Genomic DNA, 70,804 nt, shown 5'->3' with positions numbered 1-70,804 from the left:
AGTCCCCCTCTCTGAGTCTCTCTCTCTGTCTCTGTCTCCATCTCTCTGTCTCTCCCTCTCTCACTCTCTCTCTCTCTCTCCCTCTCTGAGTCCCCCTCTCTGAGTCTCTCTCTCTGTCCCTGTCTCCATCTCTCTGTCTCTCTCCCTCTCTGAGTCCCCCTCTCTGAGACTCTCTCTCTCTCTCTCTCTCTCTCTCCCTCTCTGAGTCTCTCTCTCTGTCTCTCCCTCACTGAGTCCCCCTCTCTGAGTCTCTCTCTCTGTCCCTGTCTCCATCTCTCTCTCTCTCTCTCTCTCTCTCTCTCCCTCTCTGAGTCTCTCTCTCTGTCTCTCCCTCTCTGAGTCCCCCTCTCTGAGTCTCTCTCTCTGTCCCTGTCTCTATCTCTCTGTCTCTCCCTCTCTGAGTCCCCCTCTCTGAGTCTCTCTCTCTCTCTCTCTCTGTGTCCCTCTCTGAGACTATCTCTCTGAGTCTCTCTCTCTGTCCCTGTCTCCATTTCTCTGTCTCTCCCTCTCTGAGTCTCTCTCTCTGTCCCTGTCTCCATCTCTCTGTCTCTCTGTCTCTCTCTCTCTCTCTCTCTCCCTCTCTGAGACTGTCTCTCCCTCTCTCCCTCTCTGAGTCCCCCTCTCTGAGACTCTCTCTCTGTCCCTGTCTCCATCTCTCTGTCTCTCTGTCTCTCTCTCTCTCTCTCTCTCTCCCTCTCTGAGACTGTCTCTCCCTCTCTCCCTCTCTGAGTCCCCCTCTCTGAGACTCTCTCTCTGTCCCTGTCTCCATCTCTCTGTCTCTCTCTCTCTCTCTCTCTCTCTCCCTCTCTGAGTCTCTCTCTCTGTCCCTGTCTCCATCTCTCTGTCTCTCTCTCTCCCTCTCTGAGACTGACTCTCCCTCTCTCCCTCTCTGAGTCCCCCTCTCTGAGACTCTCTCTCTGTCCCTGTCTCCATCTCTCTGTCTCTCTGTCTCTCTCTCTCTCCCTCTCTCACTCTCTCTCTCCCTCTCTGAGACTGTCTCTCTCTCTCTGTCTCTCCCTCTCTGAGTCCCCCTCTCTGAGTCTCTCTCTCTGTCCCTGTCTCCATCTCTCTGTCTCTCTGTCTCTGTCTCTCCCTCTCTCACTCTCTCTCTCCCTCTCTGAGTCTGTCTCTCTCTCTCTAACCCCCCCCTCTCTGGGTCAGGAAGGTTCAGTGTGTGTTTTGAGTCAGGCTCGCAGATTGTGGTAATTCACTCCTCCTGACGCACTCGTTGCTGCAACCGAAGTGTGTCTATTTGTCTAATCTTCCCCTCCCGACCTGAAAATACTTCCTCCTCCAGGACAGTGACCAAGGCAGCGGAAATCGTGCCAGATAGCTCACTCCGTCCCCTCTTACTCGCTGTCTCCCTCGCTCTCTCTCTCCCTCTTTAACCCTGTGCTGTACCTGTCCTGGGAGTGTTTGATGGGGACAGTGTGGAGGGAGCTTTACTCTGTATCTAACCCCGTGCTGTACCTGTCCTGGGAGTGTTCGATGGGGACAGTGTAGAGGGAGCTTTACTCTGTATCTAACCCCGTGCTGTACCTGTCCTGGGAGTGTTTGATGGGGACAGTGTGGAGGGAGCTTTACTCTGTATCTAACCCCGTGCTGTACCTGTCCTGGGAGTGTTTGGTGGGGACAGTGTAGAGGGAGCTTTACTCTGTATCTAACCCCGTGCTGTACCTGTCCTGGGAGTGTTTGATGGGGACAGTGTAGAGGGTGATTTACTCTGTATCTAACCCCGTGCTGTCCCTGTCCTGGGGGTGTTTGATGGGGACAGTGTAGAGGGAGCTTTACTCTGTATCTAACCCCGTGCTGTACCTGTCCTGGGAGTGTTTGATAGGGACAGTGTGGAGGGAGCTTTACTCTGTATCTAACCCCGTGCTGTACCTGTCCTGGGAGTGTTTGATGGGGACAGTGTGGAGGGAGCTTTACTCTGTATCTAACCCCGTGCTGTACCTGTCCTGGGAGTGATTGATGGGGACAGTGTAGAGGGAGCTTTACTCTGTATCTAACCCCGTGCTGTACCTGTCCTGGGAGTGTTTGATGGGGACAGTGTAGAGGGTGATTTACTCTGTATCTAACCCCGTGCTGTCCCTGTCCTGGGGGTGTTTGATGGGGACAGTGTAGAGTGTGCTTTACTCTGAATCTAACCCCGTGCTGTACCTGTACTGGGAGTGTTTGATGAGGACAGTGTGGAGGGAGCTTTACTCTGTATCTAACCCCGTGCTGTACCTGTCCTGGGAGTGATTGATGGGGACAGTGTAGAGGGAGCTTTACTCTGTATCTCACCCCGTGCTGTAGCTGTCCTGGGAATGTTTGATGGGGACAGTGTGGAGGGAGCTTTACTCTGTATCTAATCCCATGCTGTACCTGTCCTGGGAGTGTTTGATGGGGGCAGTGTAGAGGGAGCTTTACTCTGTATCTAACCCCGTGCTGTACTAGTCCTGGGAGTGTTTGATGGGGACAGTGTAGAGGGAGCTTTACTCTCTATCTAACCCCGTGCTGTACCTGTCCTGGGAGTGTTTGATGGGGACAGTGTAGAGGGAGCTTTACTCTCTATCTAACCCCGTGCTGTACCTGTCCTGGGGGTGTTTGATGGGGACAGTGTAGAGGGAGCTTTACTCTCTATCTAACCCCGTGCTGTACGTGTCCTGGGAGTGTTTGATGGGGACAGAGTAGAGGGAGCTTTACTCTCTATCTAACCCCGTGCTGTACCTGTCCTGGGATGTTTGATGGGGACAGTGTAGAGAGAGCTTTCCTCTGTATCTAACCCCGTGCTGTACCTGTCCTGGGGGTGTTTGATGGGAACAGTGTAGAGAGAGCTTTACTCTCTATCTAACCCCGTGCTGTACCTGTCCTGGGAGTGTTTGATGGGGACAGTGTAGAGGGAGGTATACTCTGTATCTAACCTCGTGCTGTACCTGTCCTGGGAGTGTTTGATGGGGACAGTGTAGAGGGAGCTTTACTCTGTATCGAACCACGTGCTGTACCTGTCCTGGGAGTGTTTGATGGGGACAGTGTAGAGGGAGCTTTACTCTGTATCGAACCACGTGCTGTACCTGTCCTGGGAGTGTTTGATGGGGACAGTGCAGAGGGAGCTTTACGCTGTATCTAACCCCGTGCTGTACCTGTCCTGGGAGTGTTTGATGGGGACAGTGTAGAGGGAGCTTTACTCTGTATCTAACCCCATGCTGAAGCTGTCCTGGGAGTGTTTGATGGGGACAGTGTAGAGGCAGCTTTGCTCTGTATCTAACCCCGTGCTGTACCTGTCCTGGGAGTGTTTGTTGGGGACAGTGTAGAGGGAGCTTTACTCTGTATCTAACCCCATGCTGAAGCTGTCCTGGGAGTGTTTGATGGGGACAGTGTAGAGGGAGCTTTGCTCTGTATCTAACCCCGTGCTGTACCTGTCCTGGGAGTGTTTGATGGGGACAGTGTAGAGGGAGCTTTACTCTGTACCTAACCCCATGCTGTACCTGTCCTGGGAGTGTTTGATCGGGACAGTGTAGAGGGAGCTTTTCTCTGTATCTAACCCCGTGCTGTACCTGTCCTGGGAGTGTTTAATGGGGACAGTGGAGAGGGAGCTTTACTCTGTATCTGACCCTGTGCTGTACCTGTCCTGGGAGTGTTTGATGGGGACAGTGTAGAGGGAGCTGTACTCTATATCTGATCCCGTGCTGTACCTGTCCTGGGAGTGTTTGATGGGGACAGTGTAGAGGGAGCTTTGCTCTGTATCTAACCCCATGCTGTACCTGTCCTGTGAGTGTTTAATGGGGACAGTGTAGACGGAGCTTTCCTCTGTATCTAACCCCGTGCTGTACCTGTTCTGGGAGTGTTTGATGGGGGCAGTGTAGAGGGAGCTTTGCTCTGTATCTAACCCCGTGCTGTACCTGTCCTGGGAGTGTTTGATGGGGACAGTGTAGAGGGAGCTTTGCTCTGTATCTAACCCCGTGCTGTACCTGTCCTGGGAGTGTTTGATGGGGACAGTGTAGAGGGAGCTTTGCTCTGTATCTAACCCCGTGCTGTACCTGTCCTGTGAGTGTTTAATGGGGACACTGTAGAGGGAGCTTTACTCTATATCTAACCCCGTGCTGTACCTGTCCTGGGAGTGTTTGATGGGGACACTGTAGAGGGAGCTTTACTCTGTATCTAACACCGTGCTATACCTGTCCTGGGAGTGTTTGATGGGGACAGTGTAGAGGGAGCTTTACTCTGTATCTAACCCTGTGCTGTACCTGTCCTGGGAGTGTTTGATGGGGACAGTGTAGAGGGAGCTTTACTCTGTATCTAACCCCGTGCTGTACCTGTCCTGGGAGTGTTTGATGGGGACAGTGTAGAGGGAGCTTTACTCTGTATCTAACCCCGTGCTGTACCTGTCCTGGGAGTGTTTGATGGGGACAGTGTAGAGGGAGCTTTACTCTGTATCTAACCCCGTGCTGTACCTGTCCTGGGAGTGTTTGATGGGGACAGTGTGGAGGGAGCTTTACTCTGTATCTAACCCCGTGCTGTACCTGTCCTGGGAGTGTTTGATGGGGCATGGTCGAGGGAGCTGTACTCTGTATCTAACCCCGTGCTGTACCTGTCCTGGGAGTGTTTGATGGGGACAGTCTAGAGGGAGGTTTACTCTGTATCTAACCCCGTGCTGTACCTGTCCTGGGAGTGTTTGATGGGGACAGTGTAGAGGGAGCTTTGCTCTGTATCTAACCCCGTGCTGTACCTGTCCTGTGAGTGTTTGATGGGGACACTGTAGAGGGAACTTTACTCTGTATCTAACACCTTGCTGTACCTGTCCTGGGTGTGTTTGATGGGGACAGTGTAGAGGGAGCTTGACTCTGTATCTAACCCTGTGCTGTACCTGTCCTGGGAGTGTTTGATGGGGACAGTGTAGAGGGAGCTTTACTCTGTATCTAACCCCATGCTGTACCTTTCCTGGGAGTGTTTGATGGGGACAGTGTAGAGGGAGCTTTACTCTGAATCTAACCCCGTGCTGTACCTGTCCTGGGAGTGTTTGATGGGTGACAGTGTAGAGGCAGCTTTACTCTGTATGTAACCCCGTGCTGTACCTGTCCTGGGAGTGTTTGATGGGGAGAGTGTAGAGGGAGCTTTAGTCTGTATCTAACCCCGTGCTGTACCTGTCCTGAGAGTGTTTGATGGGGACAGTGTAGAGGGAGCTTTACTCTGTATCTAACCCCGTGCTGTACCTGTCCTGAGAGTGTTTGATGGGGACAGTGTAGAGGGAGCTTTACTCTGTATCTAACCCCGTGCTGTACCTGTCCTGGGAGTGTTTGATGGGGACAGTGTAGAGGGAGCTTTACTCTGTATCTAACCCTGTGCTGTACCTTTCCTGGGAGTGTTTGATGGGGACAGTGTCGAGGGAGCTTTACTCTCTATCTAACCCCGTGCTGTACCTGTCCTGGGAGTGTTTGATGGGGACAGTGTCGAGGGAGCTTTACTCTGTATCTAACCCCGTGCTGTACCTGTCCTGAGAGTGTTTGATGGGGACAGTGTAGAGGGAGCTTTACTCTGTATCTAACCCCGTGCTGTACCTGTCCTGGGAGTGTTTAATGGGGACAGTGTAGAGGGAGCTGTACTCTATATCTAATCCCGTGCTGTACCTGTCCTGGGAGTGTTTGATGGGGACAGTGTAGAGAGAGCTTTGCTCTGTATCTAACCCCGTGCTGTACCTGTCCTGTGAGTGTTTAATGGGGACAGTGTAGACGGAGCTTTCCTCTGTATCTAACCCCGTGCTGTACCTGTTCTGGGAGTGTTTGATGGGGGCAGTGTACAAGGAACTTTGATCTGTATCTAACCCCGTGCTGTACCTGTCCTGGGAGTGTTTGATGGGGACAGTGTAGAGGGAGCTTTGCTCTGTATCTAACCCCGTGCTGTACCTGTCCTGTGAGTGATTAATGGGGACAGTGTAGAGGGAGCTTTCCTCTGTATCTAACCCCGTGCTGCACCTGTCCTGGGAGTGTTTGATGGGGACACTGTAGAGGGAGCTTTTCTCTGTATCTAACACCGTGCTATACCTGTCCTGGGAGTGTTTGACGGGGACAGTGGAGAGGGAGCTTTACTCTGTATCTAACCCCGTGCTGTACCTGTCCTGGGAGTGTTTGATGCGGACAGTGTAGAGGGAGCTTTACTCTGTATCTAACCCCGTGCTGTACCTGTCCTGGGAGTGTTTGATGGGGACAGTGTGGAGGGAGCTTTACTCTGTATCTAACCCCGTGCTGTACCTGTCCTGGGAGTGTTTGATGGGGCATGGTCGAGGGAGCTGTACTCTGTATCTAACCCCGTGCTGTACCTGTCCTGGGAGTGTTTGATGGGGACAGTGTAGAGGGAGGTTTAATCTGTATCTAACCCCGTGCTGTACCTGTCCTGGGAGTGTTTGATGGGGACAGTGTAGAGGGAGCTTTGCTCTGTATCTAACCCCGTGCTGTACCTGTCCTGTGAGTGTTTGATGGGGACACTGTAGAGGGAGCTTTACTCTGTATCTAACCCCATGCTGTACCTGTCCTGGGAGTGTTTGATGGGGACAGTGTAGAGGCAGCTTTACTCTGTATCTAACCCCATGCTGTACCTGTCCTGGGTGTGTTTGGTGGGGACAGTGTAGAGGGAGCTTTACTCTGTATCTAACCCCGTGCTGTACCTGTCCTGGGAGTGTTTGATGGGGACAGTGTAGAGGGAGCTTTATTCTGTATCTAACCCCGTGCTGCACCTGTCCTGGGAGTGTTTGATGGGGACAGTGTAGAGGGAGCTTTACTCTGTATCTAACCCCGTGCTGTACCTGTTCTGGGAGTGTTTGATGGGGACAGTGTAGAGGGAGCTTTACTCTGTATCTAACCCCGTGCTGTACCTGACCTGGGAGTGTTTCATGGGGACAGTGCAGAGGGAGCTGTACTCTGTATCTAACCCCGTGCTGTACCTGTCCTGGGAGTGTTTGATGGGGACAGTGTAGAGGGAGCTTTACTCTGAATCTAACCCCGTGCTGTACCTGTCCTGGGAGTGTTTGATGGGGACAGTGTAGAGGGAGCTTTACTCTGTATCTAACCCTGTGCTGTACCTTTCCTGGGAGTGTTTGATGGGGACAGTGTCGAGGGAGCTTTACTCTGTATCTAACCCCGTGCTGTACCTGTCCTGGGAGTGTTTGATGGGGACAGTGTCGAGGGAGCTTTACTCTGTATCTAACCCCATGCTGTACCTGTCCTGGGAGTGTTTGATGGGGACAGTGTAGAGGGAGCTTTACTCTGTATCTAACCCCGTGCTGTACCTGTCCTGGGAGTGTTTGATGGGGACAGTGTAGAGGGAGGTTTACACTGTATCCAACCCCGTGCTGTACCTGTCCTGGGAGTGTTTGATGGGGACAGTGTAGAGGGAGCTTTGCTCTGTACCTAACCCCGTGCTGTACCTGTCCTGTGAGTGTTTGATGGGGACACTGTAGAGGGAGCTTTACTCTGTATCTAACACTTTGCTGTACCTGTCCTGGGTGTGTTTGATGGGGACAGTGTAGAGGGAGCTTTACTCTGTATCTAACCCTGTGCTGTACCTGTCCTGGGAGTGTTTGATGGGGACAGTGTAGAGGGAGCTTTACTCTGTATCTAACCCCGTGCTGTACCTGTCCTGGGAGTGTTTGATGGGGACAGTGTAGAGGGAGCTTTGCTCTGTATCTAACCCCGTGCTGTACCTGTCCTGGGAGTGTTTGATGGGGACAGTGTAGAGGGAGCTTTGCTCTGTATCTAACCCCGTGCTGTACCTGTCCTGTGAGTGTTTAATGGGGACACTGTAGAGGGAGCTTTACTCTGTATCTAACCCCGTGCTGTACCTGTCCTGGGAGTGTTTGATGGGGACACTGTAGAGGGAGCTTTACTCTGTATCTAACACCGTGCTATACCTGTCCTGGGAGTGTTTGATGGGGACAGTGTAGAGGGAGCTTTACTCTGTATCTAACCCTGTGCTGTACCTCTCCTGGGAGTGTTTGATGGGGACAGTGTAGAGGGAGCTTTACTCTGTATCTAACCCCGTGCTGTACCTGTCCTGGGAGTGTTTGATGGGGACAGTGTAGAGGGAGCTTTACTCTGTATCTAACCCCGTCCTGTACCTGTCCTGGGAGTGTTTGATGGGGACAGTGTAGAGGGAGCTTTACTCTGTATCTAACCCCGTGCTGTACCTGTCCTGGGAGTGTTTGATGGGGACAGTGTGGAGGGAGCTTTACTCTGTATCTAACCCCGTGCTGTACCTGTCCTGGGAGTGTTTGATGGGGCATGGTCGAGGGAGCTGTACTCTGTATCTAACCCCGTGCTGTACCTGTCCTGGGAGTGTTTGATGGGGACAGTCTAGAGGGAGGTTTACTCTGTATCTAACCCCGTGCTGTACCTGTCCTGGGAGTGTTTGATGGGGACAGTGTAGAGGGAGCTTTGCTCTGTATCTAACCCCGTGCTGTACCTGTCCTGTGAGTGTTTGATGGGGACACTGTAGAGTGAGCTTTACTCTGTATCTAACACCTTGCTGTACCTGTCCTGGGTGTGTTTGATGGGGACAGTGTAGAGGGAGCTTGACTCTGTATCTAACCCTGTGCTGTACCTGTCCTGGGAGTGTTTGATGGGGACAGTGTAGAGGGAGCTTTACTCTGTATCTAACCCCATGCTGTACCTTTCCTGGGAGTGTTTGATGGGGACAGTGTAGAGGGAGCTTTACTCTGTATCTAACCCCGTGCTGTACCTGTCCTGGGAGTGTTTGATGGGTGACAGTGTAGAGGCAGCTTTACTCTGTATCTAACCACGTGCTGTACCTGTCCTGGGAGTGTTTGATGGGGAGAGTGTAGAGGGAGCTTTAGTCTGTGTCTAACCACGTGCTGTACCTGTCCTGAGAGTGTTTGATGGGGACAGTGTAGAGGGAGCTTTACTCTGTATCTAACCCCGTGCTGTACCTGTCCTGAGAGTGTTTGATGGGGACAGTGTAGAGGGAGCTTTACTCTGTATCTAACCCCGTGCTGTACCTGTCCTGGGAGTGTTTGATGGGGACAGTGTCGAGGGAGCTTTACTCTCTATCTAACCCCGTGCTGTACCTGTCCTGGGAGTGTTTGATGGGGACAGTGTCGAGGGAGCTTTACTCTGTATCTAACCCCGTGCTGTACCTGTCCTGAGAGTGTTTGATGGGGACAGTGTAGAGGGAGCTTTACTCTGTATCTAACCCCGTGCTGTACCTGTCCTGGGAGTGTTTAATGGGGACAGTGGAGAGGGAGCTTTACTCTGTATCTGACCCTGTGCTGTACCTGTCCTGGGAGTGTTTGATGGGGACAGTGTAGAGGGAGCTGTACTCTATATCTAATCCCGTGCTGTACCTGTCCTGGGAGTGTTTGATGGGGACAGTGTAGAGGGAGCTTTGCTCTGTATCTAACCCCGTGCTGTACCTGTCCTGTGAGTGTTTAATGGGGACAGTGTAGACGGAGCTTTCCTCTGTATCTAACCCCGTGCTGTACCTGTCCTGGGAGTGTTTGATGGGGGCAGTGTACAAGGAACTTTGATCTGTATCTAACCCCGTGCTGTACCTGTCCTGGGAGTGTTTGATGGGGACAGTGTAGAGGGAGCTTTGCTCTGTATCTAACCCCGTGCTGTACCTGTCCTGGGAGTGTTTGATGGGGACAGTGTAGAGGGAGCTTTGCTCTGTATCTAACCCCGTGCTGTACCTGTCCTGTGAGTGATTAATGGGGACAGTGTAGAGGGAGCTTTCCTCTGTATCTAACCCCGTGCTGCACCTGTCCTGGGAGTGTTTGATGGGGACACTGTAGAGGGAGCTTTACTCTGTATCTAACACCGTGCTATACCTGTCCTGGGAGTGTTTGATGGGGACACTGTAGAGGGAGCTTTACTCTGTATCTAACACCGTGCTATACCTGTCCTGGGAGTGTTTGACGGGGACAGTGGAGAGGGAGCTTTACTCTGTATCTAACCCCGTGCTGTACCTGTCCTGGGAGTGTTTGATGGGGCATGGTCGAGGGAGCTGTACTCTGTATCTAACCCCGTGCTGTACCTGTCCTGGGAGTGTTTGATGGGGACAGTGTAGAGGGAGGTTTAATCTGTATCTAACCCCGTGCTGCACCTGTCCTGGGAGTGTTTGATGGGGACAGTGTAGAGGGAGCTTTGCTCTGTATCTAACCCCGTGCTGTACCTGTCCTGTGAGTGTTTGATGGGTCACTGTAGAGGGAGCTTTACTCTGTATCTAACCCCATGCTGTACCTGTCCTGGGAGTGTTTGATGGGGACAGTGTAGAGGCAGCTTTACTCTGTATCTAACCCCATGCTGTACCTGTCCTGGGTGTGTTTGGTGGGGACAGTGTAGAGGGAGCTTTACTCTGAATCTAACCCCGTGCTGTACCTGTCCTGGGAGTGTTTGATGGGGACAGTGTAGAGGGAGCTTTATTCTGTATCTAACCCCGTGCTACACCTGTCCTGGGAGTGTTTGATGGGGACAGTGTAGAGGGAGCTTTACTCTGTATCTAACCCCGTGCTGTACCTGTTCTGGGAGTGTTTGATGGGGACAGTGTAGAGGGAGCTTTACTCTGTATCTAACCCCGTGCTGTACCTGACCTGGGAGTGTTTCATGGGGACAGTGCAGAGGGAGCTGTACTCTGTATCTAACCCCGTGCTGTACCTGTCCTGGGAGTGTTTGATGGGGACAGTGTAGAGGGAGCTTTACTCTGTATCTAACCCCGTGCTGTACCTGTCCTGGGAGTGTTTGATGGGGACAGTGTAGAGGGAGCTTTACTCTGTATCTAACCCTGTGCTGTACCTTTCCTGGGAGTGTTTGATGGGGACAGTGTCGAGGGAGCTTTACTCTGTATCTAACCCCGTGCTGTACCTGTCCTGGGAGTGTTTGATGGGGACAGTGTCGAGGGAGCTTTACTCTGTATCTAACCCCATGCTGTACCTGTCCTGGGAGTGTTTGATGGGGACAGTGTAGAGGGAGCTTTACTCTGTATCTAACCCCGTGCTGTACCTGTCCTGGGAGTGTTTGATGGGGACAGTGTAGAGGGAGGTTTACACTGTATCCAACCCCGTGCTATACCTGTCCTGGGAGTGTTTGATGGGGACAGTGTAGAGGGAGCTTTGCTCTGTATCTAACCCCGTGCTGTAACTGTCCTGTGAGTGTTTGATGGGGACACTGTAGAGGGAGCTTTACTCTGTATCTAACACTTTGCTGTACCTGTCCTGGGTGTGTTTGATGGGGACAGTGTAGAGGGAGCTTTACTCTGTATCTAACCCTGTGCTGTACCTGTCCTGGGAGTGTTTGATGGGGACAGTGTAGAGGGAGCTTTACTCTGTATCTAACCCCATGCTGTACCTGTCCTGGGAGTGTTTGATGGGGACAGTGTAGAGGGAGCTTTACTCTGTATCTAACCCCGTGATGTACCTATCCTGGGAGTGTTTGATGGGTGACAGTGCAGAGGGAGCTTTACTCTGTATCTAACGCCGTGCTGTACCTGTCCTGGGAGTGTTTGAGGGGACAGTGTAGAGGGAGCTTTACTCTGTATCTAACCCCGTGCTGTACCTGTTCTGGGAGTGTTTGATGGGGACAGTGTAGAGGGAGCTTTACTCTGTATCTAACCCCGTGATGTACCTGTCCTGGGAGTGTTTGATGGGGACAGTGTAGAGGGAGCTTTACTCTGTATCTAACCCCGTGCTGTACCTGTTCTGGGAGTGTTTGATGGGGACAATGTAGAGGGAGCTTTACTCTGTATCTAATCCCGTGCTGTACCTGTCCTGGGAGTGTTTGATGGGGACAGTGTAGAGGGAGCTTTACTCTGTATCTAATCCCGTGCTGTACCTGTCCTGGGAGTGTTTGATGGGGACAGTGGAGAGGGAGCTTTACTCTGTATCAAACCTTGTTCTGTACCTGTCCTGGGAGTGTTTGATGGGGACAGTGTAGAGGGAGCTTTACTCTGTATCTAACCCCGTGCTGTACCTGTCCTGGGAGTGTTTGATGGGGACAGTGTAGAGGGAGCTTTACTCTGTATCTAATCCCGTGCTGTACCTGTCCTGGGAGTGTTTGATGGGGACAGTGTAGAGGGAGCTTTACTCTGTATCTAATCCCGTGCTGTACCTGTCCTGGGAGTGTTTGATGTGGACAGTGTAGAGGGAGCTTTACTCTGTATCAAACCCCGTGCTGTACCTGTCCTGGGAGTGTTTGATGGGGACAGTGTAGAGGGAGCTTTACTCTGTATCAAACCGTGTTCTGTACCTGTCCTGGGAGTTTTTGATGGGGACAGTGTAGAGGGAGCTTTACTCTGTATCTAACCCCGTGCTGTACCTGTCCTGGGAGTGTTTGATGGGGACAGTTTAGAGGGAGCTTTACTCTGTATCTAATCCCGTGCTGTACCTGTCCAGGGAGTGTGATGGGGACAGTGTAGAGGGAGCTTTACTCTGTATCTAACCCCGTGCTGTACCTGTCCTGGGAGTGTTTGATGGGGACAGTGTATAGGGAGCTTTACTCTGTATCTAACCCCGTGGTGTAACTGTCCTGGGAGTGTTTGATGGGGACAGTGTAGAGGCAGCTTTACTCTGTATCTAACCCCGTGCTGTACCTGTCCTGGGAGTGTTTGATGTGGACAGTTAAGAGGGAGCTTTACTCTGTATCTAACACCGTGCTGTGCCTGTCCTGGGAGTGTTTGATGGGGACAGTGTAGAGGGAGCTTTACTCTGTATCTAACCCCGTGCTGTACCTGTCCTGGGAGTGTTTGATGGGGACAGTGTATAGGGAGCTTTACTCTGTATCTAACCCCGTGCTGTAACTGTCCTGGGAGTGTTTGATGGGGACAGTGTCGAGGGAGCTTTACTCTGTATCTAACACCGTGCTGTACCTGTCCTAAGAGTGTTTGATGGGTCAGTGTAGAGGGAGATTTACTCTGTATCTAACCCCGTGCTGCACCTGTCCTGGGAGTGTTTGATGGGGACAGTGTAGAGGGAGCTTTACACTGTATCTAACCCCGTGCTGCACTTGTCCTGTGAGTGTATTATGGGGACAGTGTAGAGGGAGCATTACTCTGTATCTAACCCCTTGCTGGACCTGTCCTGGGACTGTTGGATGGGGACAGTGTAGAGGGAGCTTTACTCTGTATCTAACCCCGTGCTGTCCCTGTCCTGGGACTGTTGGATGGGGACAGTGAAGAGGGAGCTTTACTCAGTATCTAACCCCGTGCTGTACCTGTCCTGGGAGTGTTTGATGCGGACAGTGTAGAGGGAGCTTTACTGTGTATCTAACCCCGTGCTGTACCTGTCCTGGGAGTGTTTGATGGGGACAGTGTATAGGGAGCTTTACTCTGTATCTAACCCCGTGCTGTAACTGTCCTGGGAGTGTTTGATGGGGACAGTGTCGAGGGAGCTTTACTCTGTATCTAACACCGTGCTGTACCTGTCCTGGGAGTGTTTGATGGGTCAGTGTAGAGGGAGCTTTACTCTGTATCTAACCCCGAGCTGTACCTGTCCTGGGAGTGTTTGATGGGGACAGTGTAGAGGGAGCTTTACTCTGTATCGAACCCCGTGCTGCACTTGTCCTGTGAGTGTATTATGGGGACAGTGTAGAGGGAGCATTACTCTGTATCTATCCCCTTGCTGGACCTGTCCTGGGACTGTTGGATGGGGACAGTGAAGAGGGCGCTTTACTCAGTATCTAACCCCGTGCTGTACCTGTCCTGGGAGTGTTTGATGGGGACAGTGTAGAGGGAGCATTACTCTGTATCTAACCCCGTGCTGTACCTGTCCTGTGAGTGTTTGATGGGCTCAGTGTAGATGGAGCTTTACCCTGTATCTAACCCCGTGATGTACCTGTCCTGGGAGTGTTTGATGGGGACAGTGTAGAGGGAGCTTTACTCTGTATCTAACCCCGTGCTGTACCTGTCCTGGGAGTGTTTGATGCGGACAGTGTAGAGGGAGCTTTACTCTGTATCTAACCCCGTGCTGTACCTGTCCTGGGAGTGTTTGATGGGGACAGTGTGGAGGGAGCTTTACTCTGTATCTAACCCCGTGCTGTACCTGTCCTGGGAGTGTTTGATGGGGCATGGTCGAGGGAGCTGTACTCTGTATCTAACCCCGTGCTGTACCTGTCCTGGGAGTGTTTGATGGGGACAGTGTAGAGGGAGGTTTAATCTGTATCTAACCCCGTGCTGTACCTGTCCTGGGAGTGTTTGATGGGGACAGTGTAGAGGGAGCTTTGCTCTGTATCTAACCCCGTGCTGTACCTGTCCTGTGAGTGTTTGATGGGGACACTGTAGAGGGAGCTTTACTCTGTATCTAACCCCATGCTGTACCTGTCCTGGGAGTGTTTGATGGGGACAGTGTAGAGGCAGCTTTACTCTGTATCTTACCCCATGCTGTACCTGTCCTGGGTGTGTTTGGTGGGGACAGTGTAGAGGGAGCTTTACTCTGTATCTAACCCCGTGCTGTACCTGTCCTGGGAGTGTTTGATGGGGACAGTATAGAGGGAGCTTTATTCTGTATCTAACCCCGTGCTGCACCTGTCCTGGGAGTGTTTGATGGGGACAGTGTAGAGGGAGCTTTACTCTGTATCTAACCCCGTGCTGTACCTGTTCTGGGAGTGTTTGATGGGGACAGTGTAGAGGGAGCTTTACTCTGTATCTAACCCCGTGCTGTACCTGACCTGGGAGTGTTTCATGTGGACAGTGCAGAGGGAGCTGTACTCTGTATCTAACCCCGTGCTGTACCTGTCCTGGGAGTGTTTGATGGGGACAGTGTAGAGGGAGCTTTACACTGTATCCAACCCCGTGCTGTACCTGTCCTGGGAGTGTTTGATGGGGACAGTGTAGAGGGAGCTTTACTCTGTATCTAACCCTGTGCTGTACCTTTCCTGGGAGTGTTTGATGGGGACAGTGTCGAGGGAGCTTTACTCTGTATCTAACACTTTGCTGTACCTGTCCTGGGTGTGTTTGATGGGGACAGTGTAGAGGGAGCTTTACTCTGTATCTAACCCTGTGCTGTACCTGTCCTGGGAGTGTTTGATGGGGACAGTGTAGAGGGAGCTTTACTCTGTATCTAACCCCATGCTGTACCTGTCCTGGGAGTGTTTGATGGGGACAGTGTAGAGGGAGCTTTACTCTGTATCTAACCCCGTGATGTACCTGTCCTGGGAGTGTTTGATGGGTGACAGTGCAGAGGGAGCTTTACTCTGTATCTAACGCCGTGCTGTACCTGTCCTGGGAGTGTTTGAGGGGACAGTGTAGAGGGAGCTTTACTCTGTATCTAACCCCGTGCTGTACCTGTTCTGGGAGTGTTTGATGGGGACAGTGTAGAGGGAGCTTTACTCTGTATCTAACCCCGTGATGTACCTGTCCTGGGAGTGTTTGATGGGGACAGTGTAGAGGGAGCTTTACTCTGTATCTAATCCCGTGCTGTACCTGTCCTGGGAGTGTTTGATGGGGACAGTGTAGAGGGAGCTTTGCTCTATATCTAATCCCGTGCTGTACCTGTCCTGGGAGTGTTTGATGGGGACAGTGTAGAGGGAGCTTTACTCTGTATCAAACCGTGTTCTGTACCTGTCCTGGGAGTGTTTGATGGGGACAGTGTAGAGGGAGCTTTACTCTGTATCTAACCCCGTGCTGTACCTGTCCTGGGAGTGTTTGATGGGGACAGTGTAGAGGGAGCTTTACTCTGTATCTAATCCCGTGCTGTACCTGTCCTGGGAGTGTTTGATGGGGACAGTGTAGAGGGAGCTTTACTCTGTGTCTAATCCCGTGCTGTACCTGTCCTGGGAGTGTTTGATGGGGACAGTGTAGAGGGAGCTTTACTCTGTATCTAACCCCGTGCTGTACCTGTCCTGGGAGTGTTTGATGGGGACAGTGTAGAGGGAGCTTTACTCTGTATCAAACCGTGTTCTGTACCTGTCCTGGGAGTTTTTGATGGGGACAGTGTAGAGGGAGCTTTACTCTGTATCTAACCCGTGCTGTACCTGTCCTGGGAGTGTTTGATGGGGACAGTGTAGAGGGAGCTTTACTCTGTATCTAACCCCGAGCTGTACCTGTCCAGGGAGTGTTTGATGGGTCAGTGTAGAGGGAGCTTTACTCTGTATCTAACCCCGAGCTGTACCTGTCCTGGGAGTGTTTGATGGGGACAGTGTAGAGGGAGCTTTACTCTGTATCGAACCCCGTGCTGCACTTGTCCTGTGAGTGTATTATGGGGACAGTGTAGAGGGAGCATTACTCTGTATCTATCCCCTTGCTGGACCTGTCCTGGGACTGTTGGATGGGGACAGTGAAGAGGGCGCTTTACTCAGTATCTAACCCCGTGCTGTACCTGTCCTGGGAGTGTTTGATGGGGACAGTGTAGAGGGAGCATTACTCTGTATCTAACCACGTGCTGTGCCTGTCCTGGGAGTGTTTGATTGGGACAGTGTAGAGGGAGCTTTACTCTCTATCTAACCCCATGCTGTACCTGTCCTGGGAGTGTTTGATGGGCACAGTGTAGATGGAGCTTTACTCTGTATCTAACCCCGTGATGTACCTGTCCTGGGAGTGTTTGATGGGGACAGTGTAGAGGGAGCTTTACTCTGTATCTAACCCCGTGCTGTACCTGTCCTGGGAGTGTTTGATGCGGACAGTGTAGAGGGAGCTTTACTCTGTATCTAACCCCGTGCTGTACCTGTCCTGGGAGTGTTTGATGGGGACAGTGTGGAGGGAGCTTTACTCTGTATCTAACCCCGTGCTGTACCTGTCCTGGGAGTGTTTGATGGGGCATGGTCGAGGGAGCTGTACTCTGTATCTAACCCCGTGCTGTACCTGTCCTGGGAGTGTTTGATGGGGACAGTGTAGAGGGAGGTTTAATCTGTATCTAACCCCGTGCTGTACCTGTCCTGGGAGTGTTTGATGGGGACAGTGTAGAGGGAGCTTTGCTCTGTATCTAACCCCGTGCTGTACCTGTCCTGTGAGTGTTTGATGGGGACACTGTAGAGGGAGCTTTACTCTGTATCTAACCCCATGCTGTACCTGTCCTGGGAGTGTTTGATGGGGACAGTGTAGAGGCAGCTTTACTCTGTATCTTACCCCATGCTGTACCTGTCCTGGGTGTGTTTGGTGGGGACAGTGTAGAGGGAGCTTTACTCTGTATCTAACCCCGTGCTGTACCTGTCCTGGGAGTGTTTGATGGGGACAGTGTAGAGGGAGCTTTATTCTGTATCTAACCCCGTGCTGCACCTGTCCTGGGAGTGTTTGATGGGGACAGTGTAGAGGGAGCTTTACTCTGTATCTAACCCCGTGCTGTACCTGTTCTGGGAGTGTTTGATGGGGACAGTGTAGAGGGAGCTTTACTCTGTATCTAACCCCGTGCTGTACCTGACCTGGGAGTGTTTCATGGGGACAGTGCAGAGGGAGCTGTACTCTGTATCTAACCCCGTGCTGTACCTGTCCTGGGAGTGTTTGATGGGGACAGTGTAGAGGGAGCTTTACTCTGTATCTAACCCCGTGCTGTACCTGTCCTGGGAGTGTTTGATGGGGACAGTGTAGAGGGAGCTTTACTCTGTATCTAACCCTGTGCTGCACCTTTCCTGGGAGTGTTTGATGGGGACAGTGTCGAGGGAGCTTTACTCTGTATCTAAACCCGTGCTGTACCTGTCCTGGGAGTGTTTGATGGGGACAGTGTCGAGGGAGCTTTACTCTGTATCTAACCCCATGCTGTACCTGTCCTGGGAGTGTTTGATGGGGACAGTGTAGAGGGAGCTTTACTCTGTATCTAACCCCGTGCTGTACCTGTCCTGGGAGTGTTTGATGGGGACAGTGTAGAGGGAGGTTTACACTGTATCCAACCCCGTGCTGTACCTGTCCTGGGAGTGTTTGATGGGGACAGTGTAGAGGGAGCTTTGCTCTGTATCTAACCCCGTGCTGTACCTGTCCTGTGAGTGTTTGATGGGGACACTGTAGAGGGAGCTTTACTCTGTATCTAACACTTTGCTGTACCTGTCCTGGGTGTGTTTGATGGGGACAGTGTAGAGGGAGCTTTACTCTGTATCTAACCCTGTGCTGTACCTGTCCTGGGAGTGTTTGATGGGGACAGTGTAGAGGGAGCTTTACTCTGTATCTAACCCCATGCTGTACCTGTCCTGGGAGTGTTTGATGGGGACAGTGTAGAGGGAGCTTTACTCTGTATCTAACCCCGTGATGTACCTGTCCTGGGAGTGTTTGATGGGTGACAGTGCAGAGGGAGCTTTACTCTGTATCTAACGCCGTGCTGTACCTGTCCTGGGAGTGTTTGAGGGGACAGTGTAGAGGGAGCTTTACTCTGTATCTAACCCCGTGCTGTACCTGTTCTGGGAGTGTTTGATGGGGACAGTGTAGAGGGAGCTTTACTCTGTATCTAACCCCGTGATGTACCTGTCCTGGGAGTGTTTGATGGGGACAGTGTAGAGGGAGCTTTACTCTGTATCTAACCCCGTGCTGTACCTGTTCTGGGAGTGTTTGATGGGGACAATGTAGAGGGAGCTTTACTCTGTATCTAATCCCGTGCTGTACCTGTCCTGGGAGTGTTTGATGGGGACAGTGTAGAGGGAGCTTTACTCTGTATCTAATCCCGTGCTGTACCTGTCCTGGGAGTGTTTGATGGGGACAGTGTAGAGGGAGCTTTACTCTGTATCAAACCGTGTTCTGTACCTGTCCTGGGAGTGTTTGATGGGGACAGTGTAGAGGGAGCTTTACTCTGTATCTAACCCCGTGCTGTACCTGTCCTGGGAGTGTTTGATGGGGACAGTGTAGAGGGAGCTTTACTCTGTATCTAATCCCGTGCTGTACCTGTCCTGGGAGTGTTTGATGGGGACAGTGTAGAGGGAGCTTTACTCTGTATCTAATCCCGTGCTGTACCTGTCCTGGGAGTGTTTGATGGGGACAGTGTAGAGGGAGCTTTACTCTGTATCTAACCCCGTGCTGTACCTGTCCTGGGAGTGTTTGATGGGGACAGTGTAGAGGGAGCTTTACTCTGTATCAAACCGTGTTCTGTACCTGTCCTGGGAGTTTTTGATGGGGACAGTGTAGAGGGAGCTTTACTCTGTATCTAACCCCGTGCTGTACCTGTCCTGGGAGTGTTTGATGGGGACAGTTTAGAGGGAGCTTTACTCTGTATCTAATCCCGTGCTGTACCTGTCCTGGGAGTGTGATGGGGACAGTGTAGAGGGAGCTTTACTCTGTATCTAACCCCGTGCTGTACCTGTCCTGGGAGTGTTTGATGGGGACAGTGTATAGGGAGCTTTACTCTGTATCTAACCCCGTGGTGTAACTGTCCTGGGAGTGTTTGATGGGGACAGTGTAGAGGGAGCTTTACTCTGTATCTAACCCCGTGCTGTACCTGTCCTGGGAGTGTTTGATGGGGACAGTGTAGAGGGAGGTTTACACTGTATCCAACCCCGTGCTGTACCTGTCCTGGGAGTGTTTGATGGGGACAGTGTAGAGGGAGCTTTGCTCTGTATCTAACCCCGTGCTGTACCTGTCCTGTGAGTGTTTGATGGGGACACTGTAGAGGGAGCTTTACTCTGTATCTAACACTTTGCTGTACCTGTCCTGGGTGTGTTTGATGGGGACAGTGTAGAGGGAGCTTTACTCTGTATCTAACCCTGTGCTGTACCTGTCCTGGGAGTGTTTGATGGGGACAGTGTAGAGGGAGCTTTACTCTGTATCTAACCCCATGCTGTACCTGTCCTGGGAGTGTTTGAGGGGACAGTGTAGAGGGAGCTTTACTCTGTATCTAACCCCGTGCTGTACCTGTTCTGGGAGTGTTTGATGGGGACAGTGTAGAGGGAGCTTTACTCTGTATCTAACCCCGTGATGTACCTGTCCTGGGAGTGTTTGATGGGGACAGTGTAGAGGGAGCTTTACTCTGTATCTAACCCCGTGCTGTACCTGTTCTGGGAGTGTTTGATGGGGACAATGTAGAGGGAGCTTTACTCTGTATCTAATCCCGTGCTGTACCTGTCCTGGGAGTGTTTGATGGGGACAGTGTAGAGGGAGCTTTACTCTGTATCTAATCCCGTGCTGTACCTGTCCTGGGAGTGTTTGATGGGGACAGTGTAGAGGGAGCTTTACTCTGTATCAAACCGTGTTCTGTACCTGTCCTGGGAGTGTTTGATGGGGACAGTGTAGAGGGAGCTTTACTCTGTATCTAACCCCGTGCTGTACATGTCCTGGGAGTGTTTGATGGGGACAGTGTAGAGGGAGCTTTACTCTGTATCTAATCCCGTGCTGTACCTGTCCTGGGAGTGTTTGATGGGGACAGTGTAGAGGGAGCTTTACTCTGTATCTAATCCCGTGCTGTACCTGTCCTGGGAGTGTTTGAGGGGACAGTGTAGAGGGAGCTTTACTCTGTATCTAACCCCGTGCTGTACCTGTTCTGGGAGTGTTTGATGGGGACAGTGTAGAGGGAGCTTTACTCTGTATCTAACCCCGTGATGTACCTGTCCTGGGAGTGTTTGATGGGGACAGTGTAGAGGGAGCTTTACTCTGTATCTAACCCCGTGCTGTACCTGTTCTGGGAGTGTTTGATGGGGACAATGTAGAGGGAGCTTTACTCTGTATCTAATCCCGTGCTGTACCTGTCCTGGGAGTGTTTGATGGGGACAGTGTAGAGGGAGCTTTACTCTGTATCTAATCCCGTGCTGTACCTGTCCTGGGAGTGTTTGATGGGGACAGTGTAGAGGGAGCTTTACTCTGTATCAAACCGTGTTCTGTACCTGTCCTGGGAGTGTTTGATGGGGACAGTGTAGAGGGAGCTTTACTCTGTATCTAACCCCGTGCTGTACCTGTCCTGGGAGTGTTTGATGGGGACAGTGTAGAGGGAGCTTTACTCTGTATCTAATCCCGTGCTGTACCTGTCCTGGGAGTGTTTGATGGGGACAGTGTAGAGGGAGCTTTACTCTGTATCTAATCCCGTGCTGTACCTGTCCTGGGAGTGTTTGATGGGGACAGTGTAGAGGGAGCTTTACTCTGTATCTAACCCCGTGCTGTACCTGTCCTGGGAGTGTTTGATGGGGACAGTGTAGAGGGAGCTTTACTCTGTATCAAACCGTGTTCTGTACCTGTCCTGGGAGTTTTTGATGGGGACAGTGTAGAGGGAGCTTTACTCTGTATCTAACCCCGTGCTGTACCTGTCCTGGGAGTGTTTGATGGGGACAGTTTAGAGGGAGCTTTACTCTGTATCTAATCCCGTGCTGTACCTGTCCTGGGAGTGTGATGGGGACAGTGTAGAGGGAGCTTTACTCTGTATCTAACCCCGTGCTGTACCTGTCCTGGGAGTGTTTGATGGGGACAGTGTATAGGGAGCTTTACTCTGTATCTAACCCCGTGGTGTAACTGTCCTGGGAGTGTTTGATGGGGACAGTGTAGAGGCAGCTTTACTCTGTATCTAACCCCGTGCTGTACCTGTCCTGGGAGTGTTTGATGTGGACAGTTAAGAGGGAGCTTTACTCTGTATCTAACACCGTGCTGTACCTGTCCTGGGAGTGTTTGATGGGGACAGTGTAGAGGGAGCTTTACTCTGTATCTAACCCCGTGCTGTACCTGTCCTGGGAGTGTTTGATGGGGACAGTGTATAGGGAGCTTTACTCTGTATCTAACCCCGTGCTGTAACTGTCCTGGGAGTGTTTGATGGGGACAGTGTCGAGGGAGTTTTACTCTGTATCTAACACCGTGCTGTACCTGTCCTAAGAGTGTTTGATGGGTCAGTGTAGAGGGAGCTTTACTCTGTATCTAACCCCGTGCTGCACCTGTCCTGGGAGTGTTTGATGGGGACAGTGTAGAGGGAGCTTTACTCTGTATCTAACCCCGTGCTGCACTTGTCCTGTGAGTGTATTATGGGGACAGTGTAGAGGGAGCATTACTCTGTATCTATCCCCTTGCTGGACCTGTCCTGGGACTGTTGGATGGGGACAGTGAAGAGGGAGCTTTACTCAGTATCTAACCCCGTGCTGTACCTGTCCTGGGAGTGTTTGATGCGGACAGTGTAGAGGGAGCTTTACTCTGTATCTAACCCCGTGCTGTACCTGTCCTGGGAGTGTTTGATGGGGACAGTGTATAGGGAGCTTTACTCTGTATCTAACCCCGTGCTGTAACTGTCCTGGGAGTGTTTGATGGGGACAGTGTCGAGGGAGCTTTACTCTGTATCTAACACCGTGCTGTACCTGTCCTGGGAGTGTTTGATGGGTCAGTGTAGAGGGAGCTTTACTCTGTATCTAACCCCGAGCTGTACCTGTCCTGGGAGTGTTTGATGGGGACAGTGTAGAGGGAGCTTTACTCTGTATCGAACCCCGTGCTGCACTTGTCCTGTGAGTGTATTATGGGGACAGTGTAGAGGGAGCATTACTCTGTATCTAACCACGTGCTGTACCTGTCCTGGGAGTGTTTGATTGGGACAGTGTAGAGGGAGCTTTACTCTCTATCTAACCCCATGCTGTACCTGTCCTGGGAGTGTTTGATGGGCACAGTGTAGATGGAGCTTTACTCTGTATCTAACCCCGTGATGTACCTGTCCTGGGAGTGTTTGATGGGGACAGTGTAGAGGGAGCTTTACTCTGTATCTAACCCCGTGCTGTACCTGTTCTGGGAGTGTTTGATGGGGACAGTGTAGAGGGAGCTTTACTCTGTATCTAACCCCGTGCTGTACCTGACCTGGGAGTGTTTGATGGGGACAGTGCAGAGGGAGCTGTACTCTGTATCTAACGCCGTGCTGTACCTGTCCTGGGAGTGTTTGATGGGGACAGTGTAGAGGGAGCTTTACTCTGTATCTAACCCCATGCTGTACCTGTCCTGGGAGTGTTTGATGGGGACAGTGTAGAGGGAGCTTTACTCTGTATCTAACCCCGTGCTGTACCTGTCCTGGGAGTGTTTGATGGGGACAGTGTAGAGGGAGCTTTACTCTGTATCAAACCGTGTTCTGTACCTGTCCTGGGAGTGTTTGATGGGGACAGTGTAGAGGGAGCTTTACTCTGTATTTAACCCCGTGCTGTACCTGTCCTGGGAGTGTTTGATGGGGACAGTGTAGAGGGAGCTTTACTCTGTATCTAATCCCGTGCTGTACCTGTCCTGGGAGTGTTTGATGGGGACAGTGTAGAGGGAGCTTTCCTCTGTATCTAACCCCGTGCTGTACCTGTCCTGGGAGTGTTTGATGGGGACAGTGTAGAGGGAGCTTTACTCTGTATCAAACCGTGTTCTGTACCTGTCCTGGGAGTTTTTGATGGGGACAGTGTAGAGGGAGCTTTACTCTGTATCTAACCCCGTGCTGTACCTGTCCTGGGAGTGTTTGATGGGGACAGTTTAGAGGGAGCTTTACTCTGTATCTAATCCCGTGCTGTACCTGTCCTGGGAGTGTTTGATGGGGACAGTGTAGAGGGAGCTTTACTCTGTATCTAACCCCGTGCTGTTCCTGTCCTGGGAGTGTTTGATGGGGACAGTGTATAGGGAGCTTTACTCTGTATCTAACCCCGTGCTGTAACTGTCCTGGGAGTGTTTGATGGGGACAGTGTAGAGGCAGCTTTACTCTGTATCTAACCCCGTGCTGTACCTGTCCTGGGAGTGTTTGATGTGGACAGTTAAGAGGGAGCTTTACTCTGTATCTAACACCGTGCTGTACCTGTCCTGGGAGTGTTTGATGGGGACAGTGTAGAGGGAGCTTTACTCTGTATCTAACCCCGTGCTGTACCTGTCCTGGGAGCGTTTGATGGGGACAGTGTCGAGGGAGCTTTACTCTGTATCTAACCCCGTGCTGTACCTGTCCTGGGAGTGTTTGATGGGGACAGTGTAGAGGGAGCTTTACTCTGTATCTAACCCCGTGCTGTAACTGTCCTGGGAGTGTTTGATGGGGACAGTGTCGAGGGAGCTTTACTCTGTATCTAACACCGTGCTGTACCTTTCCTGGGAGTGTTTGATGGGTCAGTGTAGAGGGAGCTTTACTCTGTATCTAACCCCGTGCTGTACCTGTCATGGGAGTGTTTGATGGGGACAGTGTAGAGGGAGCTTTACTCTGTATCTAACCCCGTGCTGCACTTGTCCTGTGAGTGTATTATGGGGACAGTGTAGAGGGAGCATTACTCTGTATCTATCCCCTTGCTGGACCTGTCCTGGGACTGTTGGATGGGGACAGTGAAGAGGGAGCTTTACTCAGTATCTAACCCCGTGCTGTACCTGTCCTGGGAGTGTTTGATGGGGACAGTGTAGAGGGAGCTTTACTCTGTATCTAACCACGTGCTGTACCTGTCCTGGGAGTGTTTGATTGGGACAGTGTAGAGGGAGCTTTACTCTCTATCTAACCCCATGCTGTACCTGTCCGGGGAGTGTTTGATGGGCACAGTGTAGATGGAGCTTTACTCTGTATCTAACCCTGTGCTGTACCTGTCCTGGGAGTGTTTGTTGGGGACAGTGTAGAGGGAGCTTTACTCTGTATCTAACCCCGTACTGCACCTGTCCTGGGAGTGTTTGATGGGGACAGTGCAGAGGGAGCTTTACTCTGTATCAAACCCCGTGCTGTACCTGTCCTGGGAGTGTTTGATGGGGACAGTGTAGAGGGAGCTTTACTCTGTATCTAACCCCGTGCTGTACCTGTCCTGGGAGTGTTTTATGGGGACAGTGTAGAGGGAGCTTTGCTCTGTATCTAACCCCGTGCTGTACCTGTCCTGTGAGTGTTTGATGGGGACACTGTGGAGGGTTCTTTACTCTGTATCTAACACCGTGCTGTACCTGTCCTGGGAGTGTTTGATGGGGACAGTGTAGTGGGAGCTTTACTCTTTATCTCACCCTGTGCTGTACCTGTCCTGGGAGTGTTTGATGGGGACTGTGTAGAGGGAGCTTTACTCTGTATCTAACCCAGTGCTGTACCTGTCCTGGGAGTGTTTGAAGGGTGACAGTGTAGAGGGAGCTTTACTCTGTATCTAACGCCGTGCTGTACCTGTCCTGGGAGTGTTTGATGGGGACAGTGTAGAGCAGTTTTACTCTGTATCTAACCCCGTGCTGCACCTGTCCTGGGAGTGTTTGATGGGGACAGTGTAGAGGGAGCTTTACTCTGGATCTAACCCCGTGCTGTACCTGTCCTGGGAGTGTTTGATGGGGACAGTGCAGAGGGAGCTGTACTCTGTATCTAACCCCGTGCTGTACCTGTCCTGGGAGCGTTTGATGGGGACAGTGTAGATGGAGCTTTACTCTGTATCTAACCACATGCTGTACCTGTCCTGGGAGTGTTTGATGGGGACAGTGTAGAGGGAGCTTTACTCTGTATCTAACCCCGTGCTGTACCTGTCCTGGGAGTGTTTGATGGGGACAGTGTAGAGGGAGCTTTACTCTGTATCAAACCGCGTTCTGTACCTGTCCTGGGAGTGTTTGATGGGGACAGTGTAGTGGGAGCTTTATTCTGTATCTAACCCCGTGCTGTACCTGTCCTGGGAGTGTTTGATGGGGACAGTGTAGAGGGAGCTTTACTCTGTATCTAACGCCGTGCTGTACCTGTCCTGGGAGTGTTTGAGGGGACAGTGTAGAGGGAGCTTTACTCTGTATCTAACCCCGTGCTGTACCTGTTCTGGGAGTGTTTGATGGGGACAGTGTAGAGGGAGCTTTACTCTGTATCTAACCCCGTGATGTACCTGTCCTGGGAGTGTTTGATGGGGACAGTGTAGAGGGAGCTTTACTCTGTATCTAACCCCGTGCTGTACCTGTTCTGGGAGTGTTTGATGGGGACAATGTAGAGGGAGCTTTACTCTGTATCTAATCCCGTGCTGTACCTGTCCTGGGAGTGTTTGATGGGGACAGTGTAGAGGGAGCTTTACTCTGTATCTAATCCCGTGCTGTACCTGTCCTGGGAGTGTTTGATGGGGACAGTGTAGAGGGAGCTTTACTCTGTATCAAACCGTGTTCTGTACCTGTCCTGGGAGTGTTTGATGGGGACAGTGTAGAGGGAGCTTTACTCTGTATCTAACCCGTGCTGTACCTGTCCTGGGAGTGTTTGATGGGGACAGTGTAGAGGGAGCTTTACTCTGTATCTAATCCCGTGCTGTACCTGTCCTGGGAGTGTTTGATGGGGACAGTGTAGAGGGAGCTTTACTCTGTATCTAATCCCGTGCTGTACCTGTCCTGGGAGTGTTTGATGGGGACAGTGTAGAGGGAGCTTTACTCTGTATCTAACCCCGTGCTGTACCTGTCCTGGGAGTGTTTGATGGGGACAGTGTAGAGGGAGCTTTACTCTGTATCAAACCGTGTTCTGTACCTGTCCTGGGAGTTTTTGATGGGGACAGTGTCGAGGGAGCTTTACTCTGTATCTAACACCGTGCTGTACCTGTCCTGGGAGTGTTTGATGGGTCAGTGTAGAGGGAGCTTTACTCTGTATCTAACCCCGAGCTGTACCTGTCCTGGGAGTGTTTGATGGGGACAGTGTAGAGGGAGCTTTACTCTGTATCGAACCCCGTGCTGCACTTGTCCTGTGAGTGTATTATGGGGACAGTGTAGAGGGAGCATTACTCTGTATCTAACCACGTGCTGTACCTGTCCTGGGAGTGTTTGATTGGGACAGTGTAGAGGGAGCTTTACTCTCTATCTAACCCCATGCTGTACCTGTCCTGGGAGTGTTTGATGGGCACAGTGTAGATGGAGCTTTACTCTGTATCTAACCCCGTGATGTACCTGTCCTGGGAGTGTTTGATGGGGACAGTGTAGAGGGAGCTTTACTCTGTATCTAACCCCGTGCTGTACCTGTTCTGGGAGTGTTTGATGGGGACAGTGTAGAGGGAGCTTTACTCTGTATCTAACCCCGTGCTGTACCTGACCTGGGAGTGTTTGATGGGGACAGTGCAGAGGGAGCTGTACTCTGTATCTAACGCCGTGCTGTACCTGTCCTGGGAGTGTTTGATGGGGACAGTGTAGAGGGAGCTTTACTCTGTATCTAACCCCATGCTGTACCTGTCCTGGGAGTGTTTGATGGGGACAGTGTAGAGGGAGCTTTACTCTGTATCTAACCCCGTGCTGTACCTGTCCTGGGAGTGTTTGATGGGGACAGTGTAGAGGGAGCTTTACTCTGTATCAAACCGTGTTCTGTACCTGTCCTGGGAGTGTTTGATGGGGACAGTGTAGAGGGAGCTTTACTCTGTATTTAACCCCGTGCTGTACCTGTCCTGGGAGTGTTTGATGGGGACAGTGTAGAGGGAGCTTTACTCTGTATCTAATCCCGTGCTGTACCTGTCCTGGGAGTGTTTGATGGGGACAGTGTAGAGGGAGCTTTCCTCTGTATCTAACCCCGTGCTGTACCTGTCCTGGGAGTGTTTGATGGGGACAGTGTAGAGGGAGCTTTACTCTGTATCAAACCGTGTTCTGTACCTGTCCTGGGAGTTTTTGATGGGGACAGTGTAGAGGGAGCTTTACTCTGTATCTAACCCCGTGCTGTACCTGTCCTGGGAGTGTTTGATGGGGACAGTTTAGAGGGAGCTTTACTCTGTATCTAATCCCGTGCTGTACCTGTCCTGGGAGTGTTTGATGGGGACAGTGTAGAGGGAGCTTTACTCTGTATCTAACCCCGTGCTGTTCCTGTCCTGGGAGTGTTTGATGGGGACAGTGTATAGGGAGCTTTACTCTGTATCTAACCCCGTGCTGTAACTGTCCTGGGAGTGTTTGATGGGGACAGTGTAGAGGCAGCTTTACTCTGTATCTAACCCCGTGCTGTACCTGTCCTGGGAGTGTTTGATGTGGACAGTTAAGAGGGAGCTTTACTCTGTATCTAACACCGTGCTGTACCTGTCCTGGGAGTGTTTGATGGGGACAGTGTAGAGGGAGCTTTACTCTGTATCTAACCCCGTGCTGTACCTGTCCTGGGAGCGTTTGATGGGGACAGTGTCGAGGGAGCTTTACTCTGTATCTAACCCCGTGCTGTACCTGTCCTGGGAGTGTTTGATGGGGACAGTGTAGAGGGAGCTTTACTCTGTATCTAACCCCGTGCTGTAACTGTCCTGGGAGTGTTTGATGGGGACAGTGTCGAGGGAGCTTTACTCTGTATCTAACACCGTGCTGTACCTTTCCTGGGAGTGTTTGATGGGTCAGTGTAGAGGGAGCTTTACTCTGTATCTAACCCCGTGCTGTACCTGTCATGGGAGTGTTTGATGGGGACAGTGTAGAGGGAGCTTTACTCTGTATCTAACCCCGTGCTGCACTTGTCCTGTGAGTGTATTATGGGGACAGTGTAGAGGGAGCATTACTCTGTATCTATCCCCTTGCTGGACCTGTCCTGGGACTGTTGGATGGGGACAGTGAAGAGGGAGCTTTACTCAGTATCTAACCCCGTGCTGTACCTGTCCTGGGAGTGTTTGATGGGGACAGTGTAGAGGGAGCTTTACTCTGTATCTAACCACGTGCTGTACCTGTCCTGGGAGTGTTTGATTGGGACAGTGTAGAGGGAGCTTTACTCTCTATCTAACCCCATGCTGTACCTGTCCGGGGAGTGTTTGATGGGCACAGTGTAGATGGAGCTTTACTCTGTATCTAACCCTGTGCTGTACCTGTCCTGGGAGTGTTTGTTGGGGACAGTGTAGAGGGAGCTTTACTCTGTATCTAACCCCGTACTGCACCTGTCCTGGGAGTGTTTGATGGGGACAGTGCAGAGGGAGCTTTACTCTGTATCAAACCCCGTGCTGTACCTGTCCTGGGAGTGTTTGATGGGGACAGTGTAGAGGGAGCTTTACTCTGTATCTAACCCCGTGCTGTACCTGTCCTGGGAGTGTTTTATGGGGACAGTGTAGAGGGAGCTTTGCTCTGTATCTAACCCCGTGCTGTACCTGTCCTGTGAGTGTTTGATGGGGACACTGTGGAGGGTTCTTTACTCTGTATCTAACACCGTGCTGTACCTGTCCTGGGAGTGTTTGATGGGGACAGTGTAGTGGGAGCTTTACTCTTTATCTCACCCTGTGCTGTACCTGTCCTGGGAGTGTTTGATGGGGACTGTGTAGAGGGAGCTTTACTCTGTATCTAACCCAGTGCTGTACCTGTCCTGGGAGTGTTTGAAGGGTGACAGTGTAGAGGGAGCTTTACTCTGTATCTAACGCCGTGCTGTACCTGTCCTGGGAGTGTTTGATGGGGACAGTGTAGAGCAGTTTTACTCTGTATCTAACCCCGTGCTGCACCTGTCCTGGGAGTGTTTGATGGGGACAGTGTAGAGGGAGCTTTACTCTGGATCTAACCCCGTGCTGTACCTGTCCTGGGAGTGTTTGATGGGGACAGTGCAGAGGGAGCTGTACTCTGTATCTAACCCCGTGCTGTACCTGTCCTGGGAGCGTTTGATGGGGACAGTGTAGATGGAGCTTTACTCTGTATCTAACCACATGCTGTACCTGTCCTGGGAGTGTTTGATGGGGACAGTGTAGAGGGAGCTTTACTCTGTATCTAACCCCGTGCTGTACCTGTCCTGGGAGTGTTTGATGGGGACAGTGTAGAGGGAGCTTTACTCTGTATCAAACCGCGTTCTGTACCTGTCCTGGGAGTGTTTGATGGGGACAGTGTAGTGGGAGCTTTATTCTGTATCTAACCCCGTGCTGTACCTGTCCTGGGAGTGTTTGATGGGGACAGTGTAGAGGGAGCTTTACTCTGTATCTAACGCCGTGCTGTACCTGTCCTGGGAGTGTTTGAGGGGACAGTGTAGAGGGAGCTTTACTCTGTATCTAACCCCGTGCTGTACCTGTTCTGGGAGTGTTTGATGGGGACAGTGTAGAGGGAGCTTTACTCTGTATCTAACCCCGTGATGTACCTGTCCTGGGAGTGTTTGATGGGGACAGTGTAGAGGGAGCTTTACTCTGTATCTAACCCCGTGCTGTACCTGTTCTGGGAGTGTTTGATGGGGACAATGTAGAGGGAGCTTTACTCTGTATCTAATCCCGTGCTGTACCTGTCCTGGGAGTGTTTGATGGGGACAGTGTAGAGGGAGCTTTACTCTGTATCTAATCCCGTGCTGTACCTGTCCTGGGAGTGTTTGATGGGGACAGTGTAGAGGGAGCTTTACTCTGTATCAAACCGTGTTCTGTACCTGTCCTGGGAGTGTTTGATGGGGACAGTGTAGAGGGAGCTTTACTCTGTATCTAACCCCGTGCTGTACCTGTCCTGGGAGTGTTTGATGGGGACAGTGTAGAGGGAGCTTTACTCTGTATCTAATCCCGTGCTGTACCTGTCCTGGGAGTGTTTGATGGGGACAGTGTAGAGGGAACTTTACTCTGTATCTAATCCCGTGCTGTACCTGTCCTGGGAGTGTTTGATGGGGACAGTGTAGAGGGAGCTTTACTCTGTATCTAACCCCGTGCTGTACCTGTCCTGGGAGTGTTTGATGGGGACAGTGTAGAGGGAGCTTTACTCTGTATCAAACCGTGTTCTGTACCTGTCCTGGGAGTTTTTGATGGGGACAGTGTAGAGGGAGCTTTACTCTGTATCTAACCCCGTGCTGTACCTGTCCTGGGAGTGTTTGATGGGGACAGTTTAGAGGGAGCTTTACTCTGTATCTAATCCCTTGCTGTACCTGTCCTGGGAGTGTGATGGGGACAGTGTAGAGGGAACTTTACTCTGTATCTAACCCCGTGCTGTACCTGTCCTGGGAGTGTTTGATGGGGACAGTGTATAGGGAGCTTTACTCTGTATCTAACCCCGTGGTGTAACTGTCCTGGGAGTGTTTGATGGGGACAGTGTAGAGGCAGCTTTACTCTGTATCTAACCCCGTGCTGTACCTGTCCTGGGAGTGTTTGATGTGGACAGTTAAGAGGGAGCTTTACTCTGTATCTAACACCGTGCTGTACCTGTCCTGGGAGTGTTTGATGGGGACAATGTAGAGGGAGCTTTACTCTGTATCTAACCCCGTGCTGTACCTGTCCTGGGAGTGTTTGATGGGGACAGTGTATAGGGAGCTTTACTCTGTATCTAACCCCGTGCTGTAACTGTCCTGGGAGTGTTTGATGGGGACAGTGTCGAGGGAGCTTTACTCTGTATCTAACACCGTGCTGTACCTGTCCTAAGAGTGTTTGATGGGTCAGTGTAGAGGGAGCTTTACTCTGTATCTAACCCCGTGCTGCACCTGTCCTGGGAGTGTTTGATGGGGACAGTGTAGAGGGAGCTTTACTCTGTATCTAACCCCGTGCTGCACTTGTCCTGTGAGTGTATTATGGGGACAGTGTAGAGGGAGCATTACTCTGTATCTAACCCCGTGCTGTACCTGTTCTGGGAGTGTTTGATGGGGACAGTGTAGAGGGAGCTTTACTCTGTATCTATCCCCTTGCTGGACCTGTCCTGGGACTGTTGGATGGGGACAGTGAAGAGGTAGCTTTACTCAGTATCTAACACCGTGCTGTACCTGTCCTGGGAGTGTTTGATGCGGACAGTGTAGAGGGAGCTTTACTCTGTATCTAACCCCGTGCTGTACCTGTCCTGGGAGTGTTTGATGGGGACAGTGTATAGGGAGCTTTACTCTGTATCTAACCCCGTGCTGTAACTGTCCTGGGAGTGTTTGATGGGGACAGTGTCGAGGGAGCTTTACTCTGTATCTAACACCGTGCTGTACCTGTCCTGGGAGTGTTTGATGGGTCAGTGTAGAGGGAGCTTTACTCTGTATCTAACCCCGAGCTGTACCTGTCCTGGGAGTGTTTGATGGGGACAGTGTAGAGGGAGCTTTACTCTGTATCGAACCCCGTGCTGCACTTGTCCTGTGAGTGTATTATGGGGACAGTGTAGAGGGAGCATTACTCTGTATCTATCCCCTGTGCTGTACCTGTCCTGGGACTGTTGGATGGGGACAGTGAAGAGGGCGCTTTACTCAGTATCTAACCCCGTGCTGTACCTGTCCTGGGAGTGTTTGATGGGGACAGTGTAGAGGGAGCATTACTCTGTATCTAACCACGTGCTGTACCTGTCCTGGGAGTGTTTGATTGGGACAGTGTAGAGGGAGCTTTACTCTCTATCTAACCCCATGCTGTACCTGTCCTGGGAGTGTTTGATGGGCACAGTGTAGATGGAGCTTTACTCTGTATCTAACCCCGTGATGTACCTGTCCTGGGAGTGTTTGATGGGGACAGTGTAGAGGGAGCTTTACTCTGTATCTAACCCCGTGCTGTACCTGTTCTGGGAGTGTTTGATGGGGACAGTGTAGAGGGAGCTTTACTCTGTATCTAACCCCGTGCTGTACCTGACCTGGGAGTGTTTGATGGGGACAGTGCAGAGGGAGCTGTACTCTGTATCTAACGCCGTGCTGTACCTGTCCTGGGAGTGTTTGATGGGGACAGTGTAGAGGGAGCTTTACTCTGTATCTAACCCCATGCTGTACCTGTCCTGGGAGTGTTTGATGGGGACAGTGTAGAGGGAGCTTTACTCTGTATCTAACCCCGTGCTGTACCTGTCCTGGGAGTGTTTGATGGGGACAGTGTAGAGGGAGCTTTACTCTGTATCAAACCGTGTTCTGTACCTGTCCTGGGAGTTTTTGATGGGGACAGTGTAGAGGGAGCTTTACTCTGTATCTAACCCCGTGCTGTACCTGTCCTGGGAGTGTTTGATGGGGACAGTTTAGAGGGAGCTTTACTCTGTATCTAATCCCGTGCTGTACCTGTCCTGGGAGTGTTTGATGGGGACAGTGTAGAGGGAGCTTTACTCTGTATCTAACCCCGTGCTGTTCCTGTCCTGGGAGTGTTTGATGGGGACAGTGTATAGGGAGCTTTACTCTGTATCTAACCCCGTGCTGTAACTGTCCTGGGAGTGTTTGATGGGGACAGTGTAGAGGCAGCTTTACTCTGTATCTAACCCCGTGCTGTACCTGTCCTGGGAGTGTTTGATGTGGACAGTTAAGAGGGAGCTTTACTCTGTATCTAACACCGTGCTGTACCTGTCCTGGGAGTGTTTGATGGGGACAGTGTAGAGGGAGCTTTACTCTGTATCTAACCCCGTGCTGTACCTGTCCTGGGAGCGTTTGATGGGGACAGTGTCGAGGGAGCTTTACTCTGTATCTAACCCCGTGCTGTACCTGTCCTGGGAGTGTTTGATGGGGACAGTGTAGAGGGAGCTTTACTCTGTATCTAACCCCGTGCTGTAACTGTCCTGGGAGTGTTTGATGGGGACAGTGTCGAGGGAGCTTTACTCTGTATCTAACACCGTGCTGTACCTTTCCTGGGAGTGTTTGATGGGTCAGTGTAGAGGGAGCTTTACTCTGTATCTAACCCCGTGCTGTACCTGTCATGGGAGTGTTTGATGGGGACAGTGTAGAGGGAGCTTTACTCTGTATCTAACCCCGTGCTGCACTTGTCCTGTGAGTGTATTATGGGGACAGTGTAGAGGGAGCATTACTCTGTATCTATCCCCTTGCTGGACCTGTCCTGGGACTGTTGGATGGGGACAGTGAAGAGGGAGCTTTACTCAGTATCTAACCCCGTGCTGTACCTGTCCTGGGAGTGTTTGATGGGGACAGTGTAGAGGGAGCTTTACTCTGTATCTAACCACGTGCTGTACCTGTCCTGGGAGTGTTTGATTGGGACAGTGTAGAGGGAGCTTTACTCTCTATCTAACCCCATGCTGTACCTGTCCGGGGAGTGTTTGATGGGCACAGTGTAGATGGAGCTTTACTCTGTATCTAACCCTGTGCTGTACCTGTCCTGGGAGTGTTTGTTGGGGACAGTGTAGAGGGAGCTTTACTCTGTATCTAACCCCGTACTGCACCTGTCCTGGGAGTGTTTGATGGGGACAGTGCAGAGGGAGCTTTACTCTGTATCAAACCCCGTGCTGTACCTGTCCTGGGAGTGTTTGATGGGGACAGTGTAGAGGGAGCTTTACTCTGTATCTAACCCCGTGCTGTACCTGTCCTGGGAGTGTTTTATGGGGACAGTGTAGAGGGAGCTTTGCTCTGTATCTAACCCCGTGCTGTACCTGTCCTGTGAGTGTTTGATGGGGACACTGTGGAGGGTTCTTTACTCTGTATCTAACACCGTGCTGTACCTGTCCTGGGAGTGTTTGATGGGGACAGTGTAGTGGGAGCTTTACTCTTTATCTCACCCTGTGCTGTACCTGTCCTGGGAGTGTTTGATGGGGACTGTGTAGAGGGAGCTTTACTCTGTATCTAACCCAGTGCTGTACCTGTCCTGGGAGTGTTTGAAGGGTGACAGTGTAGAGGGAGCTTTACTCTGTATCTAACGCCGTGCTGTACCTGTCCTGGGAGTGTTTGATGGGGACAGTGTAGAGCAGTTTTACTCTGTATCTAACCCCGTGCTGCACCTGTCCTGGGAGTGTTTGATGGGGACAGTGTAGAGGGAGCTTTACTCTGGATCTAACCCCGTGCTGTACCTGTCCTGGGAGTGTTTGATGGGGACAGTGCAGAGGGAGCTGTACTCTGTATCTAACCCCGTGCTGTACCTGTCCTGGGAGCGTTTGATGGGGACAGTGTAGATGGAGCTTTACTCTGTATCTAACCACATGCTGTACCTGTCCTGGGAGTGTTTGATGGGGACAGTGTAGAGGGAGCTTTACTCTGTATCTAACCCCGTGCTGTACCTGTCCTGGGAGTGTTTGATGGGGACAGTGTAGAGGGAGCTTTACTCTGTATCAAACCGCGTTCTGTACCTGTCCTGGGAGTGTTTGATGGGGACAGTGTAGTGGGAGCTTTATTCTGTATCTAACCCCGTGCTGTACCTGTCCTGGGAGTGTTTGATGGGGACAGTGTAGAGGGAGCTTTACTCTGTATCTAACGCCGTGCTGTACCTGTCCTGGGAGTGTTTGAGGGGACAGTGTAGAGGGAGCTTTACTCTGTATCTAACCCCGTGCTGTACCTGTTCTGGGAGTGTTTGATGGGGACAGTGTAGAGGGAGCTTTACTCTGTATCTAACCCCGTGATGTACCTGTCCTGGGAGTGTTTGATGGGGACAGTGTAGAGGGAGCTTTACTCTGTATCTAACCCCGTGCTGTACCTGTTCTGGGAGTGTTTGATGGGGACAATGTAGAGGGAGCTTTACTCTGTATCTAATCCCGTGCTGTACCTGTCCTGGGAGTGTTTGATGGGGACAGTGTAGAGGGAGCTTTACTCTGTATCTAATCCCGTGCTGTACCTGTCCTGGGAGTGTTTGATGGGGACAGTGTAGAGGGAGCTTTACTCTGTATCAAACCGTGTTCTGTACCTGTCCTGGGCGTGTTTGATGGGGACAGTGTAGAGGGAGCTTTACTCTGTATCTAACCCCGTGCTGTACCTGTCCTGGGAGTGTTTGATGGGGACAGTGTAGAGGGAGCTTTACTCTGTATCTAATCCCGTGCTGTACCTGTCCTGGGAGTGTTTGATGGGGACAGTGTAGAGGGAGCTTTACTCTGTATCTAATCCCGTGCTGTACCTGTCCTGGGAGTGTTTGATGGGGACAGTGTAGAGGGAGCTTTACTCTGTATCTAACCCCGTGCTGTACCTGTCCTGGGAGTGTTTGATGGGGACAGTGTAGAGGGAGCTTTACTCTGTATCAAACCGTGTTCTGTACCTGTCCTGGGAGTTTTTGATGGGGACAGTGTAGAGGGAGCTTTACTCTGTATCTAACCCCGTGCTGTACCTGTCCTGGGAGTGTTTGATGGGGACAGTTTAGAGGGAGCTTTACTCTGTATCTAATCCCGTGCTGTACCTGTCCTGGGAGTGTGATGGGGACAGTGTAGAGGGAGCTTTACTCTGTATCTAACCCCGTGCTGTACCTGTCCTGGGAGTGTTTGATGGGGACAGTGTATAGGGAGCTTTACTCTGTATCTAACCCCGTGGTGTAACTGTCCTGGGAGTGTTTGATGGGGACAGTGTAGAGGCAGCTTTACTCTGTATCTAACCCCGTGCTGTACCTGTCCTGGGAGTGTTTGATGTGGACAGTTAAGAGGGAGCTTTACTCTGTATCTAACACCGTGCTGTACCTGTCCTGGGAGTGTTTGATGGGCACAATGTAGAGGGAGCTTTACTCTGTATCTAACCCCGTGCTGTACCTGTCCTGGGAGTGTTTGATGGGGACAGTGTATAGGGAGCTTTACTCTGTATCTAACCCCGTGCTGTAACTGTCCTGGGAGTGTTTGATGGGGACAGTGTCGAGGGAGCTTTACTCTGTATCTAACACCGTGCTGTACCTGTCCTAAGAGTGTTTGATGGGTCAGTGTAGAGGGAGCTTTACTCTGTATCTAACCCCGTGCTGCACCTGTCCTGGGAGTGTTTGATGGGGACAGTGTAGAGGGAGCTTTACTCTGTATCTAACCCCGTGCTGCACTTGTCCTGTGAGTGTATTATGGGGACAGTGTAGAGGGAGCATTACTCTGTATCTAACCCCGTGCTGTACCTGTTCTGGGAGTGTTTGATGGGGACAGTGTAGAGGGAGCTTTACTCTGTATCTATCCCCTTGCTGGACCTGTCCTGGGACTGTTGGATGGGGACAGTGAAGAGGTAGCTTTACTCAGTATCTAACACCGTGCTGTACCTGTCCTGGGAGTGTTTGATGCGGACAGTGTAGAGGGAGCTTTACTCTGTATCTAACCCCGTGCTGTACCTGTCCTGGGAGTGTTTGATGGGGACAGTGTATAGGGAGCTTTACTCTGTATCTAACCCCGTGCTGTAACTGTCCTGGGAGTGTTTGATGGGGACAGTGTCGAGGGAGCTTTACTCTGTATCTAACACCGTGCTGTACCTGTCCTGGGAGTGTTGGATGGGTCAGTGTAGAGGGAGCTTTACTCTGTATCTAACCCCGAGCTGTACCTGTCCTGGGAGTGTTTGATGGGGACAGTGTAGAGGGAGCTTTACTCTGTATCGAACCCCGTGCTGCACTTGTCCTGTGAGTGTATTATGGGGACAGTGTAGAGGGAGCATTACTCTGTATCTATCCCCTGTGCTGTACCTGTCCTGGGACTGTTGGATGGGGACAGTGAAGAGGGCGCTTTACTCAGTATCTAACCCCGTGCTGTACCTGTCCTGGGAGTGTTTGATGGGGACAGTGTAGAGGGAGCATTACTCTGTATCTAACCACGTGCTGTACCTGTCCTGGGAGTGTTTGATTGGGACAGTGTAGAGGGAGCTTTACTCTCTATCTAACCCCATGCTGTACCTGTCCTGGGAGTGTTTGATGGGCACAGTGTAGATGGAGCTTTACTCTGTATCTAACCCCGTGATGTACCTGTCCTGGGAGTGTTTGATGGGGACAGTGTAGAGGGAGCTTTACTCTGTATCTAACCCCGTGCTGTACCTGTTCTGGGAGTGTTTGATGGGGACAGTGTAGAGGGAGCTTTACTCTGTATCTAACCCCGTGCTGTACCTGACCTGGGAGTGTTTGATGGGGACAGTGCAGAGGGAGCTGTACTCTGTATCTAACGCCGTGCTGTACCTGTCCTGGGAGTGTTTGATGGGGACAGTGTAGAGGGAGCTTTACTCTGTATCTAACCCCATGCTGTACCTGTCCTGGGAGTGTTTGATGGGGACAGTGTAGAGGGAGCTTTACTCTGTATCTAACCCCGTGCTGTACCTGTCCTGGGAGTGTTTGATGGGGACAGTGTAGAGGGAGCTTTACTCTGTATCAAACCGTGTTCTGTACCTGTCCTGGGAGTTTTTGATGGGGACAGTGTAGAGGGAGCTTTACTCTGTATCTAACCCCGTGCTGTACCTGTCCTGGGAGTGTTTGATGGGGACAGTTTAGAGGGAGCTTTACTCTGTATCTAATCCCGTGCTGTACCTGTCCTGGGAGTGTTTGATGGGGACAGTGTAGAGGGAGCTTTACTCTGTATCTAACCCCGTGCTGTTCCTGTCCTGGGAGTGTTTGATGGGGACAGTGTATAGGGAGCTTTACTCTGTATCTAACCCCGTGCTGTAACTGTCCTGGGAGTGTTTGATGGGGACAGTGTAGAGGCAGCTTTACTCTGTATCTAACCCCGTGCTGTACCTGTCCTGGGAGTGTTTGATGTGGACAGTTAAGAGGGAGCTTTACTCTGTATCTAACACCGTGCTGTACCTGTCCTGGGAGTGTTTGATGGGGACAGTGTAGAGGGAGCTTTACTCTGTATCTAACCCCGTGCTGTACCTGTCCTGGGAGCGTTTGATGGGGACAGTGTCGAGGGAGCTTTACTCTGTATCTAATCCCGTGCTGTACCTGTCCTGGGAGTGTTTGATGGGGACAGTGTAGAGGGAGCTTTACTCTGTATCAAACCGTGTTCTGTACCTGTCCTGGGAGTGTTTGATGGGGACAGTGTAGAGGGAGCTTTACTCTGTATCTAACCCCGTGCTGTACCTGTCCTGGGAGTGTTTGATGGGGACAGTGTAGAGGGAGCTTTACTCTGTATCTAATCCCGTGCTGTACCTGTCCTGGGAGTGTTTGATGGGGACAGTGTAGAGGGAGCTTTACTCTGTATCTAATCCCGTGCTGTACCTGTCCTGGGAGTGTTTGATGGGGACAGTGTAGAGGGAGCTTTACTCTGTGTCTAACCCCGTGCTGTACCTGTCCTGGGAGTGTTTGATGGGGACAGTGTAGAGGGAGCTTTACTCTGTATCAAACCGTGTTCTGTACCTGTCCTGGGAGTTTTTGATGGGGACAGTGTAGAGGGAGCTTTACTCTGTATCTAACCCCGTGCTGTACCTGTCCTGGGAGTGTTTGATGGGGACAGTTTAGAGGGAGCTTTACTCTGTATCTAATCCCTTGCTGTACCTGTCCTGGGAGTGTGATGGGGACAGTGTAGAGGGAGCTTTACTCTGTATCTAACCCCGTGCTGTACCTGTCCTGGGAGTGTTTGATGGGGACAGTGTATAGGGAGCTTTACTCTGTATCTAACCCCGTGGTGTAACTGTCCTGGGAGTGTTTGATGGGGACAGTGTAGAGGCAGCTTTACTCTGTATCTAACCCCGTGCTGTACCTGTCCTGGGAGTGTTTGATGTGGACAGTTAAGAGGGAGCTTTACTCTGTATCTAACACCGTGCTGTACCTGTCCTGGGAGTGTTTGATGGGGACAATGTAGAGGGAGCTTTACTCTGTATCTAACCCCGTGCTGTACCTGTCCTGGGAGTGTTTGATGGGGACAGTGTATAGGGAGCTTTACTCTGTATCTAACCCCGTGCTGTAACTGTCCTGGGAGTGTTTGATGGGGACAGTGTCGAGGGAGCTTTACTCTGTATCTAACACCGTGCTGTACCTGTCCTAAGAGTGTTTGATGGGTCAGTGTAGAGGGAGCTTTACTCTGTATCTAACCCCGTGCTGCACCTGTCCTGGGAGTGTTTGATGGGGACAGTGTAGAGGGAGCTTTACTCTGTATCTAACCCCGTGCTGCACTTGTCCTGTGAGTGTATTATGGGGACAGTGTAGAGGGAGCATTACTCTGTATCTAACCCCGTGCTGTACCTGTTCTGGGAGTGTTTGATGGGGACAGTGTAGAGGGAGCTTTACTCTGTATCTATCCCCTTGCTGGACCTGTCCTGGGACTGTTGGATGGGGACAGTGAAGAGGTAGCTTTACTCAGTATCTAACACCGTGCTGTACCTGTCCTGGGAGTGTTTGATGCGGACAGTGTAGAGGGAGCTTTACTCTGTATCTAACCCCGTGCTGTACCTGTCCTGGGAGTGTTTGATGGGGACAGTGTATAGGGAGCTTTACTCTGTATCTAACCCCGTGCTGTAACTGTCCTGGGAGTGTTTGATGGGGACAGTGTCGAGGGAGCTTTACTCTGTATCTAACACCGTGCTGTACCTGTCCTGGGAGTGTTTGATGGGTCAGTGTAGAGGGAGCTTTACTCTGTATCTAACCCCGAGCTGTACCTGTCCTGGGAGTGTTTGATGGGGACAGTGTAGAGGGAGCTTTACTCTGTATCGAACCCCGTGCTGCACTTGTCCTGTGAGTGTATTATGGGGACAGTGTAGAGGGAGCATTACTCTGTATCTATCCCCTGTGCTGTACCTGTCCTGGGACTGTTGGATGGGGACAGTGAAGAGGGCGCTTTACTCAGTATCTAACCCCGTGCTGTACCTGTCCTGGGAGTGTTTGATGGGGACAGTGTAGAGGGAGCATTACTCTGTATCTAACCACGTGCTGTACCTGTCCTGGGAGTGTTTGATTGGGACAGTGTAGAGGGAGCTTTACTCTCTATCTAACCCCATGCTGTACCTGTCCTGGGAGTGTTTGATGGGCACAGTGTAGATGGAGCTTTACTCTGTATCTAACCCCGTGATGTACCTGTCCTGGGAGTGTTTGATGGGGACAGTGTAGAGGGAGCTTTACTCTGTATCTAACCCCGTGCTGTACCTGTTCTGGGAGTGTTTGATGGGGACAGTGTAGAGGGAGCTTTACTCTGTATCTAACCCCGTGCTGTACCTGACCTGGGAGTGTTTGATGGGGACAGTGCAGAGGGAGCTGTACTCTGTATCTAACGCCGTGCTGTACCTGTCCTGGGAGTGTTTGATGGGGACAGTGTAGAGGGAGCTTTACTCTGTATCTAACCCCATGCTGTACCTGTCCTGGGAGTGTTTGATGGGGACAGTGTAGAGGGAGCTTTACTCTGTATCTAACCCCGTGCTGTACCTGTCCTGGGAGTGTTTGATGGGGACAGTGTAGAGGGAGCTTTACTCTGTATCAAACCGTGTTCTGTACCTGTCCTGGGAGTTTTTGATGGGGACAGTGTAGAGGGAGCTTTACTCTGTATCTAACCCCGTGCTGTACCTGTCCTGCGAGTGTTTGATGGGGACAGTTTAGAGGGAGCTTTACTCTGTATCTAATCCCGTGCTGTACCTGTCCTGGGAGTGTTTGATGGGGACAGTGTAGAGGGAGCTTTACTCTGTATCTAACCCCGTGCTGTTCCTGTCCTGGGAGTGTTTGATGGGGACAGTGTATAGGGAGCTTTACTCTGTATCTAACCCCGTGCTGTAACTGTCCTGGGAGTGTTTGATGGGGACAGTGTAGAGGCAGCTTTACTCTGTATCTAACCCCGTGCTGTACCTGTCCTGGGAGTGTTTGATGTGGACAGTTAAGAGGGAGCTTTACTCTGTATCTAACACCGTGCTGTACCTGTCCTGGGAGTGTTTGATGGGGACAGTGTAGAGGGAGCTTTACTCTGTATCTAACCCCGTGCTGTACCTGTCCTGGGAGCGTTTGATGGGGACAGTGTCGAGGGAGCTTTACTCTGTATCTAACCCCGTGCTGTACCTGTCCTGGGAGTGTTTGATGGGGACAGTGTAGAGGGAGCTTTACTCTGTATCTAACCCCGTGCTGTAACTGTCCTGGGAGTGTTTGATGGGGACAGTGTCGAGGGAGCTTTACTCTGTATCTAACACCGTGCTGTACCTTTCCTGGGAGTGTTTGATGGGTCAGTGTAGAGGGAGCTTTACTCTGTATCTAACCCCGTGCTGTACCTGTCATGGGAGTGTTTGATGGGGACAGTGTAGAGGGAGCTTTACTCTGTATCTAACCCCGTGCTGCACTTGTCCTGTGAGTGTATTATGGGGACAGTGTAGAGGGAGCATTACTCTGTATCTATCCCCTTGCTGGACCTGTCCTGGGACTGTTGGATGGGGACAGTGAAGAGGGAGCTTTACTCAGTATCTAACCCCGTGCTGTACCTGTCCTGGGAGTGTTTGATGGGGACAGTGTAGAGGGAGCTTTACTCTGTATCTAACCACGTGCTGTACCTGTCCTGGGAGTGTTTGATTGGGACAGTGTAGAGGGAGCTTTACTCTCTATCTAACCCCATGCTGTACCTGTCCGGGGAGTGTTTGATGGGCACAGTGTAGATGGAGCTTTACTCTGTATCTAACCCTGTGCTGTACCTGTCCTGGGAGTGTTTGTTGGGGACAGTGTAGAGGGAGCTTTACTCTGTATCTAACCCCGTACTGCACCTGTCCTGGGAGTGTTTGATGGGGACAGTGCAGAGGGAGCTTTACTCTGTATCAAACCCCGTGCTGTACCTGTCCTGGGAGTGTTTGATGGGGACAGTGTAGAGGGAGCTTTACTCTGTATCTAACCCCGTGCTGTACCTGTCCTGGGAGTGTTTTATGGGGACAGTGTAGAGGGAGCTTTGCTCTGTATCTAACCCCGTGCTGTACCTGTCCTGTGAGTGTTTGATGGGGACACTGTGGAGGGTTCTTTACTCTGTATCTAACACCGTGCTGTACCTGTCCTGGGAGTGTTTGATGGGGACAGTGTAGTGGGAGCTTTACTCTTTATCTCACCCTGTGCTGTACCTGTCCTGGGAGTGTTTGATGGGGACTGTGTAGAGGGAGCTTTACTCTGTATCTAACCCAGTGCTGTACCTGTCCTGGGAGTGTTTGAAGGGTGACAGTGTAGAGGGAGCTTTACTCTGTATCTAACGCCGTGCTGTACCTGTCCTGGGAGTGTTTGATGGGGACAGTGTAGAGCAGTTTTACTCTGTATCTAACCCCGTGCTGCACCTGTCCTGGGAGTGTTTGATGGGGACAGTGTAGAGGGAGCTTTACTCTGGATCTAACCCCGTGCTGTACCTGTCCTGGGAGTGTTTGATGGGGACAGTGCAGAGGGAGCTGTACTCTGTATCTAACCCCGTGCTGTACCTGTCCTGGGAGCGGTTGATGGGGACAGTGTAGATGGAGCTTTACTCTGTATCTAACCACATGCTGTACCTGTCCTGGGAGTGTTTGATGGGGACAGTGTAGAGGGAGCTTTACTCTGTATCTAACCCCGTGCTGTACCTGTCCTGGGAGTGTTTGATGGGGACAGTGTAGAGGGAGCTTTACTCTGTATCAAACCGCGTTCTGTACCTGTCCTGGGAGTGTTTCATGGGGACAGTGTAGTGGGAGCTTTATTCTGTATCTAACCCCGTGCTGTACCTGTCCTGGGAGTGTTTGATGGGGACAGTGTAGAGGGAGCTTTACTCTGTATCTAACGCCGTGCTGTACCTGTCCTGGGAGTGTTTGAGGGGACAGTGTAGAGGGAGCTTTACTCTGTATCTAACCCCGTGCTGTACCTGTTCTGGGAGTGTTTGATGGGGACAGTGTAGAGGGAGCTTTACTCTGTATCTAACCCCGTGATGTACCTGTCCTGGGAGTGTTTGATGGGGACAGTGTAGAGGGAGCTTTACTCTGTATCTAACCCCGTGCTGTACCTGTTCTGGGAGTGTTTGATGGGGACAATGTAGAGGGAGCTTTACTCTGTATCTAATCCCGTGCTGTACCTGTCCTGGGAGTGTTTGATGGGGACAGTGTAGAGGGAGCTTTACTCTGTATCTAATCCCGTGCTGTACCTGTCCTGGGAGTGTTTGATGGGGACAGTGTAGAGGGAGCTTTACTCTGTATCAAACCGTGTTCTGTACCTGTCCTGGGAGTGTTTGATGGGGACAGTGTAGAGGGAGCTTTACTCTGTATCTAACCCCGTGCTGTACCTGTCCTGGGAGTGTTTGATGGGGACAGTGTAGAGGGAGCTTTACTCTGTATCAAACCGTGTTCTGTACCTGTCCTGGGAGTTTTTGATGGGGACAGTGTAGAGGGAGCTTTACTCTGTATCTAACCCCGTGCTGTACCTGTCCTGGGAGTGTTTGATGGGGACAGTTTAGAGGGAGCTTTACTCTGTATCTAATCCCGTGCTGTACCTGTCCTGGGAGTGTGATGGGGACAGTGTAGAGGGAGCTTTACTCTGTATCTAACCCCGTGCTGTACCTGTCCTGGGAGTGTTTGATGGGGACAGTGTATAGGGAGCTTTACTCTGTATCTAACCCCGTGGTGTAACTGTCCTGGGAGTGTTTGATGGGGACAGTGTAGAGGCAGCTTTACTCTGTATCTAACCCCGTGCTGTACCTGTCCTGGGAGTGTTTGATGTGGACAGTTAAGAGGGAGCTTTACTCTGTATCTAACACCGTGCTGTACCTGTCCTGGGAGTGTTTGATGGGGACAATGTAGAGGGAGCTTTACTCTGTATCTAACCCCGTGCTGTACCTGTCCTGGGAGTGTTTGATGGGGACAGTGTATAGGGAGCTTTACTCTGTATCTAACCCCGTGCTGTAACTGTCCTGGGAGTGTTTGATGGGGACAGTGTCGAGGGAGCTTTACTCTGTATCTAACACCGTGCTGTACCTGTCCTAAGAGTGTTTGATGGGTCAGTGTAGAGGGAGCTTTACTCTGTATCTAACCCCGTGCTGCACCTGTCCTGGGAGTGTTTGATGGGGACAGTGTAGAGGGAGCTTTACTCTGTATCTAACCCCGTGCTGCACTTGTCCTGTGAGTGTATTATGGGGACAGTGTAGAGGGAGCATTACTCTGTATCTAACCCCGTGCTGTACCTGTTCTGGGAGTGTTTGATGGGGACAGTGTAGAGGGAGCTTTACTCTGTATCTATCCCCTTGCTGGACCTGTCCTGGGACTGTTGGATGGGGACAGTGAAGAGGTAGCTTTACTCAGTATCTAACACCGTGCTGTACCTGTCCTGGGAGTGTTTGATGCGGACAGTGTAGAGGGAGCTTTACTCTGTATCTAACCCCGTGCTGTACCTGTCCTGGGAGTGTTTGATGGGGACAGTGTATAGGGAGCTTTACTCTGTATCTAACCCCGTGCTGTAACTGTCCTGGGAGTGTTTGATGGGGACAGTGTCGAGGGAGCTTTACTCTGTATCTAACACCGTGCTGTACCTGTCCTGGGAGTGTTTGATGGGTCAGTGTAGAGGGAGCTTTACTCTGTATCTAACCCCGAGCTGTACCTGTCCTGGGAGTGTTTGATGGGGACAGTGTAGAGGGAGCTTTACTCTGTATCGAACCCCGTGCTGCACTTGTCCTGTGAGTGTATTATGGGGACAGTGTAGAGGGAGCATTACTCTGTATCTATCCCCTGTGCTGTACCTGTCCTGGGACTGTTGGATGGGGACAGTGAAGAGGGCGCTTTACTCAGTATCTAACCCCGTGCTGTACCTGTCCTGGGAGTGTTTGATGGGGACAGTGTAGAGGGAGCATTACTCTGTATCTAACCACGTGCTGTACCTGTCCTGGGAGTGTTTGATTGGGACAGTGTAGAGGGAGCTTTACTCTCTATCTAACCCCATGCTGTACCTGTCCTGGGAGTGTTTGATGGGCACAGTGTAGATGGAGCTTTACTCTGTATCTAACCCCGTGATGTACCTGTCCTGGGAGTGTTTGATGGGGACAGTGTAGAGGTAGCTTTACTCTGTATCTAACCCCGTGCTGTACCTGTTCTGGGAGTGTTTGATGGGGACAGTGTAGAGGGAGCTTTACTCTGTATTTAACCCCGTGCTGTACCTGTCCTGGGAGTGTTTGATGGGGACAGTGTAGAGGGAGCTTTACTCTGTATCTAATCCCGTGCTGTACCTGTCCTGGGAGTGTTTGATGGGGACAGTGTAGAGGGAGCTTTACTCTGTATCTAACCCCGTGCTGTACCTGTCCTGGGAGTGTTTGATGGGGACAGTGTAGAGGTAGCTTTACTCTGTATCAAACCGTGTTCTGTACCTGTCCTGGGAGTTTTTGATGGGGACAGTGTAGAGGGAGCTTTACTCTGTATCTAACCCCGTGCTGTACCTGTCCTGGGAGTGTTTGATGGGGACAGTTTAGAGGGAGCTTTACTCTGTATCTAATCCCGTGCTGTACCTGTCCTGGGAGTGTTTGATGGGGACAGTGTAGAGGGAGCTTTACTCTGTATCTAACCCCGTGCTGTTCCTGTCCTGGGAGTGTTTGATGGGGACAGTGTATAGGGAGCTTTACTCTGTATCTAACCCCGTGCTGTAACTGTCCTGGGAGTGTTTGATGGGGACAGTGTAGAGGCAGCTTTACTCTGTATCTAACCCCGTGCTGTACCTGTCCTGGGAGTGTTTGATGTGGACAGTTAAGAGGGAGCTTTACTCTGTATCTAACACCGTGCTGTACCTGTCCTGGGAGTGTTTGATGGGGACAGTGTAGAGGGAGCTTTACTCTGTATCTAACCCCGTGCTGTACCTGTCCTGGGAGTGTTTGATGGGGACAGTGTAGAGGGAGCTTTACTCTGTATCTAACCCCGTGCTGTAACTGTCCTGGGAGTGTTTGATGGGGACAGTGTCGAGGGAGCTTTACTCTGTATCTAACACCGTGCTGTACCTGTCCTGGGAGTGTTTGATGGGTCAGTGTAGAGGGAGCTTTACTCTGTATCTAACCCCGTGCTGTACCTGTCATGGGAGTGTTTGATGGGGACAGTGTAGAGGGAGCTTTACTCTGTATCTAACCCCGTGCTGCACTTGTCCTGTGAGTGTATTATGGGGACAGTGTAGAGGGAGCATTACTCTGTATCTATCCCCTTGCTGGACCTGTCCTGGGACTGTTGGATGGGGACAGTGAAGAGGGAGCTTTACTCAGTATCTAACCCCGTGCTGTACCTGTCCTGGGAGTGTTTGATGGGGACAGTGTAGAGGGAGCTTTACTCTGTATCTAACCACGTGCTGTACCTGTCCTGGGAGTGTTTGATTGGGACAGTGTAGAGGGAGCTTTACTCTCTATCTAACCCCATGCTGTACCTGTCCGGGGAGTGTTTGATGGGCACAGTGTAGATGGAGCTTTACTCTGTATCTAACCCTGTGCTGTACCTGTCCTGGGAGTGTTTGTTGGGGACAGTGTAGAGGGAGCTTTACTCTTTATCTCACCCTGTGCTGTACCTGTCCTGGGAGTGTTTGATGGGGACTGTGTAGAGGGAGCTTTACTCTGTATCTAACCCAGTGCTGTACCTGTCCTGGGAGTGTTTGAAGGGTGACAGTGTAGAGGGAGCTTTACTCTGTATCTAACGCCGTGCTGTACCTGTCCTGGGAGTGTTTGATGGGGACAGTGTAGAGCAGTTTTACTCTGTATCTAACCCCGTGCTGCACCTGTCCTGGGAGTGTTTGATGGGGACAGTGTAGAGGGAGCTTTACTCTGTATCTAACACCGTGCTGTACCTGTCCTGGGAGTGTTTGATGGGTCACAGTGTAGAGGGAGCTTTACTCTGTATCTAACGCCGTGCTGTACCTGTCCTGGGAGTGTTTGATGGGGACAGTGTAGAGGGAGCTTTACTCTGGATCTAACCCCGTGCTGTACCTGTCCTGGGAGTGTTTGATGGGGACAGTGCAGAGGGAGCTGTACTCTGTATCTAACCCCGTGCTGTACCTGTCCTGGGAGCGTTTGATGGGGACAGTGTAGATGGAGCTTTACTCTGTATCTAACCACATGCTGTACCTGTCCTGGGAGTGTTTGATGGGGACAGTGTAGAGGGAGCTTTACTCTGTATCTAACCCCGTGCTGTACCTGTCCTGGGAGTGTTTGATGGGGACAGTGTAGAGGGAGCTTTACTCTGTATCAAACCGCGTTCTGTACCTGTCCTGGGAGTGTTTGATGGGGACAGTGTAGTGGGAGCTTTATTCTGTATCTAACCCCGTGCTGTACCTGTCCTGGGAGTGTTTGATGGGGACAGTTTAGATGGAGCTTTACTCTGTATCTAACGCCGTGCTGTACCTGTCCTGGGAGTGTTTGTTGGGGACAGTGTAGAGGGAGCTTTACTCTGTATCTAACCCCGTACTGTACCTGTCCTGGGAGTGTTTGATGGGGACAGTGCAGAGGGAGCTTTACTCTGTATCTAACCCCGTGCTGTACCTGTCCTGGGAGTGTTTGATGGGGACAGTGTAAAGGGAGCTTTACTCTGTATTGAACCACGTGCTGTACCTGTCCTGGGAGTGTTTGATGGGGACAGTGTAGTGGGAGCTTTACTCTGTATCTAACCCCGTGCTGTACCTGTCCTGGGAGTGTTTGATGGGGACAGTGTAGAGGGAGCGTTACTCTGTATCTAACCCCGTGCTGAAGCTGTCCTGGGAGTGTTTGATGGGGACAGTGCAGAGGGAGCTTTGCTCTGTATCTAACCCCGTGCTGTACCTGTCCTGGGAGTGTTTGATGGGGACAGTGTAGAGGGAGCTTTACTCTGTATCTAACCCCGTACTGTACCTGTCCTGGGAGTGTTTGATGGGGACAGTGCAGAGGGAGCTTTACTCTGTATCTAACCCCGTACTGTACCTGTCCTGGGAGTGTTTGATGGGGACAGTGCAGAGGGAGCTTTACTCTGTATCTAACCCCGTGCTGTCCCTGTCCTGGGAGTGTTTGATGGGGACAGTGTAGAGGGAGCTTTACTCTGTATCTAACCCCGTGCTGTACCTGTCCTGGGAGTGTTTTATGGGAACAGTGTAGAGGGAGCTTTACTCTGTGTCTAACCCCGTGCTGTACCTGTCCTGGGAGTGTTTGATGGGGACAGTTTAGAGGGAGCTTTACTCTATATCTAACCCCGTGCTGTACCTGTCATGGGAGTGTTTGATGGGGACAGTGTAGAGGGAACTTTATTCTGTATCTAACCCCGTGCTGTACCTGTCCTGGGAGTGTTTGATGGGGACAGTGTAGAGGGAGCTTTACTCTGTATCGAACCACGTGCTGCACCTGTCCTGGGAGTGTTTGATGGGGACAGTGTAGAGGGAGCTTTACTCTGTATCTAACCCCGTGCTGTACCTGTCCTGGGAGTGTTTGATGGGGACAGTGTAGAGGGAGCTTTACTCTGTATCTAACCCCGTGCTGTACCTGTCCTGGGAGTGTTTTATGGGGACAGTGTAGAGGGAGCTTTACTCTGTGTCTAACCCCGTGCTGTACCTGTCCTGGGAGTGTTTGATGGGGACAGTGTAGAGGGAGCTTTACTCTATATCTAACCCCGTGCTGTACCTGTCATGGGAGTGTTTGATGGGGACAGTGTAGAGGGAGCTTTACTCTGTATCAAACCGCGTTCTGTACCTGTCCTGGGAGTGTTTGATGGGGACAGTGTAGTGGGAGCTTTATTCTGTATCTAACCCCGTGCTGTACCTGTCCTGGGAGTGTTTGATGGGGACAGTTTAGATGGAGCTTTACTCTGTATCTAACGCCGTGCTGTACCTGTCCTGGGAGTGTTTGTTGGGGACAGTGTAGAGGGAGCTTTACTCTGTATCTAACCCCGTACTGTACCTGTGCTGGGAGTGTTTGATGGGGACAGTGCAGAGGGAGCTTTACTCTGTATCTAACCCCGTGCTGTACCTGTCCTGGGAGTGTTTGATGGGGACAGTGTAAAGGGAGCTTTACTCTGTATTGAACCACGTGCTGTACCTGTCCTGGGAGTGTTTGATGGGGACAGTGTAGAGGGAGCTTTACTCTGTATCTGACCCCGTGCTGTACTTGTCCTGGGAGTGTTTGATGGGGACAGTGTAGAGGGAGCTTTACTCTGTATCTAACCCCGTGCTGAAGCTGTCCTGGGAGTGTTTGATGGGGACAGTGCAGAGGGAGCTTTGCTCTGTATCTAACCCCGTGCTGTACCTGTCCTGGGAGTGTTTGATGGGGACAGTGTAGAGGGAGCTTTACTCTGTATCTAACCCCGTACTGTACCTGTCCTGGGAGTGTTTGATGGGGACAGTGCAGAGGGAGCTTTACTCTGTATCTAACCCCGTACTGTACCTGTCCTGGGAGTGTTTGATAGGGACAGTGCAGAGGGAGCTTTACTCTGTATCTAACCCCGTGCTGTCCCTGTCCTGGGAGTGTTTAATGGGGACAGTGTAGAGGGAGCTTTACTCTGTATCTAACCCCGTGCTGTACCTGTCCTGGGAGTGTTTTATGGGGACAGTGTAGAGGGAGCTTTACTCTGTGTCTAACCCCGTGCTGTACCTGTCCTGGGAGTGTTTGATGGGGACAGTTTAGAGGGAGCTTTACTCTATATCTAACCCCGTGCTGTACCTGTCATGGGAGTGTTTGATGGGGACAGTGTAGAGGGAACTTTATTCTGTATCTAACCCCGTGCTGTACCTGTCCTGGGAGTGTTTGATGGGGACAGTGTAGAGGGAGCTTTACTCTGTATCGAACCACGTGCTGTACCTGTCATGGGAGTGTTTGATGGGGACAGTGTAGAGGGAACTTTACTCTGTATCTAACCCCATGCTGTACCTGTCCTGGGAGTGTTTGATGGGGACAGTGTAGAGGGAGTTTTACTCTGTATCTAACCCCATGCTGTACCTGTCCTGGGAGTGTTTGATGGGGACAGTGTAGAGGGAGCTTTGCTCTGTATCTAACCCCGTGCTGTACCTGTCCTGTGAGTGTTTGATGGGGACACTGTAGAGGGTTCTTTACTCTGTATCTAACACCGTGCTGTACCTGTCCTGGGAGTGTTTGATGGGGACAGTGTAGTGGGAGCTTTACTCTGTATCTCACCCTGTGCTGTACCTGTCCTGGGAGTGTTTGATGGGGACAGTGTAGAGGGAGCTTTACTCTGTATCTAACCCAGTGCTGGAACTGTCCTGGGAGTGTTTGAAGGGTGACAGTGTAGAGGGAGCTTTACTTTGTATCTAACGCCGTGCTGTACCTGTCCTGGGAGTGTTTGATGGGGACAGTGTAGAGGGAGTTTTACTCTGTATCTAACCCCGTGCTGCACCTGTCCTGGGAGTGTTTGATGGGGACAGTGTAGAGGGAGCTTTACTCTGTATCTAACCCCGTGCTGTACCTGTCCTGGGAGTGTTTGATGGGTGACAGTGTAGAGGGTGCTTTACTCTGTATCTAACGCCGTGCTGTACCTGTCCTGGGAGTGTTTGATGGGGACAGTGTAGAGGGAGCTTTACTCTGGATCTAACCCCGTGCTGTACCTGTCCTGGGAGTCTTTGATGGGGACAGTGTAGAGGGAGCTTTACTCTGTATCTAACCCCGTGCTGTACCTGTCCTGGGAGTGTTTGATGGGGACAGTGTAGAGGGAGCTTTACTCTGTATCAAACCGCGTTCTGTACCTGTCCTGGGAGTGTTTGATGGGGACAGTGTAGTGGGAGCTTTATTCTGTATCTAACCCCGTGCTGTACCTGTCCTGGGAGTGTTTGATGGGGACAGTTTAGATGGAGCTTTACTCTATATCTAACGCCGTGCTGTACCTGTCCTGGGAGTGTTTGTTGGGGACAGTGTAGAGGGAGCTTTACTCTGTATCTAACCCCGTACTGTACCTGTCCTGGGAGTGTTTGATGGGGACAGTGCAGAGGGAGCTTTACTCTGTATCTAACCCCGTGCTGTACCTGTCCTGGGAGTGTTTGATGGGGACAGTGTAGAGGGAGCTTTACTCTGTATCGAACCACGTGCTGTACCTGTCCTGGGATGTTTGATGGGGACAGTGTAGTGGGAGCTTTATTCTGTATCTAACCCCGTGCTGTACCTGTCCTGGGAGTGTTTGATGGGGACTGTTTAGATGGAGCTTTACCCTGTCTCTAACGCCGTGCTGTACCTGTCCTGGGAGTGTTTGTTGGGGACAGTGTAGAGGGAGCTTTACTCTGTATCTAACCCCGTACTGTACCTGTCCTGGGAGTGTTTGATGGGGACAGTGCAGAGGGAGCTTTACTCTGTATCTAACCCCGTGCTGTACCTGTCCTGGGAGTGTTTGATGGGGACAGTGTAGAGGGAGCTTTACTCTGTATCTAACCCCGTGCTGTACCTGTCCTGGGAGTGTTTGATGGGGACAGTGTAGAGGGAGCTTTACTCTGTATCTAACCCCGTGCTGTACCTGTCCTGGAAGTGTTTTATGGGGACAGTGTAGAGGGAGCTTTACTCTGTGTCAAACCCCGTGCTGTACCTGTCCTGGGAGTGTTTGATGGGGACAGTGTAGAGGGAGCTTTACTCTATATCTAACCCCGTGCTGTACCTGTCATGGGAGTGTTTGATGGGGACAGTGTAGAGGGAACTTTACTCTGTATCTAACCCCGTGCTGTACCAGTCCTGGGAGTGTTTGATGGGGACAGTGTAGAGGGAGCTTTACTCTGTATCTAACCCCATGCTGTACCTGTCCTGGGAGTGTTTGATGGGGACAGTGTAGATGGAGCTTTGCTCAGTATCTAACCCCGTGCTGTACCTGTCCTGTGAGTGTTTGATGGGGACACTGTAGAGGGTTCTTTACTCTGTATCTAACACCGTGCTGTACCTGTCCTGGGAGTGTTTGATGGGGACAGTGTAGAGGGAGTTTTACTCTGTATCTAACCCCGTGCTGTCCCTGTCCTGGGAGTGTTTGATGGGGACAGTGTAGAGGGAGCTTTACTCTGTATCTAACCCCGTGCTGTACCTGTCCTGGGAGTGTTTTATGGGGACAGTGTAGAGGGAGCTTTACTCTGTGTCTAACCCCGTGCTGTACCTGTCCTGGGAGTGTTTGATGGGGACAGTTTAGAGGGAGCTTTACTCTATATCTAACCCCGTGCTGTACCTGTCATGGGAGTGTTTGATGGGGACAGTGTAGAGGGAACTTTACTCTGTATCTAACCCCGTGCTGTACCTGTCCTGGGAGTTTTTGATGGGGACAGTGTAGAGGGAGCTTTACTCTGTATCGAACCACGTGCTGTACCTGTCCTGGGAGTGTTTGATGGGGACAGTGTAGAGGGAGCTTTACTCTGTATCTAACCCCGTGCTGTACCTGTCCTGGGAGTGTTTGATGGGGACAGTGTAGAGGGAGCTTTACTCTGTATCTAACCCCATGCTGTACCTGTCCTGGGAGTGTTTTATGGGGACAGTGTAGAGGGAGCTTTACTCTGTGTCTAACCCCGTGCTGTACCTGTCCTGGGAGTGTTTGATGGGGACAGTGTAGAGGGAGCTTTACTCTATATCTAACCCCGTGCTGTATCTGTCATGGGAGTGTTTGATGGGGACAGTGTAGAGGGAACTTTACTCTGTATCTAACCCCGTGCTGTACCTGTCCTGGGAGTGTTTGATGGGAACAGTGTAGAGGGAGCTTTACTCAGTATCTAACCCCGTGCTGTACCTGTCCTGTGAGTGTTTGATGGGGACACTGTAGAGGGTTCTTTACTCTGTATCTAACACCGTGCTGTACCTGTCCTGGGAGTGTTTGATGGGGACAGTGTAGAGGGAGTTTTACTCTGTATCTAACCCCGTGCTGTCCCTGTCCTGGGAGTGTTTGATGGGGACAGTGTAGAGGGAGCTTTACTCTGTATCTAACCCCGTGCTGTACCTGTCCTGGGAGTGTTTTATGGGGACAGTGTAGAGGGAGCTTTACTCTGTGTCTAACCCCGTGCTGTACCTGTCCTGGGAGTGTTTGATGGGGACAGTTTAGAGGGAGCTTTACTCTATATCTAACCCCGTGCTGTACCTGTCATGGGAGTGTTTGATGGGGACAGTGTAGAGGGAACTTTACTCTGTATCTAACCCCGTGCTGTACCTGTCCTGGGAGTTTTTGATGGGGACAGTGTAGAGGGAGCTTTACTCTGTATCGAACCACGTGCTGTACCTGTCCTGGGAGTGTTTGATGGGGACAGTGTAGAGGGAGCTTTACTCTGTATCTAACCCCGTGCTGTACCTGTCCTGGGAGTGTTTGATGGGGACAGTGTAGAGGGAGCTTTACTCTGTATCTAACCCCATGCTGTACCTGTCCTGGGAGTGTTTTATGGGGACAGTGTAGAGGGAGCTTTACTCTGTGTCTAACCCCGTGCTGTACCTGTCCTGGGAGTGTTTGATGGGGACAGTGTAGAGGGAGCTTTACTCTATATCTAACCCCGTGCTGTACCTGTCATGGGAGTGTTTGATGGGGACAGTGTAGAGTGAACTTTACTCTGTATCTAACCCCGTGCTGTACCTGTCCTGGGAGTGTTTGATGGGAACAGTGTAGAGGGAGCTTTACTCTGTATCTAACCCCATGCTGTACCTGTCCTGGGAGTGTTTGATGGGGACAGTGTAGAGGGAGCTTTGCTCTGTATCTAACCCCGTGCTGTACCTGTCCTGTGAGTGTTTGATGGGGACACTGTAGAGGGTTCTTTACTCTGTATCTAACACCGTGCTGTACCTGTCCTGGGAGTGTTTGATGGGGACAGTGTAGTGGGAGCTTTACTCTGTATCTCACCCTGTGCTGTACCTGTGCTGGAAGTGTTTGATGGGGACAGTGTAGAGGGAGCTTTACTCTGTATCTAACCCAGTGCTGGAACTGTCCTGGGAGTGTTTGAAGGGTGACAGTGTAGAGGGAGCTTTACTCTGTATCTAACGCCGTGCTGTACCTGTCCTGGGAGTGTTTGATGGGGACAGTGTAGAGGGAGTTTTACTCTGTATCTAACCCCGTGCTGCACCTGTCCTGGGAGTGTTTGATGGGGACAGTGTAGAGGGAGCTTTACTCTGTATCTAACCCCGTGCTGTACCTGTCCTGGGAGTGTTTGATGGGTGACAGTGTAGAGGGTGCTTTACTCTGTATCTAACGCCGTGCTGTACCTGTCCTGGGAGTGTTTGATGGGGACAGTGTAGAGGGTGCTTTACTCTGTATCTAACCCCGTGCTGTACCTGGCCCGGGAGTGTTTGATGGGGACAGTGTAGAGGGAGCTTTACTCTGGATCTAACCCAGTGCTGGAACTGTCCTGGGAGTGTTTGAAGGGTGACAGTGTAGAGGGAGCTTTACTTTGTATCTAACGCCGTGCTGTACCTGTCCTGGGAGTGTTTGATGGGGACAGTGTAGAGGGAGTTTTACTCTGTATCTAACCCCGTGCTGCACCTGTCCTGGGAGTGTTTGATGGGGACAGTGTAGAGGGAGCTTTACTCTGTATTTAACCCTGTGCTGTACCTGTCCTGGGAGTGTTTGATGGGGACAGTGTAGAGGGAGCTTTACTCTGGATCTAACCCCGTGCTGTACCTGTCCTGGGAGTCTTTGATGGGGACAGTGTAGAGGGAGCTTTACTCTGTATCTAACCCCGTGCTGTACCTGTCCTGGGAGTGTTTGATGGGGACAGTGTAGAGGGAGCTTTACTCTGTATCAAACCGCGTTCTGTACCTGTCCTGGGAGTGTTTGATGGGGACAGTGTAGTGGGAGCTTTATTCTGTATCTAACCCCGTGCTGTACCTGTCCTGGGAGTGTTTGATGGGGACAGTTTAGATGGAGCTTTACTCTATATCTAACGCCGTGCTGTACCTGTCCTGGGAGTGTTTGTTGGGGACAGTGTAGAGGGAGCTTTACTCTGTATCTAACCCCGTACTGTACCTGTCCTGGGAGTGTTTGATGGGGACAGTGCAGAGGGAGCTTTACTCTGTATCTAACCCCGTGCTGTACCTGTCCTGGGAGTGTTTGATGGGGACAGTGTAGAGGGAGCTTTACTCTGTATCGAACCACGTGCTGTACCTGTCCTGGGATGTTTGATGGGGACAGTGTAGTGGGAGCTTTATTCTGTATCTAACCCCGTGCTGTACCTGTCCTGGGAGTGTTTGATGGGGACTGTTTAGATGGAGCTTTACCCTGTCTCTAACGCCGTGCTGTACCTGTCCTGGGATGTTTGATGGGGACAGTGTAGAGGGAGCTTTACTCTGTATCTAACCCCGTGCTGTACCTGTCCTGGAAGTGTTTTATGGGGACAGTGTAGAGGGAGCTTTACTCTGTGTCTAACCCCGTGCTGTACCAGTCCTGGGAGTGTTTGATGGGGACAGTGTAGAGGGAGCTTTACTCTGTATCTAACCCCATGCTGTACCTGTCCTGGGAGTGTTTGATGGGGACAGTGTAGAGGGAGCTTTGCTCAGTATCTAACCCCGTGCTGTACCTGTCCTGTGAGTGTTTGATGGGGACACTGTAGAGGGTTCTTTACTCTGTATCTAACACCGTGCTGTACCTGTCCTGGGAGTGTTTGATGGGGACAGTGTAGAGGGAGTTTTACTCTGTATCTAACCCCGTGCTGTCCCTGTCCTGGGAGTGTTTGATGGGGACAGTGTAGAGGGAGCTTTACTCTGTATCTAACCCCGTGCTGTACCTGTCCTGGGAGTGTTTTATGGGGACAGTGTAGAGGGAGCTTTACTCTGTGTCTAACCCCGTGCTGTACCTGTCCTGGGAGTGTTTGATGGGGACAGTTTAGAGGGAGCTTTACTCTATATCTAACCCCGTGCTGTACCTGTCATGGGAGTGTTTGATGGGGACAGTGTAGAGGGAACTTTACTCTGTATCTAACCCCGTGCTGTACCTGTCCTGGGAGTTTTTGATGGGGACAGTGTAGAGGGAGCTTTACTCTGTATCGAACCACGTGCTGTACCTGTCCTGGGAGTGTTTGATGGGGACAGTGTAGAGGGAGCTTTACTCTGTATCTAACCCCGTGCTGTACCTGTCCTGGGAGTGTTTGATGGGGACAGTGTAGAGGGAGCTTTACTCTGTATCTAACCCCATGCTGTACCTGTCCTGGGAGTGTTTTATGGGGACAGTGTAGAGGGAGCTTTACTCTGTGTCTAACCCCGTGCTGTACCTGTCCTGGGAGTGTTTGATGGGGACAGTGTAGAGGGAGCTTTACTCTATATCTAACCCCGTGCTGTATCTGTCATGGGAGTGTTTGATGGGGACAGTGTAGAGGGAACTTTACTCTGTATCTAACCCCGTGCTGTACCTGTCCTGGGAGTGTTTGATGGGAACAGTGTAGAGGGAGCTTTACTCAGTATCTAACCCCGTGCTGTACCTGTCCTGTGAGTGTTTGATGGGGACACTGTAGAGGGTTCTTTACTCTGTATCTAACACCGTGCTGTACCTGTCCTGGGAGTGTTTGATGGGGACAGTGTAGAGGGAGTTTTACTCTGTATCTAACCCCGTGCTGTCCCTGTCCTGGGAGTGTTTGATGGGGACAGTGTAGAGGGAGCTTTACTCTGTATCTAACCCCGTGCTGTACCTGTCCTGGGAGTGTTTTATGGGGACAGTGTAGAGGGAGCTTTACTCTGTGTCTAACCCCGTGCTGTACCTGTCCTGGGAGTGTTTGATGGGGACAGTTTAGAGGGAGCTTTACTCTATATCTAACCCCGTGCTGTACCTGTCATGGGAGTGTTTGATGGGGACAGTGTAGAGGGAACTTTACTCTGTATCTAACCCCGTGCTGTACCTGTCCTGGGAGTTTTTGATGGGGACAGTGTAGAGGGAGCTTTACTCTGTATCGAACCACGTGCTGTACCTGTCCTGGGAGTGTTTGATGGGGACAGTGTAGAGGGAGCTTTACTCTGTATCTAACCCCGTGCTGTACCTGTCCTGGGAGTGTTTGATGGGGACAGTGTAGAGGGAGCTTTACTCTGTATCTAACCCCATGCTGTACCTGTCCTGGGAGTGTTTTATGGGGACAGTGTAGAGGGAGCTTTACTCTGTGTCTAACCCCGTGCTGTACCTGTCCTGGGAGTGTTTGATGGGGACAGTGTAGAGGGAGCTTTACTCTATATCTAACCCCGTGCTGTACCTGTCATGGGAGTGTTTGATGGGGACAGTGTAGAGGGAACTTTACTCTGTATCTAACCCCGTGCTGTACCTGTCCTGGGAGTGTTTGATGGGAACAGTGTAGAGGGAGCTTTACTCTGTATCTAACCCCATGCTGTACCTGTCCTGGGAGTGTTTGATGGGGACAGTGTAGAGGGAGCTTTGCTCTGTATCTAACCCCGTGCTGTACCTGTCCTGTGAGTGTTTGATGGGGACACTGTAGAGGGTTCTTTACTCTGTATCTAACACCGTGCTGTACCTGTCCTGGGAGTGTTTGATGGGGACAGTGTAGTGGGAGCTTTACTCTGTATCTCACCCTGTGCTGTACCTGTGCTGGGAGTGTTTGATGGGGACAGTGTAGAGGGAGCTTTACTCTGTATCTAACCCAGTGCTGGAACTGTCCTGGGAGTGTTTGAAGGGTGACAGTGTAGAGGGAGCTTTACTCTGTATCTAACGCCGTGCTGTACCTGTCCTGGGAGTGTTTGATGGGGACAGTGTAGAGGGAGTTTTACTCTGTATCTAACCCCGTGCTGCACCTGTCCTGGGAGTGTTTGATGGGGACAGTGTAGAGGGAGCTTTACTCTGTATCTAACCCCGTGCTGTACCTGTCCTGGGAGTGTTTGATGGGTGACAGTGTAGAGGGTGCTTTACTCTGTATCTAACGCCGTGCTGTACCTGTCCTGGGAGTGTTTGATGGGGACAGTGTAGAGGGTGCTTTACTCTGTATCTAACCCCGTGCTGTACCTGGCCCGGGAGTGTTTGATGGGGACAGTGTAGAGGGAGCTTTACTCTGGATCTAACCCCGTGCTGTCCCTGTCCTGGGAGTGTTTGATGGGGACAGTGTAGAGGGAGCTTTACTCTGTATCTAACCCGGTGCTGTACCTGTCCTGGGAGTGTTTGATGGGGACAGTGCAGAGGGAGCTTTACTCTGTATCGAACCCCGTGCTGTACCTGTCCTGGGAGTGTTTGATGGGGACAGTGTAGAGGGAGCTTTACTCTGTATCTAACCCCGTGCTGTACCTGTCCTGGGAGTGTTTGCTGGGGACAGAGTAGAGGGAGCTTTACTCTGTATCTAACCACATGCTGTACCTGTCCTGGGAGTGTTTGATGGGGACAGTGTAGAGGGAGCTTTACTCTGTATCTAACCCCGTGCTGTACCTGTCCTGGGAGTGTTTGATGGGGACAGTGTAGAGGGAGCTTTACTCTGTATCAAACCGCGTTCTGTACCTGTCCTGGGAGTGTTTGATGGGGACAGTGTAGTGGGAGCTTTATTCTGTATCTAACCCCGTGCTGTACCTGTCCTGGGAGTGTTTGATGGGGACAGTTTAGATGGAGCTTTACTCTGTATCTAACGCCGTGCTGTACCTGTCCTGGGAGTGTTTGTTGGGGACAGTGTAGAGGGAGTTTTACTCTGTATCTAACCCCGTACTGTACCTGTCCTGGGAGTGTTAGATGGGGACAGTGCAGAGGGAGCTTTACTCTGTATCTAACCCCGTGCTGTACCTGTCCTGGGAGTTTTTGATGGGGACAGTGTAGAGGGAGCTTTACTCTGTATCGAACCACGTGCTGTACCTGTCCTGGGAGTGTTTGATGGGGACAGCGTAGAGGGAGCTTTACTCTGTATCTAACCCCGTGCTGTACCTGTCCTGGGAGTGTTTGATGGGGACAGTGTAGAGGGAGCTTTACTCTGTATCTAACCCCGTGCTGAAGCTGTCCTGGGAGTGTTTGATGGGGACAGTGTAGAGGGAGCTTTACTCTGTATCTAACCCCGTGCTGTACCTGTCCTGGGAGTGTTTGATGGGTGACAGTGTAGAGGGTGCTTTACTCTGTATCTAACGCCGTGCTGTACCTGTCCTGGGAGTGTTTGATGGGGACAGTGTAGAGGGAGCTTTACTCTGGATCTAACCCCGTGCTGTACCTGTCCTGGGAGTCTTTGATGGGGACAGTGTAGAGGGAGCTTTACTCTGTATCTAACCCCGTGCTGTACCTGTCCTGGGAGTGTTTGATGGGGACAGTGTAGAGGGAGCTTTACTCTGTATCAAACCGCGTTCTGTACCTGTCCTGGGAGTGTTTGATGGGGACAGTGTAGTGGGAGCTTTATTCTGTATCTAACCCCGTGCTGTACCTGTCCTGGGAGTGTTTGATGGGGACAGTTTAGATGGAGCTTTACTCTATATCTAACGCCGTGCTGTACCTGTCCTGGGAGTGTTTGTTGGGGACAGTGTAGAGGGAGCTTTACTCTGTATCTAACCCCGTACTGTACCTGTCCTGGGAGTGTTTGATGGGGACAGTGCAGAGGGAGCTTTACTCTGTATCTAACCCCGTGCTGTACCTGTCCTGGGAGTGTTTGATGGGGACAGTGTAGAGGGAGCTTTACTCTGTATCGAACCACGTGCTGTACCTGTCCTGGGATGTTTGATGGGGACAGTGTAATGGGAGCTTTATTCTGTATCTAACCCCGTGCTGTACCTGTCCTGGGAGTGTTTGATGGGGACTGTTTAGATGGAGCTTTACCCTGTCTCTAACGCCGTGCTGTACCTGTCCTGGGAGTGTTTGTTGGGGACAGTGTAGAGGGAGCTTTACTCTGTATCTAACCCCGTACTGTACCTGTCCTGGGAGTGTTTGATGGGGACAGTGCAGAGGGAGCTTTACTCTGTATCTAACCCCGTGCTGTACCTGTCCTGGGAGTGTTTGATGGGGACAGTGTAGAGGGAGCTTTACTCTGTATCTAACCCCGTGCTGTACCTGTCCTGGGAGTGTTTGATGGGGACAGTGTAGAGGGAGCTTTACTCTGTATCTAACCCCGTGCTGTACCTGTCCTGGAAGTGTTTTATGGGGACAGTGTAGAGGGAGCTTTACTCTGTGTCTAACCCCGTGCTGTACCAGTCTTGGGAGTGTTTGATGGGGACAGTGTAGAGGGAGCTTTACTCTGTATCTAACCCCATGCTGTACCTGTCCTGGGAGTGTTTGATGGGGACAGTGTAGAGGGAGCTTTGCTCAGTATCTAACCCCGTGCTGTACCTGTCCTGTGAGTGTTTGATGGGGACACTGTAGAGGGTTCTTTACTCTGTATCTAACACCGTGCTGTACCTGTCCTGGGAGTGTTTGATGGGGACAGTGTAGAGGGAGTTTTACTCTGTATCTAACCCCGTGCTGTCCCGGTCCTGGGAGTGTTTGATGGGGACAGTGTAGAGGGAGCTTTACTCTGTATCTAACCCCGTGCTGTACCTGTCCTGGGAGTGTTTTATGGGGACAGTGTAGAGGGAGCTTTACTCTGTGTCTAACCCCGTGCTGTACCTGTCCTGGGAGTGTTTGATGGGGACAGTTTAGAGGGAGCTTTACTCTATATCTAACCCCGTGCTGTACCTGTCATGGGAGTGTTTGATGGGGACAGTGTAGAGGGAACTTTACTCTGTATCTAACCCCGTGCTGTACCTGTCCTGGGAGTTTTTGATGGGGACAGTGTAGAGGGAGCTTTACTCTGTATCGAACCACGTGCTGTACCTGTCCTGGGAGTGTTTGATGGGGACAGTGTAGAGGGAGCTTTACTCTGTATCTAACCCCGTGCTGTACCTGTCCTGGGAGTGTTTGATGGGGACAGTGTAGAGGGAGCTTTACTCTGTATCTAACCCCCTCCTGTACCTGTCCTGGGAGTGTTTTATGGGGACAGTGTAGAGGGAGCTTTACTCTGTGTCTAACCCCGTGCTGTACCTGTCCTGGGAGTGTTTGATGGGGACAGTGTAGAGGGAGCTTTACTCTATATCTAACCCCGTGCTGTATCTGTCATGGGAGTGTTTGATGGGGACAGTGTAGAGGGAACTTTACTCTGTATCTAACCCCGTGCTGTACCTGTCCTGGGAGTGTTTGATGGGAACAGTGTAGAGGGAGCTTTACTCAGTATCTAACCCCGTGCTGTACCTGTCCTGTGAGTGTTTGATGGGGACACTGTAGAGGGTTCTTTACTCTGTATCTAACACCGTGCTGTACCTGTCCTGGGAGTGTTTGATGGGGACAGTGTAGAGGGAGTTTTACTCTGTATCTAACCCCGTGCTGTCCCTGTCCTGGGAGTGTTTGATGGGGAAAGTGTAGAGGGAGCTTTACTCTGTATCTAACCCCGTGCTGTACCTGTCCTGGGAGTGTTTTATGGGGACAGTGTAGAGGGAGCTTTACTCTGTGTCTAACCCCGTGCTGTACCTGTCCTGGGAGTGTTTGATGGGGACAGTTTAGAGGGAGCTTTACTCTATATCTAACCCCGTGCTGTACCTGTCATGGGAGTGTTTGATGGGGACAGTGTAGAGGGAACTTTACTCTGTATCTAACCCCGTGCTGTACCTGTCCTGGGAGTTTTTGATCGGGACAGTGTAGAGGGAGCTTTACTCTGTATCGAACCACGTGCTGTACCTGTCCTGGGAGTGTTTGATGGGGACAGTGTAGAGGGAGCTTTACTCTGTATCTAACCCCGTGCTGTACCTGTCCTGGGAGTGTTTGATGGGGACAGTGTAGAGGGAGCTTTACTCTGTATCTAACCCCATGCTGTACCTGTCCTGGGAGTGTTTTATGGGGACAGTGTAGAGGGAGCTTTACTCTGTGTCTAACCCCGTGCTGTACCTGTCCTGGGAGTGTTTGATGGGGACAGTGTAGAGGGAGCTTTACTCTATATCTAACCCCGTGCTGTACCTGTCATGGGAGTGTTTGATGGGGACAGTGTAGAGGGAACTTTACTCTGTATCTAACCCCGTGCTGTACCTGTCCTGGGAGTGTTTGATGGGAACAGTGTAGAGGGAGCTTTACTCTGTATCTAACCCCATGCTGTACCTGTCCTGGGAGTGTTTGATGGGGACAGTGTAGAGGGAGCTTTGCTCTGTATCTAACCCCGTGCTGTACCTGTCCTGTGAGTGTTTGATGGGGACACTGTAGAGGGTTCTTTACTCTGTATCTAACACCGTGCTGTACCTGTCCTGGGAGTGTTTGATGGGGACAGTGTAGTGGGAGCTTTACTCTGTATCTCACCCTGTGCTGTACCTGTGCTGGGAGTGTTTGATGGGGACAGTGTAGAGGGAGCTTTACTCTGTATCTAACCCAGTGCTGGAACTGTCCTGGGAGTGTTTGAAGGGTGACAGTGTAGAGGGAGCTTTACTCTGTATCTAACGCCGTGCTGTACCTGTCCTGGGAGTGTTTGATGGGGACAGTGTAGAGGGAGTTTTACTCTGTATCTAACCCCGTGCTGCACCTGTCCTGGGAGTGTTTGATGGGGACAGTGTAGAGGGAGCTTTACTCTGTATCTAACCCCGTGCTGTACCTGTCCTGGGAGTGTTTGATGGGTGACAGTGTAGAGGGTGCTTTACTCTGTATCTAACGCCGTGCTGTACCTGTCCTGGGAGTGTTTGATGGGGACAGTGTAGAGGGTGCTTTACTCTGTATCTAACCCCGTGCTGTACCTGGCCCGGGAGTGTTTGATGGGGACAGTGTAGAGGGAGCTTTACTCTGGATCTAACCCCGTGCTGTCCCTGTCCTGGGAGTGTTTGATGGGGACAGTGTAGAGGGAGCTTTACTCTGTATCTAACCCCGTGCTGTACCTGTCCTGGGAGTGTTTGATGGGGACAGTGCAGAGGGAGCTTTACTCTGTATCGAACCCCGTGCTGTACCTGTCCTGGGAGTGTTTGATGGGGACAGTGTAGAGGGAGCTTTACTCTGTATCTAACCCCGTGCTGTACCTGTCCTGGGAGTGTTTGCTGGGGACAGAGTAGAGGGAGCTTTACTCTGTATCTAACCACATGCTGTACCTGTCCTGGGAGTGTTTGATGGGGACAGTGTAGAGGGAGCTTTACTCTGTATCTAACCCCGTGCTGTACCTGTCCTGGGAGTGTTTGATGGGGACAGTGTAGAGGGAGCTTTACTCTGTATCAAACCGCGTTCTGTACCTGTCCTGGGAGTGTTTGATGGGGACAGTGTAGTGGGAGCTTTATTCTGTATCTAACCCCGTGCTGTACCTGTCCTGGGAGTGTTTGATGGGGACAGTTTAGATGGAGCTTTACTCTGTATCTAACGCCGTGCTGTACCTGTCCTGGGAGTGTTTGTTGGGGACAGTGTAGAGGGAGTTTTACTCTGTATCTAACCCCGTACTGTACCTGTCCTGGGAGTGTTAGATGGGGACAGTGCAGAGGGAGCTTTACTCTGTATCTAACCCCGTGCTGTACCTGTCCTGGGAGTTTTTGATGGGGACAGTGTAGAGGGAGCTTTACTCTGTATCGAACCACGTGCTGTACCTGTCCTGGGAGTGTTTCATGGGGACAGCGTAGAGGGAGCTTTACTCTGTATCTAACCCCGTGCTGTACCTGTCCTGGGAGTGTTTGATGGGGACAGTGTAGAGGGAGCTTTACTCTGTATCTAACCCCGTCCTGAAGCTGTCCTGGGAGTGTTTGATGAGGACAGTGCAGAGGGAGCTTTGCTCTGTATCTAACCCCGTGCTGTACCTGTCCTGGGAGTGTTTGATGGGGACAGTGTAGAGGGAGCTTTAGTCTGTATCTAACCCCGTACTGTACCTGTCCTGGGAGTGTTTGATGGGGACAGTGCAGAGGGAGATTTACTCTGTATCTAACGCCGTGCTGTACCTGTCCTGGGAGTGTTTGATGGGGACAGTGCAGAGGGAGCTTTACTCTGTATCTAACCCAGTGCTGTACCTGTCCTGGGAGTGTTTGATGGGGACAGTGTAGAGGGAGCTTTACTCTGTATCTAACCCCGTGCTGTACCTGTCCTGGGAGTGTTTGATGGGGACAGTGCAGAGGGAGCTGTACTCTGGATCTAACCCCGTGCTGTACCTGTCCTGGGAGTGTTTGATGGGGACAGTGTAGAGGGAGCTTTACTCTGTATCTAACCCCGTGCTGTACCTGTCCTGGGAGTGTTTGATGGGGACAGTGCAGAGGGAGCTTTACTCTGTATCTAACCCCGTGCTGTACCTGTCCTGGGAGTGTTTGATGGGGACAGTGCAGAGGGAGCTTTACTCTGTATCTAACCCCGTGCTGTACCTGTCCTGGGAGTGTTTGATGGGGACAGTGTAGAGGGAGCTTTACTCTGTATCGAACCACGTGCTGTACCTGTCCTGGGAGTGTTTGATGGGGACAGTGTAGATGGAGCTTTACTCTGTATCTAACCCCGTGCTGAAGCTGTCCTGGGAGTGTTTGATGGGGACAGTGCAGAGGGAGCTTTGCTCTATATCTAACCCCGTGCTGTACCTGTACTGGGAGTGTTTGATGGGGACAGTGCAGAGGGTGCTTTACTCTGTATCTAACCCCGTACTGTACCTGTCCTGGGAGTGTTTGATGGGGACAGTGCAGAGGGAGCTTTACTCTGTATCTAACCCCGTGCTGTACCTGTCCTGGGAGTGTTTGATGGGGACAGTGTAGAGGGAGCTTTACTCTGTATCTAACCCCGTGCTGTACCTGTCCTGGGAGTGTTTTATGGGGACAGTGTAGAGGGAGCTTTACTCTGTGTCTAACCCCGTGCTGTACCTGTCCTGGGAGTGTTTAATGGGGACAGTTTAGAGGGAGCTTTACTCTATATCTAACCCCGTGCTGTACCTGTCATGGGAGTGTTTGATGGGGACAGTGTAGAGGGAACTTTAGTCTGTATCTAACCCCGTGCTGTACCTGTCCTGGGAGTGTTTGATGGGGACAGTGTAGAGGGAGCTTTACTCTGTATCGAACCACGTGCTGTACCTGTCCTTGGATGTTTGATGGGGACAGTGTAGTGGGAGCTTTATTCTGTATCTAACCCCGTGCTGTACCTGTCCTGGGAGTGTTTGATGGGGACAGTTTAGATGGAGCTTTACTCTGTCTCTAACGCCGTGCTGTACCTGTCCTGGGAGTGTTTGTTGGGGACAGTGTAGAGGGAGCTTTACTCTGTATCTAACCCCGTACTGTACCTGTCCTGGGAGTGTTTGATGGGGACAGTGCAGAGGGAGCTTTACTCTGTATCTAACCCCGTGCTGTACCTGTCCTGGGAGTGTTTGATGGGGACAGTGTAGAGGGAGCTTTACTCTGTATCTAACCCCGTGCTGTACCTGTCCTGGGAGTGTTTGATGGGGACAGTGTAGAGGGAGCTTTACTCTGTATCTAACCCCGTGCTGTACCTGTCCTGGAAGTGTTTTATGGGGACAGTGTAGAGGGAGCTTTACCCTGTGTCTAACCCCGTGCTGTACCTGTCCTGGGAGTGTTTGATGGGGACAGTGTAGAGGGAGCTTTACTCTATATCTAACCCCGTGCTGTACCTGTCATGGGAGTGTTTGATGGGGACAGTGTAGAGGGAACTTTACTCTGTATCTAACCCCGTGCTGTACCAGTCCTGGGAGTGTTTGATGGGGACAGTGTAGAGGGAGCTTTACTCTGTATCTAACCCCATGCTGTACCTGTCCTGGGAGTGTTTGATGGGGACAGTGTAGAGGGAGCTTTGCTCAGTATCTAACGCCGTGCTGTACCTGTCCTGTGAGTGTTTGATGGGGACACTGTAGAGGGTTCTTTACTCTGTATCTAACACCGTGCTGTACCTGTCCTGGGAGTGTTTGATGGGGACAGTGTAGAGGGAGTTTTACTCTGTATCTAACCCCGTGCTGTCCCTGTCCTGGGAGTGTTTGATGGGGACAGTGTAGAGGGAGCTTTACTCTGTATCTAACCCCGTGCTGTACCTGTCCTGGGAGTGTTTTATGGGGACAGTGTAGAGGGAGCTTTACTCTGTGTCTAACCCCGTGCTGTACCTGTCCTGGGAGTGTTTGATGGGGACAGTTTAGAGGGAGCTTTACTCTATATCTAACCCCGTGCTGTACCTGTCATGGGAGTGTTTGATGGGGACAGTGTAGAGGGAACTTTACTCTGTATCTAACCCCGTGCTGTACCTGTCCTGGGAGTGTTTGATGGGGACAGTGTAGAGGGAGCTTTGCTCTGTATCTAACCCCGTGCTGTACCTGTCCTGTGAGTGTTTGATGGGGACACTGTAGAGGGTTCTTTACTCTGTATCTAACACCGTGCTGTACCTGTCCTGGGAGTGTTTGATGGGGACAGTGTAGTGGGAGCTTTACTCTGTATCTCACCCTGTGCTGTACCTGTGCTGGGAGTGTTTGATGGGGACAGTGTAGAGGGAGCTTTACTCTGTATCTAACCCAGTGCTGGAACTGTCCTGGGAGTGTTTGAAGGGTGACAGTGTAGAGGGAGCTTTACTCTGTATCTAACGCCGTGCTGTACCTGTCCTGGGAGTGTTTGATGGGGACAGTGTAGAGGGAGTTTTACTCTGTATCTAACCCCGTGCTGCACCTGTCCTGGGAGTGTTTGATGGGGACAGTGTAGAGGGAGCTTTACTCTGTATCTAACCCCGTGCTGTACCTGTCCTGGGAGTGTTTGATGGGTGACAGTGTAGAGGGTGCTTTACTCTGTATCTAACGCCGTGCTGTACCTGTCCTGGGAGTGTTTGATGGGGACAGTGTAGAGGGTGCTTTACTCTGTATCTAACCCCGTGCTGTACCTGGCCCGGGAGTGTTTGATGGGGACAGTGTAGAGGGAGCTTTACTCTGGATCTAACCCCGTGCTGTCCCTGTCCTGGGAGTGTTTGATGGGGACAGTGTAGAGGGAGCTTTACTCTGTATCTAACCCCGTGCTGTACCTGTCCTGGGAGTGTTTGATGGGGACAGTGCAGAGGGAGCTTTACTCTGTATCGAACCCCGTGCTGTACCTGTCCTGGGAGTGTTTGATGGGGACAGTGTAGAGGGAGCTTTACTCTGTATCTAACCCCGTGCTGTACCTGTCCTGGGAGTGTTTGCTGGGGACAGAGTAGAGGGAGCTTTACTCTGTATCTAACCACATGCTGTACCTGTCCTGGGAGTGTTTGATGGGGACAGTGTAGAGGGAGCTTTACTCTGTATCTAACCCCGTGCTGTACCTGTCCTGGGAGTGTTTGATGGGGACAGTGTAGAGGGAGCTTTACTCTGTATCAAACCGCGTTCTGTACCTGTCCTGGGAGTGTTTGATGGGGACAGTGTAGTGGGAGCTTTATTCTGTATCTAACCCCGTGCTGTACCTGTCCTGGGAGTGTTTGATGGGGACAGTTTAGATGGAGCTTTACTCTGTATCTAACGCCGTGCTGTACCTGTCCTGGGAGTGTTTGTTGGGGACAGTGTAGAGGGAGTTTTACTCTGTATCTAACCCCGTACTGTACCTGTCCTGGGAGTGTTAGATGGGGACAGTGCAGAGGGAGCTTTACTCTGTATCTAACCCCGTGCTGTACCTGTCCTGGGAGTTTTTGATGGGGACAGTGTAGAGGGAGCTTTACTCTGTATCGAACCACGTGCTGTACCTGTCCTGGGAGTGTTTGATGGGGACAGCGTAGAGGGAGCTTTACTCTGTATCTAACCCCGTGCTGTACCTGTCCTGGGAGTGTTTGATGGGGACAGTGTAGAGGGAGCTTTACTCTGTATCTAACCCCGTGCTGAAGCTGTCCTGGGAGTGTTTGATGAGGACAGTGCAGAGGGAGCTTTGCTCTGTATCTAACCCCGTGCTGTACCTGTCCTGGGAGTGTTTGATGGGGACAGTGTAGAGGGAGCTTTAGTCTGTATCTAACCCCGTACTGTACCTGTCCTGGGAGTGTTTGATGGGGACAGTGTAGAGGGAGCTTTACTCTGTATCTAACCCCGTGCTGTACCTGTCCAGGGAGTGTTTGATGGGGACAGTGCGGAGGGAGATTTACTCTGTATCTAACGCCGTGCTGTACCTGTCCTGGGAGTGTTTGATGGGGACAGTGCAGAGGGAGCTTTACTCTGTATCTAACCCCGTGCTGTACCTGTCCTGGGAGTGTTTGATGGGGACAGTGTAGAGGGAGCTTTACTCTGTATCTAACCCCGTGCTGTACCTGTCCTGGGAGTGTTTGATGGGGACAGTGCAGAGGGAGCTGTACTCTGGATCTAACCCCGTGCTGTACCTGTCCTGGGAGTGTTTGATGGGGACAGTGTAGAGGGAGCTTTACTCTGTATCTAACCCCGTGCTGTACCTGTCCTGGGAGTGTTTGATGGGGACAGTGCAGAGGGAGCTTTACTCTGTATCTAACCCCGTGCTGTACCTGTCCTGGGAGTGTTTGATGGGGACAGTGCAGAGGGAGCTTTACTCTGTATCTAACCCCGTGCTGTACCTGTCCTGGGAGTGTTTGATGGGGACAGTGTAGAGGGAGCTTTACTCTGTATCGAACCACGTGCTGTACCTGTCCTGGGAGTGTTTGATGGGGACAGTGTAGATGGAGCTTTACTCTGTATCTAACCCCGTGCTGAAGCTGTCCTGGGAGTGTTTGATGGGGACAGTGCAGAGGGAGCTTTGCTCTATATCTAACCCCGTGCTGTACCTGTCCTGGGAGTGTTTGATGGGGACAGTGTAGAGGGAGCTTTACTCTGTATCTAACCCCGTACTGTACCTGTCCTGGGAGTGTTTGATGGGGACAGTGTAGAGGGAGCTTTACTCTGTATCTAACCCCGTACTGTACCTGTCCTGGGAGTGTTTGATGGGGACAGTGCAGATGGTGCTTTACTCTGTATCTAACCCCGTACTGTACCTGTCCTGGGAGTGTTTGATGGGGACAGTGCAGAGGGAGCTTTACTCTGTATCTAACCCCGTGCTGTACCTGTCCTGGGAGTGTTTGATGGGGACAGTGTAGAGGGAGCTTTACTCTGTATCTAACCCCGTGCTGTACCTGTCCTGGGAGTGTTTTATGGGGACAGTGTAGAGGGAGCTTTACTCTGTGTCTAACCCCGTGCTGTACCTGTCCTGGGAGTGTTTAATGGGGACAGTTTAGAGGGAGCTTTACTCTATATCTAACCCCGTGCTGTACCTGTCATGGGAGTGTTTGATGGGGAGAGTGTAGAGGGAACTTTAGTCTGTATCTAACCCCGTGCTGTACCTGTCCTGGGAGTGTTTGATGGGGACAGTGTAGAGGGAGCTTTACTCTGTATCGAACCACGTGCTGTACCTGTCCTGGGATGTTTGATGGGGACAGTGTAGTGGGAGCTTTATTCTGTATCTAACCCCGTGCTGTACCTGTCCTGGGAGTGTTTGATGGGGACAGTTTAGATGGAGCTTTACTCTGTCTCTAACGCCGTGCTGTACCTGTCCTGGGAGTGTTTGTTGGGGACAGTGTAGAGGGAGCTTTACTCTGTATCTAACCCCGTACTGTACCTGTCCTGGGAGTGTTTGATGGGGACAGTGCAGAGGGAGCTTTACTCTGTATCTAACCCCGTGCTGTACCTGTCCTGGGAGTGTTTGATGGGGAGAGTGTAGAGGGAGCTTTACTCTGTATCTAACCCCGTGCTGTACCTGTCCTGGGAGTGTTTGATGGGGACAGTGTAGAGGGAGCTTTACTCTGTATCTAACCCCGTGCTGTACCTGTCCTGGAAGTGTTTTATGGGGACAGTGTAGAGGGAGCTTTACCCTGTGTCTAACCCCGTGCTGTACCTGTCCTGGGAGTGTTTGATGGGGACAGTGTAGAGGGAGCTTTACTCTATATCTAACCCCGTGCTGTACCTGTCATGGGAGTGTTTGATGGGGACAGTGTAGAGGGAACTTTACTCTGTATCTAACCCCGTGCTGTACCAGTCCTGGGAGTGTTTGATGGGGACAGTGTAGAGGGAGCTTTACTCTGTATCTAACCCCATGCTGTACCTGTCCTGGGAGTGTTTGATGGGGACAGTGTAGAGGGAGCTTTGCTCAGTATCTAACGCCGTGCTGTACCTGTCCTGTGAGTGTTTGATGGGGACACTGTAGAGGGTTCTTTACTCTGTATCTAACACCGTGCTGTACCTGTCCTGGGAGTGTTTGATGGGGACAGTGTAGAGGGAGTTTTACTCTGTATCTAACCCCGTGCTGTCCCTGTCCTGGGAGTGTTTGATGGGGACTGTGTAGAGGGAGCTTTACTCTGTATCTAACCCCGTGCTGTACCTGTCCTGGGAGTGTTTTATGGGGACAGTGTAGAGGGAGCTTTACTCTGTGTCTAACCCCGTGCTGTACCTGTCCTGGGAGTGTTTGATGGGGACAGTTTAGAGGGAGCTTTACTCTATATCTAACCCCGTGCTGTACCTGTCATGGGAGTGTTTGATGGGGACAGTGTAGAGGGAACTTTACTCTGTATCTAACCCCGTGCTGTACCTGTCCTGGGAGTGTTTGATGGGGACAGTGTAGAGGGAGCTTTACTCTGTATCGAACCACGTGCTGTACCTGTCCTGGGAGTGTTTGATGGGGACAGTGTAGAGGGAGCTTTACTCTGTATCTAACCCCGTGCTGTACCTGTCCTGGGAGTGTTTGATGGGGACAGTGTAGAGGGAGCTTTACTCTGTATCTAACCCCATGCTGTACCTGTCCTGGGAGTGTTTTATGGGGACAGTGTAGAGGGAGCTTTACTCTGTGTCTAACCACGTGCTGTACCTGTCCTGGGAGTGTTTGATGGGGACAGTGTTGAGGGAGCTTTACTCTATATCTAACCCCGTGCTGTACCTGTCATGGGAGTGTTTGATGGGGACAGTGTAGAGGGAACTTTACTCTGTATCTAACCCCGTGCTGTACCTGTCCTGGGAGTGTTTGATGGGAACAGTGTAGAGGGAGCTTTACTCTGTATCTAACCCCATGCTGTACCTGTCCTGGGAGTGTTTGATGGGGA

This window comes from Scyliorhinus torazame, chromosome 23 (assembly GCF_047496885.1).
Source record: "Scyliorhinus torazame isolate Kashiwa2021f chromosome 23, sScyTor2.1, whole genome shotgun sequence".
In the NCBI taxonomy this organism is placed as follows: domain Eukaryota; kingdom Metazoa; phylum Chordata; class Chondrichthyes; order Carcharhiniformes; family Scyliorhinidae; genus Scyliorhinus; species Scyliorhinus torazame.
This window is presented reverse-complemented; position numbering follows the sequence as displayed.